This window comes from Chlamydotis macqueenii, chromosome 3 (assembly GCF_036417535.1).
Source record: "Chlamydotis macqueenii isolate bChlMac1 chromosome 3, bChlMac1.mat, whole genome shotgun sequence".
Classification (NCBI taxonomy): Eukaryota; Metazoa; Chordata; class Aves; order Otidiformes; family Otididae; genus Chlamydotis; species Chlamydotis macqueenii.
In genome coordinates this window covers 79,247,934-79,320,022 of record NC_141558.1, presented here as the reverse complement: position 1 = coordinate 79,320,022, position 72,089 = coordinate 79,247,934, and the positions used below count along the sequence as shown (strand labels likewise).

Below are 72,089 nucleotides of genomic sequence, written 5' to 3'. Positions count from 1 at the left end.
GTGAGGCTCAAACAACACCTAAGCAATGGCCCCCCTAAGTGCTTGAGCAGAGATGTCTCCAGCAGATCGCACTCCCTCCTTTTGTGCCAGGGCATTGTCTCAGGCGTTTCTGAAAAACAGCCCTACTGCTGCCCTGCCCCTCTCATCCTGCCTTCTCCTTCTAAGCCCAGGAGATCCCCAGGCTCTCATGAAAGTTATAACCGCTCTGCTAAGCTGGTCTTCCACCAGGCCTTGATAAAAAGGTGGTCTTAGTAATCCTGGTTGCTGCTAAAGTAACAGACTCTTAAATTCTGGCACAACATGTGAGATTTTAATTTTGTGCCTGCAAACAGAGAGTGAGAAATAATGACTCTGCATTCTTTCTTAGCGAATGCATGGCCTTAGGCTATCTAAAGAACATAAGGCCATATGATGTGTCACTGTTCAAAAATTCAAAAGGAATCCAAAAGAGTACTTTGTGCTTTTTCCCCCGCCTTATCTGGTTCACCACTAGCTTTGGCCATCGCTGTCACAAGTGAGAGCTGAGGGAATGCTGAGTCTGGAGTCATCACTCAGCTAACAAGTTAGTGCTTCTGCAAGATACATGGCAACTTGCTGACTGCCAGCACCTTATTTTGGACACAAGTCAGATCAGAAAGAGAGAACGGATGCAAGAGATCACACAAGCCCGTGGCTCTGGGCAGGCCTCCATTCTGCAAAAACTTCATGCGCCCAGCTTGGGTTTTGAAGGGCAAAGCTTATAAACCTGTTTGTCAGAAGGTCTTGCATGTGGGGGTCGTATTAATCACCCCTCTCTGCAGCATGCCATAAAATATATCGTTCATTTTGAGTGTTTGCTTTTTAGTAACTAATATTCTTGGTACAAATATATGTCCAATTAACATATTTATGAGAGGAGGAACATGCAGGTAAAATTTTAAATCAATATAAATATGGAATATGGGGAACATAAAGATCAGAAGAAAATCCCAGAAAAGGGACACATAGGGCCATACTTTGAATAGAAGAATGTCCCTGCTCCTTGCAGGGGAGTTGGACTAGATGACCCTTAAAGGTCACTTCCAACCCTAACCATTCTATGATTCTATGATTTTCAGACGGTTTTCTTCTTTGTCTTTAAAGAGCAATCATTTATTTTTAGTCAAATATTCAGGATTAAGTTTTCCAGCTGGCTGCCCAAATTCTTTCCACCAATGCCACGTTTCTGCAGCCAGAAGAGCAATAGTGCACAAAAAGTGCATAAGCTTGCCCTTTACCCCTTGTTATGCAGTTACTCAGCAGAGTAATTGCATCTGGTTCAGAAACCTAAATTGTGACTTTATTGGAAAGGCTGAGATTTTCAGAAGACCTTAGAGATCAATTCCTGCTAAATATAGGTGACAGTTTTTATCTGGCTGCAATAATAACTTCAAAAATTGCAGCCCATATGACAGCTATCAGTTTAAGGATCTAGCAGAAAAATGGTATTTTTGCTGGGACCTTGCAGAGGCAGTCAGAAAACCATCGTTGAGGAGCGTGCCCTTTTCCAGTATAAAGTTCCCACACCACCACACGGCAGTCCCTTGTTTGAAGCCACCTGAACCATCCCAGCCATGTTCATTAACACTATAAAACAAAACAGTTACCTGGGACCCTTCTGCATTCCCGCAAGGATGCTACCTGTTAAATCCATGGATGCTAAGCTAACCAAAAGCAAATAACCTGCCTAAAATGCACATCTATTTTCAAGTTCTTGGATCAATAGAAAGAAGAATAAGTGCATGGGGTACACTTTTACTTTTAACCTCAGATAACTGATGGTGCAGGCAGTTCTTTGCCTGCACCATCAGTTATCAAACCAACTTTGTTGACTAGTACTGTTATGTACCAGAGTTCAAAACAGAGGTATGCTGATTAGAAAAAATGTGTGCCTAAAACTCTAAACTAAACTTCAACTGTGTTGAAGATCTTTAGGGTGTAAGGTAAATACTTCTTTCACTGTGTCTTAGAAGCAATTTATGAAAGAAATATGCAAATAAATTATGAATTATGAATGAGCATGAAAAAAAATTGCTATTTCCATCAATGCATTCTGAAACACTTAAACCTGCTTCTGATTATCTTATGTGCTTTCCATTTGGCATTTACAGCTTCTGAGTATCTTCCATGCTTTCAATTTAGTCTGTAAGAAACCCCCTTAAGTCTGATTAAACAGGAGATAAAATTAAACACTTCCTATTTCCACCCAATACTATCAGAAGATTTGCTTTGTTTTGTTCTTTGGTTCGTTTGGGAAAGGGGGCTGGTGGATAGTTTTAAATCCGTTCTCACCACGAGCTGGCACACCCCGTCAGGGGCAGAAGCAGGGAAGGGAGCGCAGGAAGCAGGGAAGGGAGGCAGAGGCAGGCGTGGGACGCACACCACATCCTGGAGTGCGAAACCCCACAGGAAAAATTACCTTCAGCCTCAGGCAGGGTTGCGGCGAGCCCGTAAGAGTTTGTTTGATTGATTACATTCGCTTCTTTTCTCAATACACGCTCGTTGATCACAACTCAGTCAATCAGATACGCTTTTAATTTTTGGCTGGAGTCACCAATAAGCTGCATTTGGGTTGTGCTGCATAGAGGATATTGGCCAAAATGCCTTGGATGGAGTTGGCTCTGTTTCTGCACTGAATGTGTGAACAAATGCATCCAGAAGGAATCATTTCATGTTTACATGGAAGTGTGTTTCCTCAAGTTTTCCAGTAATCCACTTTCTGCAAATATTTGAGCCAGTAAAATCTGGTCACACAGACATTATGGAAAGCAAACACCAAACAGCAGTGAGCCAAATAAATTAATTTCAAATCCATTTGCAGAACTCAATCGGTACCACTATCTATAGCCCCTGAGAAAAAGAGATTTCAGTTCATCTTGTTGGATGCGTACTATTTTGTGTAATTAACTAAGAAGTTGATGAATCAAGGATTTGAGTCCCAAGTGTAGGATACGCTGTAAGGGGTGAGTAGTGAGGAATATTTCTGTGTACTTAAACTTGGGCTTAGCCTGGAGTGCAACTGTAGTCTCACATAGCTTTTGTTTGTAGGCACTGTGCTGAATCTGGAACTGTACAATTATAAAATATCACTATACAATCATTTAAATGTGGATAATTTAAATTAGGCTTCCTGTGTTTGGTAGCTTTTAACTTTATCAGTGTATTTGTTTTGCATTCACATTCTTGAATGTAATCAGCTGGAAGCCCAGGCACACAGAAAACAGCGTTGTGGGGCTTCCAGCCAGGTCCAGCTCTGCCCCGGGAAACACTGGGGCACCTTGACTTTGCCTGGTATCAGTAGGCACTCAGCACCTAGGATGGCTGGCCAATGTAAACGAATGCTGGCAGGCGACAGATACACTGGGATTAAAGGTGATATATAATTAGTCCGTATGTCTTTTGTTGATAATAATTGCAGGTAATGGGCTGTATTCTGCTAATCCAAATAACCGTCACTGGGCACTGAGGGCATAAGTTATCTGCAAAGGTTTCATATTGCATTTCAAACAAGGAGTTATCCATTAATAAACCAGAAAGCGATTACAGTAATGCACTCTCTGCCAAGTCCGCCTAGCAAAACACGTGCGGAGCTTTTTGCCCGTGCTTCCTCACCGAGCAGCCTCCCCTCGGCAGCGCAGCCAGGCTCAGGAGGGCTCCCAGGGCATGGCAGGAACGCCTGAGTAGTTCACTGCGGGGAAATGCAACAAGTAAATACTTGAACTGTGTTGTCTGGTGAAAAGGAAACAAGACCATCTTGCGGTGGGAGAAGGGGCATGAAAAGATGTTAATCGCATGAGCAGTAATCTCTTTGGCTGCTCAGTGTGCCACCCTTGGGCTTTGTTTGCCTTGACTTATCTGGCTTACTTATCCCCATCTGTGTGATCATGGAGGTGGTGGAGGGCCTCTTTAAGTGCGCACGAGATCAGCTACTGGAGAAAGGCAATGAAACGCTAAGGAGAAAAGGTGGTATCGTAAAAAAAAAAGCAACCTTCAAGGCCACCTATCTAGACAAAAGGGCTCAGACAGGCAATAAAAGCAGAAAATCATTGAGACGGCAATGAATTATGAAGGCTATTAAAACCCACAACTGAATTTACAGAATCAGCTTCCCCTGGATGTATTATAAAAATGCTTTTCCCCAGGAACTGGAGATACCAAAATTTGTATTGCAGATTAATTACAGCTTTATTTAGCAGAACCAGGGAGGGGGAGTTCAGCTTGGTCAAAATAGCATGGATATTAATAGTGTTAAACTTTCTGAATCTCAAATAGTGCCAGGAAATCATTAACATTACATTTAACAATTTCAGGTACTTCTGGTTTTGAACTCCAATTTTATTATTTATGGAATCTTGATTGCAGAAAAAACATACCCAGCACTTGTATTTAGATTCTATTTACAAAGGAGCTCTGTGTTCTCCCTGGAACTTGCATAAGAACAGAAGAGTAGATTATGTGGTTTCTTAATAGTTCTTCACAAAGAGTCTTCTGTTTCTGACAAATGGTTTATGCAAATATATTCTCTGTACTGCTTCAAGCGGTACTCATGGAAAAATGACATTTTGCAATACGGAACAATGAATATTCAATGTGTCATTTCTTAGGTGAGCTAATGGACAGCTTGTATTCCATGGCCACTGCCATTCTCTAATTTTGAAATTTTGACAGAGGGCAGGGAAGTATCAACTGGCAGCGGGAAATGAAAAGCACTGGCTTTCAGCCCTTCCAACAGTATTCCAAGAAGGCAATTTGGGACTTTAAATTGTAGACTGGAAGAAAAATTTCAGTTTCTGCATAGTAAACTAAAGGGCTGTTTTACAAAGGGGCAGTACAGACAAAAAATGTAGCTGCATACTTGAAGTCACAGCTACTGCTGGGCTGTGGAAGGGCAAGAGGATGAAGGCTTCACAAAAGCCTCCCACAGATATTAATCCCTGGTGTGAATGGCACAAAAAAGAGGCAATTTGGATGTATAGGCTGTATCTTACAGGCCTTATTCATACAAGCAGGCACGCTGAAGTCAATAGCTTTGTTTGTATTGGGCTAGCACTAGCCCAAAGGCTGCATGAGGAGCCCTCATTTTGCGATCCAGTTCAGAAAGGATGGGTTGGCGGTGGGAATTTGACCTTTTTGGGACAAAATAGACTTAAGCAACCAGTTCACATACAACTGCTATATATGAATTGTAATGTAACATGATAGAGAGCAAGAAATTGAAAGGAGTAAGAAAAGCAAATTAAAGTACCTATAATGTGAATGTTTTAAGCCTCCTTTGCCTCTCATGCACCTCACGTGACAGCAGTAAGATTTTGAGCTGAGCCCCATGAGTGAACATAAGGGTTTAGGGAAAATAGCCAGGCTTCACTCTCTCCTCCTCTCTGTTCTGCGCTCCTGCAGTTTTTCACAAATGTTTTTCTGGTTTGGAGATAGGGCGTGAGATGTTATCTAGGGTAAGGGAATCTTAGCTTGTCCAGTTCCTTAGCCATTTATATTTTGTTCTCACTAGTCTTCTACAGTTACCAGAAAGCTGAATAAAGATATCTTTGAAACTTAGACATTTGGAGATAAATAATCATTCATAAAATCTTCATGCAGATTGAAAAGAGGATCAGACCTCGTATGCTCATTTAGAGGAAAGGTATTCGGTGTATGAAACAGAGCAATACCTTTGATCACTGGGCTTTTCAAGTTCATCGTATTAAGTGCAATTGGAGATTGGAAAACAATTTCATGCATATAAATGTCTTCTAGTAAGTACATTTGATTAACAGGTGACCTCAAAAGAGAGATTTCGGACATGCTTTAAAACTTGCATTCCAAACAGCAAATTTAACAGCAATGTTGTAAAAAACCAGACACATTAGATATTTAATTTCCACACAGTCATCTGAAGTTAATAGCCCAAATTCAGTGTTCAATTACCTAACCATAATTCCTGAATTAGTTCAACCTATAATCCATTCATTCAACAAGGTAATTGTGGACCAGAATTAGAGATCCTGCACTAAAGGATCAGATAGCACTGAATCTGCTTCAGTTGTTTTTACAAACTATGTCCCGAAAAATCAGAAACTTATTGCTTAGTCCAGATGTCCAGATCTATATAATAGTAATATATGTCAAAAAGAATGCAGTATGGCACTTTTTTTTAGTTCCATCAGCTGCAGTACTTTAAGAAACTTTCCTAACTGTTCAACAAGTGAGTAATAAAAAATTCCAATCTACACCTAGCAATACTGTCCACTGCTGGAGGTTTAACTTAATCTTCAAGGACAGTGAAAAGCCCTGCTTTCTTTGTGGAGGCTGAGGCTTTGCTAAATATATGTTTTTAATGGCCTTATGTGGACTGTATGTGCTAATATCAAGATTCTAAACTGAACATTGTTTCCAACTTCCCCTGGACCTCATTTCTGGCTGACGAACAAACAAATATTGAAACTAATTTACAGAGGAAAAAAGTTACTGAAAACACCAAAGATGTGTTCCATTTGTAGATTTAATTAAGATATCATGTCAATAGAAAAGCACCCAGCCACAGAATAATGATTTCCTGCTGCTGTATATACACAAAGCTGAGGAGTTTATTTTCAAAGTGGGAGATATTGGTCCTGCCACAGTTGCCGCAGCAAGTGATATGATGCTCTTGTAGATAATTACTGGAGCTGGTTTAATAATTTAACCTAATGGAAATCCTGAACTGCTGCTTAAGAGAGGAAAGTGCCACAAGAAGGGTCAGGTCGGTACTTATTCTGTCCACTGTCAGACATTGCAGAAGGGGTGACTGGCTTTTTGGTCAGACCCAGCAGGGTCATTCTGGAGCAGATGAAAGTTGCCTGGGTGACAGACTCTCAGTGCAACCACAGTTTTGGATACCTAACTTCATGCAATCCTTTGAAAGCTAACAGGACCTTTCAAAAACGAAGTGCTGCTTTGTGTCGGGGAAGGTACTGAAGTTTGTGTCATCTGCCCAGTTTGCTTACCTGGCACCATTCAGGAGAAGTCCAACTTACCTCTAAAAGTGATTCGTGTGGTGAAGCTGGGGCTTTCTCACAATGTTGTCTGAGACCTATACAGAGCCCGAACAGGTAAGGAAGGCCTTCTGCAACATGTATCAAGGGCCAGAGTAAAAGAGAGATTCAAGATGCTGAATCTAGACCCGATTCGGACTGGATTCCAGGAGTCTTTCCTGCACTGGTGCCTTCAGCTCAGGCTTTGCACAGCAGAGACTTTAGACCAGCAAATCTATTTCTAGTAACTAAAAGGCCAGCTAAGTTATTTTCAGCAAATAAAAATGAGATGTTATTTTAATTTGCAATTTGCAGGGACTATGCCTTTCTGATAAATAGAGAAATAGGTATGTGTGCATCTTAGACACTAAATGAAAGGCCTCCGTTTGCCCAAATTATTGCATGTCAAGTTGCAGCTAAAAAGGCAGTATTCTCATTGCTCTATGAGGCTACTTCATTTGTTATAAATAAAATCTTGCTGCAGACAAAGCCAGAAAACACTGCATCCTGATAACCTTCCACAGACAGGCACAGATAGGTATTATTATGTTTGCAAATCACGTTTCTGACACTGAGTCTAACATGAAGAGAAAATGGCTTAAAACTTGACCAGAATCAATACAGAGACTGTAAGAGAAATTGGAGTGTAAACTCAGGCTCCTATTGTTGTAACCTCAAAGTTTCTCTCAAATTCCTTCTTGGAAGTCATGCTTGTCCTACTTATAAAGATACTAAAATACTTCTTGTATAACTGCTCAGGAAAAGCTGTACATAGGGAATAAACTACTGAGCTGGCATTAATTTCATTTTACTCTCATGTTCTGCAATATGACATATTTTACATCAGCTCCACTGCATAAGGTTCTTCTATCTATCAACTCAAAGAGAAAAGTTTGACATTAAATTTATTTCTTGGATATATACTGGATGCTTCTGAAGTCTACACTGAAGCATGAAGTGATAGTGTCTGTTGAAGCCATCAGTTCTTATTGACAAGTCTGGTTAAATTATCAGGTTGTATGTAATTTTATTTGAGTGTAGGAAAATGAAGGTTATAGCCAAGAGCTTGGTGGGGTTTTCTTTCCTGAGATGATGATTTATTCATTTTGGCTTCAATAGCTACGGTGTCAGGCGTATTTTATATTTTTCCAACTTTGACACTTCAAACATTTGATTTCCCTTTGCAACTTCCAACCTAAAACATGTTTCCCATTATAGATATTCAAGTGACTGCCTTGCACACACTGACTCATGAGGCTGGTTTTTATTTTCACAAAATATATAACCCTATTTGAATAAAATACAGATGGTGTCCAATACATTAAACACAGCAAATTTGCCATTCCCTCCTTCATCCCCTCTATGTTCCATTCCCCAGATCTTCTGTGGCTGCATGAAATCTTATCAGCCTCAACAGCTCCAAGAGGACATGGCAACAGAAATTTGATGCCATTCATATCTGGTTTGCAACAATAAATAATGTGCAGTTTTTTAATTATTAGTATTTTTCTGTAGGATTCTGCATTTGGAGCTCTGCTTTAAAGTGAGATGCGTGTCCCTTGGAAGGTACTGAATAGCCGGTTTCACATGGTCCTGTGGTAGAGTTTGAATTAAGGGCCTTCAACATGGAATATGGCACCAAATAACTTCCCTTCCCATGTGACAGCTGGAGCAGATTCAGTGGCCTCTTACATTGTTAAACAATTTGGAAGGACCAAAAATGCAATAAACTAGTAGTGTAGTAAATTAACTGATTAAATTAGTATAAACTGCAGAAAGTAGTTGAAGAAAAATTGTTCTGGGTTTGCTATGAAAGCATAATGATCATAGCATACACACACATAAGTTACTTGGAATGCACAAGATCCAAGCTTTTGAATAAGATTCTACCAGCATCACTAGATGGCATTGGAGGGTGCTTTATCTCATCATAGGAGAAAGGTAGCTTTTGTCAACAGTCCGTAGCAGTTTTTATTAGGAACACTAGTAGTTAAGGAATTTATGCTAAGCAAGGTGAAGGCATGTTCTGTGCAACTTTAGTGAGGGAATTGCAACAGGAAGCAAGAACCAAGGCTGGCTGAGCAGTCACGGCATCACTGCAATTTCCTTCTGTCGCAAACAAGGAGTCCAGCATCTCTAGAACTGGAAAACTGAAATTCAGACAGAAATAAATTGCAAAGGGTATCGAAGAAACTGAGAACTGATATTACATGTGCTGGTGACTTCAGAGAGGTAAGAGTTAATCTATTCCTGAGATTTAGGGTGGAATTTTTGGTACTGCATATTTGTTTTTCTTCCACAGCAAATTATACAAATATTTATTATATAAATGGTATCTCTGTTTTTCTTACACCTTTTTTACTACCTAGTTCTCATATCCCTTTCCTATTACTTTTAGAATGAGATATGTTTGCCATCCTGTGATATTTTTTGTTTAGCATCAACATCCACTTTGGAATTACTGCTAATTTTAGCCATCTACTCTTGCCCATTCATCGTTACTGCCAAGAAGCTATGCAAAATCGGTTGCACTACAACTACAGTGGTTTCTGAATTGCAAAATTATTATTACACTTAGAGAGTTCTATTTTATTCATACTCTTTAGTAGCTGGTAAAAAGAAGCAGAGAGGAGTTTGTTCCCCTATAAACACATGATTCTCGGACTGTATACCAGAATAATTACAGGTCATGGAACATATGTTGCAATGTAAGGCAGCAAAATGGTGATTTCTTTTCACATCTGCCACCTTGACCCACAGTCTGAGTCATTAAACTTTCCAGTTCTCCAGGTAGACTGTACAGAGTCTGTTTGCAAATTCATTGCCTATACAACAAAATGGGCATTATTTTTTGCCTCTGTAATATTCTCTCTGCTTAAGAGCTGTCTTTGATCTAACTTCTATAACGAATCAGAAATGAGAGCCATATACAGAAGAAAATCTGACATTTAAATGGAGTGTTTCCATTCTTCAAACAGGCTTCCAAGGTTGGAAGTAAAGGACAGGATAGTAAAACGTGTAGAAATAGTAGTGTCCGTGCTGATTAACAGCTTGTGTCCAAGAATGAGGTAAGACCTGCTAGTAAGTCATACAAGGTTTTTAACAGGTCATGAACTTGCACAAAGCCAAGGTCTTGTATAAAACATTAAGTACACCCACTTCTAAAAGTGCCACAGTGTCCCTGGTCATCTGTTTGTCTGACTGGCTGCTCTGCATTCCTTCTAGTGTATTTATAGATAGCTGCAGTTCGTAAATACCAATTTGTACCATTATCTTCATACATGCCAGGTACTTGTAATATTGAAAACTGAAAATTATTCTTAGGGCATACCTGACGTCAGCAGAGGATGATAAGTAAGAATGGCATTATACCTGTTAAATATAAGTGTAAATGTGTAGAACTCCTTTCCTGAGACTATTTATTAAATACCATGTCTTTAATGTGCTGTATCTTGCTAAAGCTTCCATCTTAAAGTAAGGGAGCTCTTCATGGTGTCATTGTTTAACTCTCACAGAAACCTACACGTGGCTCACACATGCACATATGTATATATAGGAAAATCGGAGTATTTTTCCTCACTTATATGGTCCAAACATTTAGGTCCAAAAGACAGGTTTTATTTAGTTCCTACTCCCTAGCTACCTTAAATCTAAGAGTCTGATTCTGTTTTGTGTGAACATCAATCAAGGCTTAACTGAATTACACCAGTAAAATCAAGCTAAGTAAGATCAGACTCTGGCTTTATCATTTCAAGTAACCACCGGATAGTTTAGTCTTCCTTCCTAGCCTCACAGTCATTTGCTGAAAAACTGTGGTTAGCAAGGATTCTCTGTTTACAAGCCACAATTTCTAATAAATGTGTTGTTTGCCCTCTGGCTTGACATCAAAGTCAGTTTCATAATGAGAGTGGCTCCTGCTGAATTATATTTCCCTTCAGGTTGCATGGGGAAGTGGAACACCTATTACACAAAGGCAATTGTTGACAGCATGCAACTACGAAGGGAAGAGATATGACATTTTATTTCCTTCATTTTTTTAAAATGCAGCTCTTAAAAGCATCCATGTCAACTTGAAAAAAGGTCACTTGTACTTACTTGCAAGCGACTTACTCGTTAGAGTTAAAATGCCAAGGTCCATGTCTGTGCTGAAGGACGGATATGCACCCTACGTGCCCTGGCAGCTCTCAGAGGCAGTCAGCCCAACTCAGCCCAATGTATCTCACTCCTGCTTAAAACTCAGAGAAAAAGAAAAAAAGATTTTCTTTAAAAAGAAAGGATCAAATGATCAAATCTCAAAAAACATTAAGCAGACTATGATTGTAAAGTCTTTATATACTGCCCGCTTTTCACAAATCTGCCTCTTCTTTGAGCCCCATTTTCTTCTTTCTGCAGTCGACTGATGAAAACTTCACCTGAGTTTTTTCAACTCAAATCTGTTTGACTTCTTTCAACAGTGTTTCACATTTTGACCAAAAGGTTAGGGATATGTTTTCCTGGAAAAACTTGTGAACAGTCTTGCCACTCCATTTTTCCTTCCACCTGCCCCCCCCGCCCCGCCCCCAGTAGTAGGTTTTAGTTAGTCTTCAAAGAATGTAGCGCCAAAGAATAGAAGATAAGGCACTCTCCACCAAAATTGGAACATCTCTCTATTCATATATTTCTTTCTGACAGGCAACATAACACGATCTCTGGATGTTCACTATCACCTTCCATATGCTTCGAATTACAAGTCCTCTAAACCATTTGCTTAATCTAAATTATTATCAACAAGAGTGTACTTTTTTCTCTAAAATAGCAACAGTGCATGAAGGTGCAGGGCCTTACAAACATTAATATGGTCAGCACCCCAGCACCAGTAGAAATGGAGTAACAGCATGCATTTTGCCCCTCTTTAACTCTCCTTGTAGCGCATGCCTCCCGCATATCCCCAGGTTACAGCAGGCTGTGGGAGAGGAGCAGTGCAGGACAGTCCAATGGGGAGCTGCAGGGGCTCGGCTCTCCGTAACTGCAGCAGAGGGAGCTCATGTGGGTAGCTACATTTTTCAGGATGCTTGTCTGGAACTGACTCATCTGTCATTGCATCTCCTCCTCTGCTCACCTGGTACAAGGTCTTCGCTGTGCACCTACCATGTCCTGCTCCAGGACAGTGGTCCCCAGCGGTTACCACCCCACATACAGTAACTGGCAATAGGAAGACCTGCCCTCACTCTGAGCTGCTTGTCCTCCCTGCACCTTGCTCTGCCATCCTTCTCAGGACTCTTACGGAAAACCTGGTGGTCCTGGATGGCAGAAATACTAAGCAACATGCCTCAGTGAAGCAGGGAGAGGCAGGGCAAAGCATGTTAGGAACAGTCATACTTACACTAAACTCCTTTCTCTCATGTTGGAAGAACATCTCGCTGAGATTCTTCACCACTGAGTGTCTCACCGCCTATCCAATCCCCTTCATTCTCTATACAAACTTACCCAAGCTCCTCAGCTGGCAACGGGGCCCACTTGTTTTCAGGCTTTCCTCTCAGATGACGACTGCTCGTGGTGATATCACTAATTTCCACACAGATTTCTCTTAGACGTGATGTGTGTTGTAACAACCTGTTTCTGGAGCTGAATACACGAGACCTTTCCACTTAAAAAGACACAGTGAAGTTGAGCAGAAAGCTTTGAAAAATGACCAGAGACAAACAGTAGGTTCAGACAAGATACAGAAAAACAGAATACATTTTTATTTTGGTCTAAGCCAACACCAAAGCTCTCAGCATGTCTCCACTACATCCCTTGGGATGTTGGGCCAGAAGTGATGCTGAACAGTGCCCACTTCATTGCCTGAAGTCTGTTCCCCATGGTGAGGCTAGTGTCACCCCTTCACCAAACCACTATAGAGGTGGAGGGCAGCTCTTGAAGGTGCTGCGAGCTGCAGCCCAGCCGGGACAGTGTGGTGCTGGAGGGGACCGAACGCTCAGCACAACCCCTCGCAGAGCCGCAGCGCCCACTGCTTCATGCAGCTCTCACTTCTCCAGATGAACTCAACATCCTGTTTAGCACTTCATTTTGCGCACAGCCAATTGTTTTTTCACTGAGGAAATAGGCTCTCCCTGTTCAGCGTGACATGTACATAAATACACATACACGTACACACACGTGCATGCACGCACACAGACGTCAGCCGTTTAAAGCCCTGTGGGTGTCTTCTGTCACATTTCTACCTTGTGGCTTGAGGAAGCCAGGAAATGTAAAAAGCAGTCAAAATGTTAAGGGGGAAAAAACAGATAGAAATGCTTTTTCCACAGAAAACGTGGAGCAGCTCCCAGGCTGACTGGCCCAGACCTGCCAGCTCACTTTGTGCCTTCCTTCCTCCTTCTCCTCCTCCTCCTCCTCCTCCTCCTCTCCTCCTCCTCCTCTGTGGCTTCTCAGGGGTTTCCATGCCACAAGTGCCAGGCAGGCACTTTGCTGAATCAGAACCACTACTGCCAAAGCCACTTTCTCCCCCGATAAATTCAGACTTTTGCCAGTTCTTATTAGAGCTATTAAATTCACTTATTGTAGTATCACGCCTCTCTTATTAAGATTTCAATCGGCCTTTCCACTGGAAAGCCTTACTCTCAAAGAGTTATAAAAGTGCCTGTATAAAGTTGATTACAGCTGAAATTCAGAATCCAGCTTCTTGGCTCACAGCTACCTTTCTTTCTTGCTTACTTGATCTCTGTTTGCAAAAGCTGATGTAAATTGGTTTGGCAAGTTTGTTTAATTCCAGGGATAAACAATTCCTAACTTAAGAGGCATTTTTTTTTCCAGTGTGCAGAAAGTGATGGAATGAAATTATCCTAAGTTACCTGCTGACAACATTAAAGAATTACTCTAGCTATCTTTTTTTTTTTTATCTCTTAAATGTTGATCTTTTTCTACCTAGGAATGCAACTAAAGAATTTAACCATCCACATTGTTTTTTAAACGCTGAGTATTTTTGGAGAGGTGTACAGAGCTTAATGGTAAGGCAATCATGGGAGGTTAAAGACTTTGAAAATACATACCAGCACCTCAGTGCCAACAACCCATATCACTTCAATGAACGGTGCAGTATGTGTTGGCATGATTTATGTAGCAATTTTAAAAGAATCTGTAGTGTTTGTTTACTACCACAGCATGACTGATGGGTTCCTAAGTGCACGGTGACACAATCAGCTGAGCTATTACAGCTGGGAGTTTGATAATTTGTGAGTTACAGCCGTTACAGCATGTCATTTCAGTCAATTGCCAGAAGTCGTTACGGTATCGGTAACCTCAGAGAGACGGTGGTGAGACGAGACCCACTCCTGACGGTGTCATCATCTCTCCTGCGTAGTCACACAGGCTACGACCACTTCTGCCCATCTTCCGTGGCTCTCCTGCTCTCCTTCTTGGACTCTCCTTGGTAATGTCCAGTAAGAAAAACCATCATTTAGCTCAATGAGTAATTCCTTCAGGTTCTGATCTCATCCTCATCCCTTCCAAATGTGAAAAGACCGCTACCGATGTGACTCAAACTACAGAGAAACAAAGTCTGCTGAAGCCTTGTTTCCTAATGGTCACTTGCTTGGTGACAGGCAACCACGCAGACAAAGCCACCATGTACTCCCAGAAACATACCCCTCACTGGGAGCCACTGGAACAACCTCAGTTCCTTCCTGGAAAAAAAATCCCAGGCTTAAGTTTACGTACAATACATTATGTCTAAGTCTTCACTGGATGTACACATTTACTTGCAACAAAAAAAAAAAAAAAATCAAGGAGTAAAGAAATTGTATTTATCTTTTATTTTTTTTTACAAAAATAAACAATTTGAGAAACAAAAGCATTTTTTTTTCCGACTGTACAAACTACAAAACAGTATGACATTGGTCACTTTAGCATTTACTTTATTGCTTTCACTGAAAGCAAATTCTCTAGACACACCATGCCTGTAAAACGCATTTTATATAGAATTAAGGCTAGCATTCATTTGCCATTATTAAGGTCATTTACTTCATTCACTCTAAGAATTAGCAAGCGGTGCCTTAGAAAACCAAGGATTTGATGACAAAAACTATGAATAACTGCAAGATAGTCATTAAACCAGTACTGTTCCACCAGCTGGATTGCTTTGCCAGTCTGTCAAAGATGGGGCTTCCTGAACAATTCAAACTCGATTCCACAAAAGTCTTAAGCACAGGCTTAATTGTAAGCATATGCTTAGGCCTATCCCTATTCAGCAAAGCACTCGGCACTTGGGTAAGTCCCTACCCTTTCAGTGGGACTATTCATATGCTTATGTGATTTGCTAGAGCTACAAAACGGCTCTTTTAAATTAAAAATGAAACTTTATGATAACATTGGAAGCAAAAATGAAAATTAGCTACACTCTTGCAATTCGAAACATAACCAATTCCTTCCTTTAGGCAAATACGCCGGCATTGCATATTTGATAGCTTTAACACAAATGCTGATTGTCTTCAGAAATGTTTGCTATTCAGCTTACAAACTGATACGCTTCAGTTACTCTGTTGTGATTGTACGTGCCCAAATAAATATCAGCGCAGAGGATACAGACTTCCCAAAGAAATTATCAACTTTCATCCCCATGCACACATGATACATAGGTCAGAAACATTATGTTAACCTTGGCTAGAAAAGCCAGAGCTGCCTGCTGATTTACAACCAAAATTATACCCTAACAGTGTATCATATCTTGTATTTTGCTTTCTTTTAAAAAAAAAAAATCACATTTTCAAAATGTTGTTTTATTGCACATTCATCCTGGTCATGCAGGTTATTTCTTTAAACTTTTGTTTAGCACTCTATAGATTAGAATGAGTAATAGTGCAATTATCTCTCTGGCCACAGCCACCTTATACCTAACAGCTGCCTATATTTATACACAAACAGCTCTTGTCACTCACGCGTCAGACTGAGCCACTTTATGTGTCAGTCTGTCACCTTCACATACGTTATCTTGTCAGGATCAGGCATGATACGATTTGAGGCCATCTTGAAGAAGACAAGTTGCCGACCTGCACCGAATGGGAAAAGGTGGGAGGGGGGAGGAAAAGAAATTATTTAGAAGTGATGAGCAAAAGGTTGCAAAACTTAAAGTATTGACATTTCATATTTTTCTTCAACCTATGCATTCTCTGGGCGACCTGTGAATGAATGCCTTCTTAACTTCACCAGGCGTAAAACTGTAATGCTTTCATCTAAAACAACACTGAATCTCCTCCGCCTTCAGTAGATTTGCTCTTATCTAATTATGGTCAAGATACAGCTGCGTACAGCTAACAGTACAGCTAACAGTAAATGAAGGAAAGGTCTGAAGATTTTAATACAAAGTTCACATGACCTTTAAAAAAACATATTTAAAGACTCTCCCACTGATAAAAACAGGCTTGAGTTCAGGGCATTCATTTGATTGAATGAGAAGAAGAAGGAGCAGATCTACAGGAGTTCTACAGGAGAATTCTACAGAATTCTGCAGGGGCAGAATCACCTTTGCATGCTTGAACCTTTGCAAAACTGATCAGTGCAATGTATGTTAAAAATTACTTTTTCTGAAATAGCTCTTGCTGATCACTTCATAACTCCGAATTTTAAACAAGCTGGAACAAGGTTCCTACTCCTCATATAAAAACCACCAGCAAACAGTAACAGTCTGGGCAGAGTAAGGCACCTGTCACATGCACATCTATGGGGGCTGAATTGGGTGAGGTTTCACTCAGCGGTATCTGTGGGAGTCACAGCACCGTTCTTGTATCTCCCCATGCCTACTGACCTGGCATCTTATCTCGACAAGAACCTGCCATCCCACGGACCCGCACTGTCATTGCCTTTCTTTGGAGCAGAGGCCACAGAGAGATTTTCCACAACTATTCAACCTCTGCCTTCCTTCTCTCTAAATTTCAGAAAACCAAATGCTATTTACTCCCAGCTGCCTCTCTAGGGGGCTCCCATAACACTATTTTCTTAAAAAGTATCACACAGCAAACACGATGCTTCAACTACTGAGCAAATTGCCATGCTGCAGATTTCAGGGACTCACGTGCTTGTGCATCAGGAACAGCATGATGGAGGGAATGACAAATAAGACTAGAAATCTTGCTAATATGTCTCATTTATTTTTAATATTATAATCTCAGGCAGGAGGTGCTCTGAATTTCCTAGGAACTTCCCTGTGTGCCTTAAAAATTACTTTTTTAGTGTATTAATTAACTGTAATAATCTGACTACAGTCTGACAAGATGACCTACTAGTCATTGGTTAGCCATAGGCAAAGTTAATATAAATTAGTTTTTTCTAGGTTCCACAGAAGTCTCTGTTCAAACCTCTCAGAAGTACAAAAAAAAAAAAAAAAAAAAAAATGCAGAAAGCCGTAGCAGTACAGTGCCTAAACCACTCTGAAATGTACAAACTGTCAAAATTTTCTACTGGTTTGTGATGCTTTCAGAGCTGGGGACCTGCCGACCTGCCAGGCATGTATATAGGCCTGGCTTTGGTGTGTATTTATGTTGCTCAGCTAAGCACAGCTAAAGCACCCAACTGCACACGGGGTAAATTTTGACTTTAAGGTTAAGACATGTTGTGATCGCAGAGGTACAGACAGAAAGCTGAGCCTTAGAGTCTAAATAACTCCCCACACTAAAGTCTGTGGTAGAGCAAGGACTTCAATCAGCTCTCCCTAGGTTTGGCTGATATAAGCCACCCTTCTCAAAGACAGGAGCAGGGGAGCTGACCCGGCCTTAGCTGAAAATGGCAATTGCAGGCAGGGAAACAGCCCTGTACGTATGGAGATGACACGCAGAAGAAAAACTCACTCTGACTTCAGTGGGGTTTTATCTCGGGGAAGATTACAAAAGAACATGGATTTGGTCCACTGCACCTTATAGGCACAAACATGTCTTTTTTCTTTACCCTTCAAGGGGTGCTGTGTGCTCAGGGGAACAAGCTGAGCTGGCTGGGGCCGGCCACGGGGGTACGCAGCTCTCCGGGGGACGCTGGGAAGGGGCACAGGGTTGGAAGCCAGCTGTGGCATTCAGCTTTTTGAACCCCTCAGCCACTCCGGAGCTGCAGCTGCTGGAGATTTTTAGCAGAGACGTGTAACATTTTTGTTTCTCAGGTTGTTCTGGAGTTGCCTGAAATAGGCACAAGTCTGGTGCAGAAGCAGCAAGCCAGGGCCAATTCTCCACCTGATGCCAATCGGCACCGACTGTCTGCCTTCAGGGGAACCACACTGGGACTACCAGGCCCACAGACCTTCTGGAAAATGTTTTTCTCTTTTCAATGAGTGCATTTAGACAAGAAAATTAGTTGTGGTAGCAAATGGGATTTTCCCCTGGACGTTCTCCTTCTACTTCTGCTTTTCCTACCTCCACCTCTGCCTCTGCCCAGTTTTAAAGCCGCCCTCCTCGCTCTCCTTTAGCCAAAGCCCTACTGCTAGAAGCCCTGTGTTCCCACCAGTGGCAGGGCATCTCTGACACCAGTTGGGAAGCCCCAGCACAGGAGAACCTGTTTGGTTTTGTGTCAAACCGCAACAACCATATGGATTGGAAAGATTTATTTAAATCCAGATGATGGACCATATCCCGCATATTTAATCAAGGAAACAGGTCACAGCCTTTTGTTGTTGTTTCCACTGTTGTGTTTTAAACTGAAATTTCGGACCCCACTATTTGGAGATCTTTGGCCCATATGCTGCAGCTCTCTGGTGCCAGCTCCTTTGAGTCCACCAGCACATTCCCACTCACCTGACAGCTGGCAAAGAGAAGCCCCACCAAAATCCAAACCACCTCAGCTAGAGCTTCAGACACTATCCCATTTCTAGCTGCCGCTGGTGGCTCCAACAGCCCAGCACAACCCTCTCCCCAGACTCTATTAAAACACCTAAAGCAGCCAGAATACATGACTCAGCTGTTGCTTCTGCTCTGCAGCATCCATGACCTACCTGTCCAAGTCGTCTGGTTAGTTACGACAAAAGCTTTGCACTGGGAGTAGCTGTCACAGATCTCAATGGCTTCGTTGACATCAAAGACAGAAAGGAGGCAGCCCTTGTGATGGTAAGATGGCCAGCATCTGTAGTTCTCATCAGGAATAAAAGCTTCAGGCACCCGTCTGTACTCTGCAAACAACCAGAGCAAAGCAATCATTTTGAAAGCTCCAGCAAGCTGCTTAACAGGCAAGGTTTATTATATCAGCTTAGGAGCGGGATATATGACGGAAAAGGTTACGGGCTAGACTGTACCAGCCCCTGTTTACTCCCAAAAGTGTTTATAGCTCTGCACCTTATTTTCCTTTTCCTTTCCTCCTTTCTTCTTCTCACCTTTTTTTCCAGAAAGCGTCTGTAAATAAACAGTCTGTGCACAAAACCCTTTCCCCTTCCCCACTGCGTAGGCGAGGCTTTGGTTTTATTAGGAGTTTTCCAGGAAGAATGTCCCACTGAATAAACAGCATCCACTTGAATGAACTGACTCACTGTCCCACTTCTTAACAGTGAGCTGGATTGTCGGGGTGAGACCCAACCAGGCGTTCCCAGCCCTCCCTCTCCTTCAGAAAAGTATGCTATTTTCCTCCAGCCCCTTTAGAGAAGGAAGAAAAGACAGGCTTTTAATTAAGCAAACTTTTTTTTGCTTGCTCAGATTAGCACAAAAGGGGAGTCGCTTGATGGGCCTCTGAAGAGAAGGGAAAAAAAAAAGTAGCGGGAGCATGTCAGCGTGGTCCTCGCCCAGCGCCTCCGCGCTGCCCGGCCGATTACTCCTCTCCCTTGGCTGCCGTTCAGTCTCACTTGCCTTTATGAGCTGCCTCTTGTTCTCTGCTCACAGCTCCTCTCACTTTCCCAGCCGCTGACGGGTGTTTCTCTAATGAATGCATCAGCAAATTCAACTAATCATTTATAAACATTTCTATTTAGCATCCAGACGCACAAATTGATGGTTCCCTCCTGTCCCTCCCCCCCCAACCTATTAAAAAAAAAATAAATACATCCTGTATTTCTTCTAATTGTATCTACTATGGAAACCAGAGCTGCCTGCCCTGCCTCACAGCCTCTTCGTAAGTCACTTCGGTTCAGGCATTTTCTGCCTGACATTGCAGATTCAGTCTGCTAATATTTCAGACAGCACATTGTACCAACACCACCGAGTCAAAGGCGAGCGTGCCTGCTACTCTAAACTGCCAGTATTTCAACTGGGAAAAGAAGTAGACATCCGTAAGTGCTCATTCATGCCACGCAGTCTGAAATAGTGGGAAACAAATGCAGTAAAAGCATTCTATTTTAAGGCTGGCTCGTTAAAAGTGTCATAAGAAACATTCCCAAACAAGAAGCAAAATCAGAGCTGATCATGTCCCACTTAAATCAAAGGCAAAAAAGTTTTCATTAATTCAGAAAATGCGGAGTCATGCACATGAAGGAAAAAACACCAAATCAAACTGTAGTTCCACATTACCAATGGCCATTTCTCCATCAAAAACAGATATGCATTCCTTCTGAAGAAAAGTCAGAGCATAAATCAAACTGCTACTGGCTGGATAGGTAACATCCCTTTTTTTCCAATTTCTGTATCAACTGTACAGTGTAACAATACTTGAGTGCAACTGAACAATATTCTCTTATCTCTGTATCGTAACTGCTGAGCACTTGTACCTCACAGCCAAGGTCAGTACAATGATGTGCACAAATTAAATACAAAAATAATCAATTCACTGTTGTCAGGACCATATGCAACTTTTTGTATCGGTGTACATGCCATGTTGGCTGGGTATAGGATGTCACTATCCACGACTTTCTTGGCATGGCTACAGAAGTGCCACCTAACACTGAGCTGCGCCAAACCCCACACCACAGAGGACGTTCACAGAAGGATGGCCCTTGCTCCAGCAGCAATGGACGAAGCATCTGCCTGATTCTCTGCGTCAGCAGGGAGTGTGCCCCAACCCTTCCTGTGGGTGCTCTTGGAGCCTGCTGGGCTCTGTGCTGGGGCTGGGACGGAGCTGCAGCACGCCTTCGCACACCATCAGAGCACTAAGCTGAGTGGCACCACGTCACATCATGTATTCTCCATGCAAGGCAGAGGCCTGTCTGAAAGACCCTTATTTTGAATTTTCATTCAATTTTTAAAGTCTTCTGTGCACAGATATGCCTCTTAAGATGCCATAACTCTTTCTTTCTTCTCAACACTGTTCTCATTACAGCTGTCAGAGGTTAGGCTTTCGGCTGACGTAAACAGATTTCAAAAGAGCAGTGATGTACATGACCTGAGGCTCTGACAGAGGTAGGAGATAAAGTTCTCCCTTGCCATTGTCTTCTTCAAGGTGACTGAGCCTGGTAAATCATTCCGGGCAGCTTGGACATATTAATCAACAGAGTTGGGCCAGCAATAACTGTGAGGGCCATGGTGAGGTCCTAGCTTGTGGGTGGCAAAAAGGATGGAAACCTTCACGCCGGTACTTGGGGTGGTCTCACCATGCAGCAGAGCCTGTCCCTACTCTCCTTGCCACTCCCTGCCAGTTCCTACACAAGGGAAGCCAGCACCATCTGCAACGACTCATGGGAACACGGTAGCATAACAGGTACCCAGCAGCACGACCCACACGCAAAAAGCATCTTCCTCAGCCAGGAGATCACCAAGCGCCAGAGAGGTGAACAGACAGCCACTGGAGTCTAAGTGAGAGCACAGAGGTGCATGGGGTCTGCTAAGGCAGCTTCTAGCAGCTCTCCCAAACTGGCACAGATTGCTGAATGCCAGCAGTCTGAGGATCTGAGCCTCCTGCCTACACTGCCTGTCGGGAGGGGAGTGGGAAGCAGCGAGGGTACAGGCGGGAAGGCAGCCTCTCTCCCCGCTTGCATGGCAGGCAGCAGGGATGGGTGTCCGGGAGACCCTTCCCCCAGGAGCATCCTGATGAGAAGACAGCCCTGAGGAGCAAAGAGCGGGACACGTGATGGCCCTGCACCCTGGCTCACTCTCCCAGACCAGCCCCAGGAAGCCAACACAGGATCTCCTCTTAAACTATTAGAGTCAGAACTGATTGGAAGCTCATTGCAACATCAACCGAGCGCTGGTCTGAGGAAACCACATTTCTCTCCAAAACTCACTTTATCTCAAGCAGTGCAAGGTAGCTGCCTTCCCCCCTTGCACGGCAAAGGCAAATATCCCTGGAATCTCTTGTTTACACAGCGACAAATTAGGGAGCTGACCCCTTAGCCCTTATTTGTACAAGTTGTGAAGACATACACTCCTCTCACACGAACTAAAAGGGTGCTCCTGAAGGATGCCCCTCCACCGAGACACGTCCCAGCAATACCAGGCACCTCTTGCCCCTCCTTGCCCTCCATTAGCCCCAGTCAGCAAGAGAGCTGGCCTTCCCCCATGCCTTTAAATGATCACCCTGGTCACTATAGTGCAGTTACTTGCTCAATTTAGCAATACTCCACTGATTTAAAGACAGCTCCAGCTCCGATTTTTGTCTTGCCAAGGCCTGAAACTTGCTTAAATGGAGTCCGTGGAATCTGAAGGCTCACGGCCGTAAATCACATCATAAAAAGGTCAAAGTTCTGGTCGATTTCCAGACTAATGGTGTTTAAAACCAATAAATACTTGCCTAATACTATAAATGCAGCCATAAATTTACACTTCTACATACATACACGTAGCTTGACACAGAGTACACAAAGTCTATCAAGGTAATGGCAAGGAACAGTCCAGAGAAATGCAAGATGCTTCTACCAGTATCACAAAGGAAAAAGAATCCTTTTCTCCATCTACTGATTCTGTGAGGATTGAAGGAAATAAATGTCACGCAGTAAGCCTGATCTTGATGTCACTTACGATAGATTTACTCCAGCTTAATATGTGGGAGCTGATTTGCTGCTCTCAGTTATACAAATAAATCCCACTAGGAAACATTTGTCCTGCCCTGTAAACATTTTGAAATTTCAAAATATCTTGCTATGCTGAATCTGGGCAATTCTCAAAAGCTTTGTTTGGTAATATTTTTAATAGTTGTAAAATATTTTTACAAGTTTGCTCTGACCAATCAAAATATGCTGTTTCAATCTGGCCAAAATCTTCTTAGAAGTTCCTTACAGTGCTAGCCAGGCCCCACAGCAGCCACAGCGATTTTCCAAACGAGCATCTTCTTGTGACACGTAGAAGCACCTTTAAAAGCAACCTGCAGCATCAATGGCCAGGGCAAGAGCTATAAAAGAAAGTCAATGCTTTAAAATCTTGTTCTAAATTTTTTCCATCAAAAGTCACCTGCACTGTCCCAAAGCCAACTACAATCTATGAACATACTCATTCTCACTGTACTAGACTGAATCATATAAATAACTCCACAAGTATATAATAAACTACGTGAAACCGCCTGTGGTTTTCCCCTTTTAGCTTGTTTGAATCACCCTAAATCTGACTTTAATCAGTCCTAATGACCGTTTATTTCAGCCACAGCAGCCAAATTGCATTTTTACTACCAACTACAGCTACTTGTTGGAAATTTGCCCAGTTCTCTTTTCTAGTTATCACCTGCCGATACACCATGGGTCAACAACAAAGGCACAGTAATGTTCATCCTTGAGAGAGAACATCATGGTGCTCCTTTTCCTCTCTCCTCTTTTCCCCCGCTCTTGAGAGGAACACCGGTAGTCGTCTCTGGATTTGCTTTTAATTGCTTTGCTTACAAGTAAGCAGAAAGAGTCCAATCTTGCCAATCTCAGCAAAAAGTGGTACTGAGCAGTGTTCTGCTCTACAAACAGTTCCCATCGATTCCCAGAGAGCTTAAGGAGAACAGAATCGGATCCTAAATAGACAACAATATACTTATGTTTTTAGTATGCTTCATTTTATGTTGCTATTTCCCTCGTGCTTCAATACCTCACGATTAAACACATTTCTGACAACGAGCCACGCGAAGCCGTATGCGCAGTTGTGCTACAGAAAGCTATTTTTCGGTACGTCTGAGAAAATGACATGCTAGGCATATCCCGCGTGCCTCTGCTTTCAATCATTTCTGATGAACCCCAACTGTCTGAAAGGGCAGACAGGCCTGGCAGGACAGGGATTTGCTGTCAGACCGGGAGATAGCCCTGCTTCTCTGGTGAGTATTTCCATCCTTTGGCTGTTTCCCGCATGCAGGCTGGAAGCGAAGTCAGGCTTTGCTTCTTTTTATATGCGTCTATTGTCCTTACAGTAGAGCCATATTTAAATCGGTATGCAGGCTGTCACCGAAACACAAATAAATAAGGAGAAGAATGACATGTTCCCTCACATTTTATTCCTGTTAACATGACACAGCTGGAGCGGTTTTCCTGCCTCGTGCCCCACGTCCCAGGGCCGCTCACCGGGCCACGGCTGCAGAGCCACTCTGTGCTCACAGCCGCTTCTGCGGTGCGTGCCCGTTTACTGAAGGCAACCAGGTCAAACTGTGCCACAGATGCTTGTAAGCCACATCTGGCCCCCTCGCTCTTAAAAACAATGATGCTGATGATGGACAAGCCAGAAGGTTGTATAGGGTCACGTTTGCAGTATTTAAGCTTAAAGATAGGTGCCTACGGGGTTTGTAAAAGACACTCAGTGACTTCTTCAGTGTTCTTCAAAGAAGCTGAGGACCTAACCCATCAGCAGAAAGCATTTTGCTGTACGCTGCCAAGTTGGACCTGGGGAAGTTCAGCGAGAGCAGAACACACTGCTCCGTGAACAGGGCACACAGTGCACACGACGGTGGAGACGTGCGTGAGCAACAACCAACCGGTCACCATACAGCTCAGCAGCGGGGAGCACACACGTGCTCCCCCCGCATACTTTCAGCACCGTCTGAGTGCCAAGCAACCCGCTCCTGTATTCCTCTCTGTGCTGGGATTGCCTCGCTGCTGATGCAAAAGCTTTGTGCAAGGCGGGGTGTAAAGGAAGATTTTCTGCCCGCGCTTGCAGCCCCATGCACCTTTCCCCCTCAGCTGGCCACAAAGCAGCCTTGACGTCCCTGGGAAAGAAACACGACGCACATAAGCTCCAGATAAAGCAGGAACCCGGGCTGCAAGGACTGGGCTGCGGTGTGTTCCTGGCTGAGGCTTCGAGCGCCTTCAGCAGAGCGCTTTCAGCCTCAGCGCTGTGGCCTGCCGCAGGACGTACAGACTGCCTCCACCAATATTCCAGCAACATTGCAAAATTTCTCCTTCGCACACACACATGTGCACAAACACCGCCCCCCACCACCGCCACCTCGATTTCAATAATTCCTGGGCGGATTTACCATTTCCTAAGCAGGTTGCTATAGTGACCCTGCAGAATATTTTTTCACAACACTGTTGTACTGTAAATGTTTACATACAGCATAATCCTGCCAAATTGTCTTAAGACAAAGGAAAACACAAAGTGTCTTTGCTTTATGTCCAGCCTTCCAGCTTTTTTAGCATCAAGAACATATTTTCAACTAACAGCAGCAGCTAATTATGCTTTTCTGTGGGCTTGTTCACCCTCAGGCCTAATAATGGGTCATCTATTAGCTTTAATGAATAACAAAGCTATCGGATTTACTAGTGTTAGCTGATTTCACGCATTTCTGAGTAAATTCTGAGTTAACCGGAGGGCTGGGACTTAGCTCAAGGGACAGACACCCAGTTGGTACAAAACAATGTCACTTGACTGAAGTAATAAAAACATTGATACTGGGGCAGGACTCTACTGATGAACATCAGGAGATTTTTTTTTATAGTCTTCTTAATCTGGATAATTAATGGAACGATTTAATCATTTTTAGATAACATATGTCAGAAAAAATACATGGTTCCTGTTTTCATTTACATTCTTCTGGATTCCAGCAAGAGAGACCAACAGTAAATGGAATATAAAAGTATTTGTTCACAGTGTTGTTTTAAACAGTGTAATGTTCCTGTATCAACATTAACAGTAGTGTGATTTATGATTACAGAACACATACATAGCTATCAAATGTCCCCCGCGCCTCTACTCTGTTTCTAAGATACTAAAGCAAAGTCCAGAGCATAATATAATTTACAGCACTATAAAATCTTTTACAACTGAAGCACAGTGAAAGCTTAATATCCAAGACCTTCTGTAATATGACTATGTCATCTTGTTAAACTTTATTTATGGGAACACTAGGGCTGACAAGAGCTTTCTCCATGTCACTTCCCTACTGATTATCAATATCACCTTTCTCACTTCATGGTGTTCATAGGAGGAGGTCTTCCTTTCAAAACCATAGGTTCATATAGATAACAGATTGTTTCCTCAAAGTTTATGTTTCAGTTACGGCCTTAGATCACTTGCCCAAGATCATGATCTCTTCTTTCCTAGCACAAATTTACAACGCTCTATCCACGACAATGGGTAATTCAAAGCATTTAGACCTAAGACAAATTCTGAAGTGCTGTTACCTGAACCTTCTGTGGTTTCTTTTCCAAAAAAAAAAAAAAAAAAAAAAAACCAAACCAAACCAAGATCTTGCAATTCTTGGATCTGAATTCTCCTCTAGTTCTGCCTTCAGGATTTCAAAATAGATCATACACAAGAAAGGCCTTATTTTGTCACAACCCTTCGGATGCCAGAGGAGACTGGCATTTTTAATTCTTGTCATTTCTACTGTTTGAGAGAGTAAAAATCCCGGAGGCCAGTCACCTTGTGAGATTTCCATGATCTGGAGCAAAATCAATGCGAGCTTGCGCCTGCCCCATCTCGGCACACCAGTGTACGAATGCAAAGCTCTGTTTAAATCCAATCTGGCCTGAGAACCTAACCATCATCTCCAGTGTTATCTTAACTCAGCACTGGATTGGAAAACATCCTCCTTAAACTTTCATTATGCTGCAGAGCAAGACAGAAAAGGGTTAAAAAAATCCCACAATCCTAAAAATATTTTTTCTTTGCTTTCAGAGAGTAACACAGAATCCCCCTAGACTTCAAACAGGGTCAAAGCCGGACCTGAGGTGACAGCCTGGGAAACTATCACAGCTGTCCCTTTTCACCCCTCTCTACCCCTCTACTACCCACCAAGAGTTACACAAAATATTCAGCCTGCTCAGCCCTGGTTTTGGTGGTCAGGATGCCAGCTCAGCAGCAAACGTCCTACCAGCACAAAGGGATTGATCACTTGGACACCAGTCCCTTCCAGCACCACTGTCATCCTCTCCTGCACCTTCACTGTACCACAGGATAATTTCTCATTTCATAATCTCTGGACAGAGAATAACAAAAAATTAATTCTAGCACAGTATTACCAGGCAAATACCAGTTGAGGAAGGAATGTGGTCGGAATAAAAGCGATATGAATGGGCAGGTAGGTGTATTTACACCCTCACAATGTGACTTTTTCACACTTTTCTGGCAAGGAAAGGGAGCCTTAAAATAGAAATAAATTACAACCCCTTTTCTGTTTGGTTAAAGTAGCCTTAGAACAAACAAGAAACAGGCCTGCACATCTTAAAGGCATGGCAGCTAAGTCTGAAAACACATCTCATCTAAGTGTAATTTCCACTAAGCTATCTGATTCTTCAGGCTTGCCACTAGTTGAGAACATTTCCCTATCAAGGAATTCAATATTACACTCATGGTCTTTAATGTAGACTGGCGAAATATGTTACACAAAGCATCTATGGATTTTTAACATCTTTCCTCATGCTGTAGACTGCCTAAATCCATGAGCAGTGTCCTACAAATAAAAAGGGCTCTTTGCACAGGAGGGCGTTACTAACCATGAGCACGGGCAGCAGACTCTGCATTATATTATCCAGGACTCTATGGAATCAAACTAACACAAAAATGTGTAATTATTACAGTAGCCAAATACACATGGAGCTCTGCTCCCTATTAGTAGAAACCTGCACTGCTACATTTACTACTGCTGTCCTAAGCTTCTCTCCCTGAGATTCTCTATAAACATGCTAGCCCTCTAAAATTCAAAACTTCATCTTATCCTGATAGGGAAGTTAAATCTGGAATCAACCAGCATCACAGAAAAACTTCAGCCCTCCTGGCACTTCTTCAACAAAGGACATGTTTGTACTATTGATTGTACTGCTGAAAATAATTTTGCTGTGTTGACAGGCGTCACTCAGCACAGATTGTGATGAAAAGCTGAAAATTAGAAAGTTAAATGAACACCTGCAACAATTTTCCTGCCAATTTTACAAAAAAAATAAATATTGAATTATTCTGATAAGTGGGTCAAATTCATCCCTGGTGTCATGGCCCTTTGAGGTTAACAGCACTACAACAGGAATGAGCTTGGCTCCTGTGTCTCTTTCACAGAGCAAATGCTCCTCTGAACTCTTCAAACCCCCTGTGCCAATATTCATCTTCATTTAGAATCCATCTTTCCCTCTTTACTGAGCTTCCGCAGCAAAGCCATAATTTTCCTATCAACTTGTAGTCAATTATGTTGACAGTTTGACATGAATATTGTACGTACACAAAAATAATTTGCAAAACAGCTTTTTCAATTGTTAGACTTAACAGTCATTTCCATCACACACAATCTTTGATGTGTATTATTCCACAAGCTACCCTTCCGGGAAGAATATGCATCCCTCCACATCATAGCTGCTTGAGTAGTATTTTACATACCTGTGGTGCTGCAGAGATTTTATGAAAAAGCTACTATTATGCAGCTTCATTTTCATCCTGTCCTTTTTTTTCCCTTTTTTATTCTATTGCTAGCAGAGAGAGGAGGCACAGCTTATTTATCTCTTGCAAAGCAAGTAAGAATTTTACTCTTTCAATCTATAAGTGCTTACATAGCAAGAAATTCCTGTAAGTCCCAAGAAATTCACAGAGGGTTACGGCATCTTGATTAGATTCCCTCCAACTCATGTTTGGGCAGGTTCTGATACTCCAACCGCAGAGAAGTGTGTGGACATAATGAAAAACATTTTCTGCAGATCTGCTACAGAGAGCAATGCTCCACTGGGTTTCCTTATCCCTATTGCAGTCTGCTCACACCTGTGGATGTGCAGCTACCTCATTCAGCAAGAAGGGCTTCAGAAGGCGCCCAGGAAGCAAAAAGCAGATGATAGATTATCATATATTTCAAGGGCCATTGAGTCTCATTTTCTGCACATTTGCCCTTTCAAATCTCAAAATATAGACAAAGTCTCAGATTTCAAGTTTTGAAAAAGACCACTTTACCAGCTTTCGGTATCCGGGTCGTGTTCTGTAGGTACTCTCCACTCTTATACAGATTCAAAACTCTCTCTAGCTGAGCAGCTGTCTCATCTATTCCCCAGTGAAGTTCTCCTTTAAAAGCACAGCAAAAGAATGAGTTAAATGAGGAGCAACCAGCACGGGACGAAAACGAGGTTGCATTCAAATAAAGCCCTAAGCATGAGAGGCCAGCGGTGCCTGCTCTACGACGGCATTGTGATGCGGACATGAAGTCCATAAGTTACCACAGATTGGGTATCATATCTGACATGAGCCAGGCATGTCAAGGGCTGGCTCATCCAACTGGCAACCCCAGGTCTGTGGGCAGAAAACACTGCGGTGAGCTCCCCACAAGGGACGAACTTTAGTCAACATGGGGAACTGAAAAGGCTTTGCTTGTTAATTAGTTATAGCCCAGCATCATTAACTTCCCCGTTGAATACACACAGTACAACGTGTAAAACCCCTAGAACAACATGCCAAAAACCCTCAAATCAGATTTACAGGCACATGCAACTACTCTTGTCCCAAAGGCACTACCTTGGTAATCAGTAAAGATCTACAGTAATGTCATTTGTCTCTGGCTTGTGAGGTACAGAAGCACCACTGGTACCACTGGCAACAGGGAGGTATCCTGGTTTTATCAGTAAACTTCCCCTTGTTATAGACAGAGGCTTCTCCAGATCCCACAAGGGATTGCATTGTCATGCAGTTCACCCCAGCGCTGAGAGGTCAGGAGGAAGTATACACCTCTGTGAAGCCTAAATAATATCCCAAAATGAGATTTCTCTGGTATACAGGGCCATTCTTGCCCTCTCTGTATAGGGGGAATTTTACTCCCATCTGGTTCTATCACAGTAGCAGCATCCCCCACATCCCAAGCGTGACAGTCAGGCTAAAAAAGGAAATACTTGGCATCACCACATTTATTGCAATTACCTGTTGCATTGACGATCTTATCCAGTAACGGTCGCAGTGAGGATGGCGCACTGTGTGGCAGAAGATATGTGAAAAAAAACCTGCAATGGAAAAGTAACCCATACTGAAATTTTTTTTTAAAGAGTTTACAAATGTCTGGTAACTACTAAACAAAATAAGAATTAAAATTCCTATTGCTTATAATCCAGTGACCTATTCAGGAAATATAATCATATTCTATAGTCAAATAAATATAAAGCTGAGACTATTCACTCAGCTGTCTGGCATGCCTAGACCACGCTGCTATACACAAGGCTGCCTTGTAACTATGTGTAAATGTGCCATTAATACAGAAATTTGCAGTGAAGCCCCATAGATTGTGACTATTTCCAAAGCTGTCTGTAACAAACTAAAAGGATGCCATCAATCCCAGAAGTCTTGGGTTGGTTTTTTTTTTTAAACCTTGAAAGTGCATAAATCAAATTTCTGCTCATTTTAAATAACTGACTACTATTTTCTTTTCTACAATTTTCTTAGATTTTCAAATGAATTGTCAGGAGAAAGATGTCTTCTATTGTTTTAATGCCACTACAATTCAGAATGACTTCTCTGTTCTCATCATTTGTCTAAATTCAAGATACGTTCATGTAGATATTCATCGATGGATGCATATTCTCCATTTTAATGTTTTTAATTACAAAAGAAAAAACAATAAGCTTTTACCATCCCTTGAAATACACTTAATTTTCGCATTGTTCCTTTACATTTCTATTACTCTGCCAATATTACCATCCACTGCAAACTCAGTGTCATAGCAACCTGAGGTGGAGATAGACAGTTCAGGATCTGACAATATAAACAAAACCATCAGACACAAATATTAGGTAATGAGCAGAATAGGAAAACAATTGGGAAATCGCTCTGCTTTACATCTAATCTGCAGAGTAAATGTTTTTTCATGTACAGAGGCCACATTGTCAAAGAGAAACCTCCAGGGATCCATGCACAGGAGGGAGACTAGCAGACGTCTTACATAAGCATAAATTAAAAAATTAAGTTACTGCTAGCAAAAATTGCTCATAAACACAGGTATTACTGAGCTGACATATTCCACTTACACAATGAATATTTCTTTGAGATTTTAACTCCCTTCTTCATCCCTCACCAAAATTAGTATTTACATTATTTATTATATATTTATATTAATTATAAATAAACCGTATTTATAATATTTATATACTTAATATATTTAAATATATTTATTAAGATGGATTATCCCCAGGTAGGTTTTCTTAGCAATGAGCACAAAACAGCCAATATAAATATACACATAACTCTAAAGAGCAGTATAGCGTTTGTAATGAATAATTTGTCTGGTAAATCTAACTTATTTCTCTGTTTAGAGATTACCCACAGGCAGAGTCTGACTGATTGTGAACAGTTCTTCGCAAAAATTCAGTAGCTGCAATTTACTTTGCTAAACGCTGGAGTCATGGAGGTTAGTGTTTTTCCGTGGCTATAGAAATATACAACTTGCAAACGCCCACATCTGATATTCTGACACGGGGAGATGCTGACGCCTACACAGCTTAATCGCAGGAACATTTATTATTCATCGACTGCAGGGCCAGTGGCATCCCTTGTGATCTACATAACACAGATTGTCAGATCCTTTCACATTTGTTCCTACAGTCTTTTTCTCCTTTTTTTTTTCTTTTTGAGAACTATCTGATCTTAATTTAAGAATTGTCAGTGACGGAGAATTCATCTCAGCCATTGGTTAATAGTTAAAAATATTAACCATCCTTACTTTTAAAACTGTCCAGTGCTTTGAAAGCTGTTCCTCCAAACATTTGGAGGAAAACACATAAAGACACATTTGTGACAGAAGGTAATCATCTGAACATTAAGGTGAGCCAGTTCTTGCATAGTTGAGGGGTTTTTTTCCAAAATGTTTTCTCTCCTTTAATTATTTACCTCATAAAGAATCCAGCTAGATTGCTTAATTACACTTTCAAGGCTAGGGCCTGCTATATTTTAAAATTACAAGGGGTTTATGCACTGTTTGACATACTCCTGCTTTTGACTTCTACCTAACAGCCCCAGCAGCCCTTTCCTGAGGGCAACTCTAACCCTACCGCAACAGAGCGCATCCATGAAAACATGAAAATTGAGTAGCCTCTACGCAATGAACTGAAGATTTAGCCTTCCAGAGAAGTGCACAGTTTGTTGCCAATGCCCTAGCACGGGTGGTCGCAGCCTACTGTAGCATGAATCTGCTGCTGAACAAAAACCCACTGTCTCTATCAAATTAAGCAAAAGCAGGGGCTGAAAACACCGGGGCCCTGTGCGTGTGCTACACACTGGTGCGCAGTTCAAAGCCAATATTAAGAACTGTAATAGAAAAAGACTGCTTCCTTCAGCAAGACCAGCAACCTGCCGCAGGCCCACCACACCGCAGACATACCCCCACTTACGACCGAGACGGATGGGTGCCTATTAAAGGTTTCTTAGCCAGCCCAGTAAAACGGTCTTAACCAAAAGCTAGCAAGCTAAGCAGGATCTTTAAGCCGAGTAAATGGAAATGGAAAATTTTGCAGGACACGCTAAAAACCGCACTGCACGACTGCAGATGGCTGTCATGTGGTGCAGCCCATTTCAATGTGGTCAGCTAATGCAACACACATGCTGGTGAGTGCCCTGGGACTAAAGCAGAAGACTCTCTCTGGAGCAGCCTCTCCTCGCTGTGGTCTGGCAGGCAGTGAATGGCACGATACTTGAAAGGGAAGTTGAAGAAATGAGCACACCATTATGGCATCGCTTTAAGATCCTCCATTCTCCTATCTGGATCAGAACAAGGTGATCGCCTGCACCAGCAGCACCCGTCAGCCGGAGTGGCAGTGGCAGGAGGAGTGCGGCACCAAGCATCGACTACCAGCTCCCCGGAAAGCAGCGACACTTACTCTTGGCTAATGGTTCTGAGACAATACGTACTCGTTGATGTGAATAACTATAGAGGATGCTGGAGACTTCTGGCCCACTCTTAATTATCTTTTACCTTCTCCGACCACATACCTGTAGGCGTTGTAGAGATTCCTTTTTTCATTCATGTTCTGACACCGTCCCTCAACCGAACAGGGCAGGGTGAAGTTTCTTGCAGGGAATTCCATAAAGCAGTCACTGTTACTGGTGCAAGAGCTCTCCTCAATGCTGGCATCATCCAGATCCGTCACCTTCAGCTCCCCATCCACAATCACAAACTGCCGAGGGCGAAAATCCAATAACGTCACGGAGCCGAGAGGAGAGTGAGCCAAATAATGCAGAAGGCGAACTAAGCTGAGACATATCTGAAATGCAAAAACGTGGGTACCTTGTATTATTTTCTCAGTGCAAAGTATATAAATGGAACCACTTTAGCTGAAGATATATTCATAAATATATGACTTAATATAAGCATTGTAACTTATCCTCAAAACTGAATGTTGCAATTAAGGTGTTTCTCAAAGGATTAACATCGTTGATCGTAAAACCCTTAGAGGCTTGAAACAAAAATAAGCTTCTTCACCAGTGCTTTACCACACTATTCTTGAAGCACAGCTCATTGTTGCTATTCTTTCTTTTAATAGAAATAAAAGCATTAACTTTTAATAACACATTACGCACAGACCTTGACCATGCAGCCTGATTCTGTCCTTTTACAAACTCCAGGTCTGGAAGTTTTGGCCAGACCGCCCTGTGCCCACGCCTGGAACTCCAACTGCAGACGGTGTCTGTATCGCCTCCGTACTGATCCTGCCTTTTGACTGCTTTTATAATTTTTTTCCACTGGTTCCTCGTATGTTTGCCTTTTTCCAGGAGAGAAGGAAGGAAATTCCCAGAAAGAGGAGCTCCACAGCTCCTCTGGAACTCTTCACTGTGCCTCAGGGTAAGCGTATATATGTCCGTCTGCCTTGGTGGGTCTACCTTGGTGGACCTACCTGTGCCACTGTGGGGCTGGAGTGGGAGCTCTGTGCTGACATTGCACTTTTCAACTGCAGGTTAGAAACTTGAATAACTACTACTAGGCAGCAAATTCCATGAACGTTGAACTCAGCCCCCTTACCAAAGTACTGTTTTCAGTTCATGCATTCCTTTAGAGTCCACTATGTAATGTATTATTGCACACGTAACATTAATATGAACACAGTTAAATACTGGAATTTTTATTCTATGTATTAAATTAATAACAGGTCTTATTCAGTCTAGCAAGTTTTTTATTGTTTATATATAATCTTTGTTTTCTGTCAAAATACACTGTTAAGGCCATGTGCATTGAAGCAGTCAAATCCCAATTCAATCTCGGGGCATAAACAGTATACCCTGAGAGCGCCTAAATGCGTCCCTCCTGAGAAAGCTGAGCATGTTGAAAGTTATCCCTCACAGACCCTTCACCTGTGGGACACTAGGACTATCTCACACTTCTAGCACCATTCTCCTGCTTGATCAGACTAGAACATTTCTACCCTGCTTACAGGATACCACAGTCCACGTGGAGATGCCTGCAGACATGGGTGAACACAGGCCTGGTTATGGGACGCCAGACGTGACCACCCTTGCCTCCCTCTGGAAGGACACAGGATTCATGTACGTGCCATTCCACAATATGCTGCACATAAAAGGCATACCCAGCCCATAATACACGTATCTTCGAGTGTCAACAAACCCAGAATTTAGCTTGAATAAAAACACAGGTTGTCATCTGAAACTACCACCTTTTCTGAAAAGCCAAAAAGCCCCTGCTCCTGCACCAGCAGCCTCTGCGAGCAGGCTGAGCCCCGACGGGCTGCTGCCCCGCGTACCTGCTGCCAGGCTGCGACTGCAATGCCCCTGTACCACAAGCTTTAAGTACACAGGTGAAGGCTTTGCTCAGCATCACACATTGCTGCTGAGAGCAGAGGTGCTGATCTGGGGAGCAAGCTTACCACCGGGTCCTTCGATACAAGGGAATTCTTTGTAGGAATAAGGTCAAATATTTATGCAGCCATTTGCAGGACTGGACCACAAACAAGTCTCACGTACCAAGAAGACATGATTTTATTTCCTCCTTCTCTGCATTGGTTGGGTCCTAGACAAGCTAATGAGCCTGACATTATCTAAGACTTCACTACAGCGGTCACAGGAATGTTTCATCTGTAATTCCACCTCTGTGAACCAGCTCAGCACCTTCATCTAATTCTCCTTCATCTCCTTTTGCAATTGCTTGCTCAGAAATACCCATGCTGGATGGAAATGTCCCTGTTTATTACCCATAACTTAACATCTCTCTCTTGGTCATTTGCTTTGTACATGGTTGCTGTCACAGTCTGTTATTTGCATTCCCTGGATGAGATGAGACAAAGACAGATCCTGTATTTCGGGAGCCAGGACAAATATCTCCATTGCTTATTAAGCCCGTACTTCTTTCAGGCAAAGGGAGCTGGAGGTTAGCGCACAGGGAACACACTTGCTCCATCTATATTAGTAAAATAAACTCTGCCAGGGAACATTCCTGGGCACAGAAGCTCAATCCCACATGCACGGTCTCTGGCTCGGGTCTGACCGGGACAAAGGCTGTTCTCCCGCACACACCCCAGACGCCATCCAGCAGGCAGTGCGGCCCGGGGACCATTTCTGATGGGCATCCCGCGTGCAGCCACTCGGCCTTCAGAGAGTGACATAATTCCACAGGACAGACGTGGGCCGCACCTCGCTGGTTCGTCTCCAAGATCAGTCAGGCGCACTTTTAGTTTTCTGGTACAGATGTAGCCATGCAATCCAAAGTGTTTTAGATGAAGATTGCTGCTGCCTTGCAAGGTCTTAGGGAGTTAACCTCAGCTGACGACATGTCCCAATATACACTGAGCAAGACAGCCCTGTTTTGATCAAAGCGTTGCTGCAGTCTGGCTTCATTTTGGACAAATTAAGTGTGACCTTCGTGCTCCTGGTAAATTGCCAACGTGGTGGACAACCCGAGTTTGAGGTTTGTGTACATTTATTTCACTCTTCCCCCACTAAAAGACGAACAGAGCAGGAAGCAGTAGAAAACAATTCTAAAACCAACCTATGATAAGGATCAGGAGAGAAATGTAACATCCTTCTATTGTTTAAATCCCAGTTGCAGAGCACAACGCTCAATGCCAAAAACCCTGGGCCTCGAGCGTTAACAAGTAAGAAATGTTTGAAGATATCATGCAAAAAGCATAACTGGATAAAATTAGATAGCATCAACAGAGGGAATCGCACGATATCTTGAACACTGCAGAAAGGCAGTGATAAATGTTCTTTCTCAACCCAAGATGTAATCATACGCAAAGCAAATGAAATAAATGTGAGTCGCACTGCACAGCACACAACCCCTGCTTCATGCTTGATGTTATTTTGTATTCATTGTTCTCTCAAAAGTCCTTTTAAAACAGTTGTTACTCACTCGAAATCTGTCCTCCCAGGAAGTCTGTAAAAGCTGAATCATCTCTAAAGGCGAGCCTAGTTCAGTGATGGTCGTCAGCGTGTCTGGGATGTCATTGCTATCTTGGTAACAGTAGCCATAGAGCTGAAAAAAATCACAACCAGGCAATATCAGCGTAACGTACCTTAGCATGCTTTTAAGTTTCTCTGTGGATGAGGCGCAAAGCAAGCATTCCTTACAAAGCTCTGAGCTCTACACACTGTGTTGCCGTGAAGTCGCCCCCCCCAAGCTTTTGTTGCCCTCTCGTTTGCAGAACGCTCTCTTGAAACTCCCAAATTAGCTAGCGGAGTCTTTTCTAGGCATCGTACAGCACAAGGCCAGTGAAGTGTCCCCTGCATACCCCTCTGTACAGGGCCAATGAACATTTAAGGGAAAAAAATAAACTAAAATATCCATGAATGCAGAAACAGAATTCTATCGGAGGAAAATTAGTTCAGCCTATGCAATACCCAGCTAAATAAAACTGATTTTCTGCTTAAAAGACATTGTAAAACAGCTTTTAATGACATTTGCCATAGGACTACTGTTTGTGCATTGAGTGGCAACATGTATTTCAATAACATGGGAGCCTGAAAAGCAACTGAAGGGCCAAAACTTATCTTCTCCCAGCCAGAAATTGCCTCTCACTATACTTGGACTTCTGTGTGCAGCATTGTTAAAGAAGGCTAAATACTCCAAAATGCTATCTGTCAGTAGCTTCTTCAGCTTAAAAGCTTTTAGATGGCAAATTCGGCCATGCTCCAGCTCCCTCTTGTATTCGCTTTCCAAGGACATCTGAATGATAAATTTTCACTTGCAAAAATAATTGCACAAGAAGAATATTTAAAGACCGTGGAGAAAGACGTCTTGCTTTATATGGAGTGGGACAACATCTGACAGGGCTGGGGGACAGGCTTGTACAAACTCCCTGCCAAGCCCTGGCAGAGAGGCAGTTAAATGAGCCTGATAAGGATCTGATTGCAACTTTCCAGCCAGAACAGCATGCACATGAAATAAAATTAAATGTAATCTCTGCCCCCAGTCAAATAAACCACACAGTAAAAGGGTCTGTGTGAAAACGCGGCGCTACAAAACACCCTGCTGCTATTCTTCTACTGCTTTGCCCTGGGTAATTTGACTTTTCAAGCCTCTCTTAGTTTTCAAAAGCTCGGGGAAGCTGAGAAGGGGGTCTCCTCGGAGCTGAGGGGGCTCAGAGACGGCCTGGCAGAAGCAGCCGGGCTCATGCAGAGCAGAAGGGGGAGCGACCCTAATCCACCAGGAAAGCGGACAGCCAGGCTGCCCGGTGCCATGGATGGAGGGAGCCGGGTGAGGCCGCACGCAACCGCCGCGAGCAGATGCCAGTACCAAGCACGTTCTTACGCCTTGTGACCCTCCCCAACAGAAAAGCAAAGACCAGGCTAAAGTCAGCAAACACAGGATTTGTTATGAACCGTTCTGCTAGCGCTGACCATAGCTGTCTACATTTAACGGAAAAAAGGGTGCCAAAAAATGTAACAGAAGTAAACAGTTTTTCTTTTTGGTGCAAAAACGGCACTGTATTTCAAAACAGCTGCTTAAACATGGACATTAACCTAAACAAAAAAAGAGCTAGAAGATTTTATTTTAAAATATGCCAAAAAGATTTTGGCATCCGTGCACGACAGAAGATTTGTGATAGATGCCAATACGAATGTTTGCAATAGGAAAAGAGACCTTTCTCTTTCCTGCCACAAGCATGACAAATATTGTAATAGCAATCATTCCTCAACCTAGAGCTGTTCAGACAGGACCTGGGTTTGTTCCTTAGCATCTGTGACACCGTTTTAGTGCAGCTTATTTACAGGAGCTAGACCTTCGACTGCTGCAAACTATCTCAGAGGATCACATCAGCACAATTCTGTCTAAGCCTTCTGAACTAATAAAAAATGAAATTAAACCAAAATATTTCATACAACATCTATCTTTTCTTAGAGATGAGCGTGGTTCTGCAATTCTTACTGCGTACTGCACGTCTCTCTCGTGTGAGGGCAGACTAAAGCGGCAGGATGAAGCCTGGAAGGTTTGAAAGCCCTCACTTCTGAGTGGCAAAATCTAACATCTGCTTCTGTATCATCTGCAGATTTCAGTGCTTGTCTTTAGCACAGTAACACTATCCATTGGGGAAAAAAAGCCATAAGGGAAATGAGCAAGCAAAACAGACTGGGAAATGACAGTATCTTAATAAACGATGGGTCACAGTAACACTGAATACAAAAAAAGATATCAGCCTCCATTAGAAACTCTCAACGTTTGTGAAAGCCATTCCAGGAACAGAAATAGGGAAGATAAACAACAATTATGCACTCCTTTGATTCTAAAAACGTAATACATACACACCTGTACACACAAAATACTGATAAATTAGTCTTATTATATGATCACATAAGTAGAAATGAATTACGGTATCTGTTTGTATCTATTTGATCTCAATCCATGAATGTCAATAGTAATAATAATGATTTAGATTTGTTCTCAGAGAGCTGAAACTTTGCTCACACATAATTCTTTCATTTTAGTATCCAATTTGTACCTTGGCAAAAGTCTTCACTGCCCAAGTATCTGAGTACTCAGTGTAAATTTTACTATATTAATGCCCATTTAATCACTCCAGTCATTGTGGAAGTTTAAATTACCTGAGTTAGTTCTAGGTTCATATTAAATTGCTCTTTATTCTCACAAGAAAATTTTCTTGCACGAGTACTGCTGAACTGAATCAAAAGCTGAAAAACACAGTATGAGCAAGTTAGTATAGATCTAACTCAAAAATGTATATAATCTAACCTGAGCTCTTTATTGCTCTTACTTAAGTGAAAGCTCTCCAGATGCAGCGTTATTACATAATTATATAGAGTTATAAAAGCACAGAAGTCTGAGATATAAAGGATTTATTGGGCCGCATTTATACTTTTCTAAATGAACTCCTGAAACTAAATGCAAAAATGCACATGTAATTACATGGCCATATTTGTATGTGCAATTACCATGATTACAAACTGGGCATGTCCCAACAGCCAGTTAAGCATCTAAAATGGTTACATTCATCCCCTCCTGATGAACCACCACCCAGCAGCACACAGATGTTACAAAATACAGAATATATACAGATGGAAAATATTCCCAGACAGCAATTCTTAGGCTTTTCATTTAAGAAGCTGACTTATTAAGACACAGAAACAACAAGTACAGAGGTACTACCCAAAACACTTTTTTTTTGTTTTTTATTCCTTGTTGGTTTTGTCCAATCCATTTTAAGGTCTGAAATGAGACAAAATGGTTTGTATTCCCAGCCGGTGAAGTAAGATAGCTGGATGCATACAATAACAAGAAAAATAACCATGCGGGGAAATTGAATATAGCTGGAAGCAAAAGATGAGCCAAAATATCTGCTCTATCTGAAATTCTATTAGGTCAGACATCATTCTCAGCGTCGCAAAGCTACACTTTAGATACAGTCAAGAGTGATGGTTTTCATACGCCTTTTCAGCATGGTTCCAATTAAATGTATGGAAAGAAATACAACCCCACATCTTTTTGCTATCTATCTCGAGTCACTGCATTTAAATGCCACCCCAATAGATTTTTGCGTAGAATCTAATAGCAAACAGTCACAATATTGGGATGCCTTTCTGTCTGTTTAGAAAAACGTATGCCAAATACGAAATGTTGACCTGTTCTCACATCGTGTGCCGTAATTCATTTTGAGTAGCCCTGTTTACCGAATCCATCCCTCACTGCTTCAGTATTCTCAGCCATAAAGGGCTCAGTCGTGCATTAGTCTTCAGGCACCCCAAGCTCCCACTAACTTCAACAGTTTTTAGGCACGCCGGGCACACAGGGTCAGCCCCTGCCAAAGTTACCTTGCTTTGTAGGAGCCCATGTCCCTACAGCCGGTCCGTTCACCTCCCTTTACCACAAATTATGGGGACAGAGGTGCCCCTTTCAGAGGAGCTGGGGCAGGGGGGCTGGGCGAAAGCAGAGGTCAGCCACGACACAAAAGCTGACAAGCTTACCGAATAAAAACACAAAATAAAGGAGCTTATTAAGCTGCCATCAGCAGGGTAAGTCTGTGCAAACAACGGGTCCTCATGCACTGGCGTAGGCACCCCAGCTGGACTTAAAAAAAAAAAAAAAAAAAAAATGTCAAGCCGGAACCTCCACTCAAGCATTACACTTCATTTACAGAGGCGGACCCGCGGGACTGGCCACCTTCCCCAGCCGGGGCTCCGCCAGCAGAATCCCTGCCCCGGCGCCTGGGGGGCAAAGATCCCTAAATTTCTCTAAAAACTACAACACACTGTGAATCTTTTTCTTGGCCTTGCTAGGTTTTACCCTTAATGCTCAAGATTTTTAGATTTTTCTCCACTCCCACAAAAGCTGGGAATTTCCCCAGGAAGTTTCTTTAATGAATGTGAGCTTTCCATGACTCCAGGAACAGGAACTTCAAGAACACTATTTCCAGCTGCAATATAAGTGACACGCTCAACTGCATTACATCAGAAGTAATTTTTAGAAATTTAATATTCTTTCAATTTGGATTTGTTCAAACTAACTACAGTAAGGCCTAACTTCCACCTACAATAGAAAAGTTAAATTTAAAAAAAACATCACTTTTACGAAGAGCAGCAGTAGTCAATACTTGCCACAGCATTTAATTTCAAAAATACATGGACATGGGGTTACCTAATGAAAACTGGCTGTGTCAAGATTGTATTTTCTAGTGACTTGGTGCCCAGGGGAAATAAAAAGCTCCCACAGACACTGCTAACCATCTGATGAGCCATTTGTATGAGCTGCTGCATGTCAAAACCAGAACAGCACATTTTAGTGTGTTTAGTTTTTAAAACATTGCCACTTTCTTGCTATCAAAGTGAATGTACTATTTTTTATGCAACCAATCCTTGGATTCACCTTTCATTCCTGGAGCAGTCCCTACGAGAGCAGGAACATACAGCACTGCCTGATACAGCTGTGATTTACCGATGTTTATGTCACTCTAAGATCTAGTCGCCCCTCAGGTTTTAAATATTTACCTTCATTGCTGACGGTATATACATATATAAATACACACACAAGCACATACATGTATATATTTGTGTATATATGACATATGTATGTGTGTTTCCGTATATAATATATACACATATTTGTGTCTATATTTTAATATGTTCTTATATATATAAATATATACCAATTTTTTTTTATATTGCTACAGCTTCTCAGCTGCAAAGCGTCTGCAACCTGTAACGTGCATCTCCCTGGAAAAAGGATGGGTTCCCTGAAAGTCCTAAACTTAATAAAGATCAATCCAATGTCAGCCCTCCTGCTACAGGACATAGAGAGATGATGTACGAGAAATGAATTTATTTTCTCCACTGAAATCTAACAACTGAGCCCTGCCAAGTGCCGACGCCCAAGTACTTTCATACGGGGCGGCCCCAGCACTACGCAGAACCTTTTAAGAGCAGGGCCAAAACTGTGTGCTGACAGCTGTGAGGCAGGGTTTCTTCTGCTGCCGGATACTGGAACCGAGAGCAAGTAGTGGGTAATTCAAATATCAAACTCTAAATTCGCAGCTCTGCCTAGGCTTTTATTTATAAATGCATTATTACGATTAGCACTAAACTCCAGAAGAGCTAGAAGGTACAAGAGTGGCATACTTGTCACTGTTACTAAACATGGAGGCTCATTGATAGAAAAATGGGAACGTATTATTTAGAAACACAAACGTATGTATACCTAACCATATCTGTCGGTTTATCCACAGAGGTCCACAGATATCTCCATATATTTTATATCTATGTGTGTGTATACATATCCATATATACCTGCTGTTCTGACACATATTACAGTGGCTATAATCTTATGGTTTAGTAATGTTATCTGCCTTTTACTCTCCCTGCTTTCCTTACACTCTGAAGTGGAAAATTCTTCTACTAAAAACATTTACAGTGCTTTGAATTTGTACTGCACTGCACAAGCTCAAGGCCCAGCCCTGCAAATACTTAGTTACACAAGTAGCCTACTCTCATAAAGCCTTCCAGTGAGGACAAATAGATCACTCATACAACCATGATTTCAATGGAAATGGGCTGATATCACTGGAGGCCAGCTCATTATCTTGTAAATAGCCAAACCAGAAGCCCCCCTGACCTCTATCCACAGGACTGCATTCAGCTCCACTGCACTGCCAGATTAACCCTTCGTTATGATGTGATTTTGCATTACCAAACTATCAAAATAACCTCCGTGCACTGCATGTTTGGAAGAGCTTGACTTGGATTCATTAGACCCATCTGTGTAGTTTCTCTTTCTTAGGTATCTGAGCCATATCACTGTGTATTTTTTCATGGTGAGCTTTAAAATAAGCTTGGAATCTAGCTGCAGCCACATAGACCAAGAAAAAAGCAGCTCTTTCCAAACTATGTTGTTCCAAATTTGGCCTAAAACAATATAAAACATCCATGTTTGGTGTCTACTACCTAAACCGAGTGTTTCAGCTGAGTGTGACAAAAAATAACAACTCCTTTAAAATTAGTCTAGAGTCAATATTAGTATTAGCATAGTGCCTGTGAGAACTTGTTCTTGTCAAGTTTTTCATGGCCACCACAAAAATGAAAAATTGCAACGGGAGTCAGATGCCAAGAAGGCACCGATCTGAACCATCAGGTGACTGTGTTGGCACAAAAATCCATGAAAAAGATCTTTTAAAAAAACCCAGCTTGTATATCTGACGTGGACAACTTCATAACCCAGGGCTGCAACACCTCACAGGGCAGGCCAGCTCACGTCTGCGTTCACTCTGCAGCCTACTGCTCCCTGCGTCTGTGCAGCGTGCAGAGGGCCAGAGGAGCAGAGCTCTGCCAGCCCTGGTGTGCTCTTCCAGGGGCCATCTCCTGCCTCCTTGGCCAGCCACCACAGCCCTGTCAGCCTTTCCCTAAATACAGCTGCAATGAGAAGACAGAGCATGTACAAAAGGCCACAAGGATCCCTTGCAAGGATAGGATAGGATAGGATAGGATAGGATAGGATAGGATAGGATAGGATAGGATAGGATGATAGGATATTTCAGTTGGAAGGGGCCTACAACAATAATCTAGTCCAACTTCCTGACCACTTCAGGGTTGACCAAAAAGTTCAAAACATGTTATTAGGGGCATTGTCCAAATGTCTCCTAAACACCAACAGCCCTGGGGCACTGACCACCTCTCTAGGAAGCCTGTTCCAGTGTTTGACCACCCTCTTGGTAAAGAAATGCCTCCTAATATCAAGGTTGAACCCCCCCTGGTACAGCTTTGAACCATTCCCACAAGCCCTATCACTGGATACCAGGGAGAAGAGGTTTAACTAGCTACCCTACACTTGGGGGGCATGGGGAGTGAAAGAAGAAGCTCTAAAAACCATGCGCTTTCCCTTGCAATTCTGCCCTGGTCATAACCAATTTCCAGGCCAAGACACTGATGGGGTGGAGTGGCCTTACTCGTTCATTGTCACTTCTACGAAAAAAAAAAAGGGAGAACTTGGCAAGGGAGAACTTGATTGTACCCGCAGCATCCCATGGTGACCACTGATCTCCCCAAGCCGCTGCACAGAAGAAGCAGTGCTGGGCTCCCCTGAAGGAAAACTGGATGAGATTGCAAGTCATCAGCTCCATAACGAAGGCAGAAATTCAAACCAGAGTCTTCTGGAACGATTTACATGGCACATAAAACTGAGAAGCAATCATAGAAATCATTCAACAAATTATTTGGATTAGTTTTATGAATGCTGCTTTCAAAAGGCCGGACGATGTAGCCCTTTTAACTCATGCGATGGCACGTGCCTCGTGGAAAGCTGTTCCAGCCAAGCGTGCTGCAAGTTGAAGACCCTCTGTCATCCCATGCAATTCAGTGGGAAAAAACGTTATTTGGCGACTTCAGCATCAAGGTGTACACCCTGCCTTCCAGTGACACGAACGGTTAGAGTTGGTTCGTAATTGTATCAGCTCTGCACTTCCAGCAGCTCTGGAGTTCTTGTTAACAGATCCTTTCTTCACTCTTAAAAGTGCAGGATAACATCTGGGCCTTTTGGGAAGCAGACTCACTATAAAGCAGCACTTTGTGTAATCCTTCTTTCCTCGCCAAACCGCATCTGTCTGCTCTCTCTGCCCTTCTCCACTCCACCCTGAGCTCCTCCGGGCTGTGGGGACATCTGTGAGCAGCAGCAGTCAGCTGCCTCCACCGAGCCATCAGCAGGTGGCACTGCCTGCTTTTTTCTCTCCACCCACACAAATGTCCAGTACTGACACCCCGTATCCACCACCAACAACAATTTCGAAGGATGCCCAAGTGACTTAGACACCTCATTTCCTGCAAGGCGCGTCTACGGCAATGTCAAGCAGTGGAGTGACCGGGACAAAGACGCAGCTCCATCTCTGCTCCCCGGGCAGTGGCAGCTGCCAGAAAAAGGAGGTGGCAAGTGAGTGGTGGGAACCTCTCCTGCCACCTCACCAGGATTTGGCAGGCTCATCTGCCCGGGACCTGAAGTTCCTCTGATCGTAAGGCCAGTTAAACAGACGGTGTCAGCCTGGTCTTGCACTGTGTGCAGCTACCTCATTCATCTTTAGCCAACCCGTCTCAAGAGCAGCTCAACTGAGCTACTTCAGAAAGGCATGGGGAAAATATTCCCAGTCTAAAAGGACCCTCCAACTTGCAGCAATCCCCTACAGATGACTGCATGTGGAGCGCGTAGTCAGACCCCCACCAGCCCGAGCCCCAGCCTGGAAGGTTCATTCCCATGAGGCACTTGGTTTTGAAAGGTTTCCTCCCAAGAGCTGTGAACCTCTGCTGCCCCATCCAAACTTCAGAATGACAAATTCTCCATGTAGTCACCCACCAGCTGGCACCAGCAATCGCAGCTCTCTTCTCAGGCCAGCAGTTCCCAGAGCTGTCACGGTCGAACTCCAGCCAACTGCAGATCAAGGCTTGCTGCTGGGAATCCTGCACCATTGCTACTACAAAGGGGATGCAATGCCCACCGGCTGGCAACAGGGAAGAGGTCCCTGAGCAGCTGTTTCCACCATGGCTTGATCTCCCCTTCCCTCCTCCTTTCTGCGAGGACAACAGTGTATTCATACAAGAAGGACCGGGAAGGGCCAGACCTTCAAGAGTCCATACTCCCTATGCAAATGTATTTGCACTGGAAATTAATTGTATATTGACCTTCTTCAGACTTGAAAAGCTTGTCTACTTCCACTTGGAATAAGCAGACAGTATACAAAGCTTTGCTATTTTAATTCTCACATTAAAATTAAAACTGCCCTATCCTGCTGGCTATGCATATGTACAGGGAAACAATCAGGGTAAAATGCCTGTTAATTATCACATGTAAGGAAGGGAAAATCTCATTTAGAAACAGGGATTTAAAAATATCATGACTGGCTAGCATATTTCAAGTCTACTGAGCTTGCCAACGGTGAGTGATGTATTATTTTCAGTATTATTTTATGCAATGAATTTTCTGAGTCATAAATATTCTCACTGCAATCATGACCATTCAAAACAAATCAATAAAATATATATAGCGCTACTATACTAGTGCTAACGGAACCAATTCATACAGAAACTGCTCTGACCTCGTAACTTAGGTGGTGACTTTCTTTTAGTATCGATGCCATCCCAGTATTACATCCGCGTGTTTTAACTCTGCACTGAAGCTAGATAAGCCAAATGAACCGGCCTTGTCTGGGCAGCCAGCACACCGCCGGTCCTGCTAGCAGCTGGTGTCTTCCACTGGCTTCAGACAAAGCCAACCCTTTTCCGTCAGCTTTTGTGTTTGTTTTTACGAAAGCGGTAGCTCCTTCTCAAATGAGTCACTGTGAACTCACACTAGAAGTGCTGATACATAGCCGTCACAGAAATAAGCCTGCTCTTTTCCAAACGTCTGCAGTTTCAAACCTTCCCTCCCTTCTCTTCAGCTTCAGCAAGGCAAAAGAAGAAAGAATTCCTCCAAAGAACAGTTTATGCCCGTGAATGGCAACACCCGTAATTCTGATACTCCAGGGCTATAATTACATTGTTACAGTAAATCAAACATTGCCTTTGTGTCTTTACAATCACGCTCATTGTTTGAAATTAACTGCAAATGGTTTGATTTTCTTTTCTTCCTCAAACAGGGGCAGGGAGGAATTAGAGCAGACTAACTCATCCTCCCCACTGAAACGCACGGAAAGCCAGGATTCAGACAGCAGCATTTGAACTTTGCAAGAAAAGCAAAACTGTAGCGCGGAGGGAAAGGGAAAAACCAGGCACCGCATCTGACACACAGCGACTGCAAAGCAATTAGCAGGCCACCAAATCCTCTGTGACAATAAACCAGTGACCCGGTTTCCCTGGTGCCCTTCATTATAAAACCAACTTTAATGAACTACCCTTCTCTTCCCCACTCCAAAGCAAATACATTCCCGCTGCAGCCTGCACCTGCCCGTCCCAGCAACAGCCGCTCTTGGCGATGGGCAGAGCACGTCAATAAAAACAGGAAGGTAAGCTGCCTTCGCCCCAGCTGCCTTCGCCTCAGCACCGGCTAATGCGAAACCACCCTCCCTCTTGCCGGTTTTCCACGTTCCTTTCCATGGGCTTGATTCGCCACATCTGCCGGAGGCGACACATCTGGCTCCGTCCCCAGGCGGAGGGCACGGTGGGTATGTCAGCATGTTGTCTAATGGCAGGGGTGCTTTCTGGAAAAAAAGCTCTTTTCCCCCTCTATCATACATTGTACAATAATCAAGTCTTTTAAAAGGATGGCTAAAAAAAAAAAAGGAAAAAAAAAAGCTGATTTTGACAAGAGACAGGCCAGAATGGGAACTGCTGAGACAGTAAAGAACAAGCCTGTTATCTTACAAACTACACTTCAGGCTGTCAGCTGCCAGAGATTTACAGGAAAACCCCCTTTCCTAGGGCTGAACCTCCACGGAACTTTATTTCCAGCAGAAGAACCTCCTGGACATGTTCACCCCGAATAGCCCCTGCTTGAGGCAGGGTGTGGGGGTTGGTAGCACGGCAGGCTGGCAGGAGGGTGGCAGGCCCTTGGAGCTATCTATAGCAGCCAGCTCGCATTTGGGTATGCCGGGAGGGAGGGAGGGAAGGAGCCAAAAAGAGGTAAGGACGAGAGGCAGAAAAGCTCCCGGCCTTTGCTGGCCTGGCAGATGTTGCATGGTGCCCGTGGCAGCTGTAGGCAGGATGGGTCCTGCCGCTGCAGTGGAAGCTGAGGCGCCTGTTAGAAGCCAGGAGATGCTGGATTTTGAACCAATTTCCTCTTCCTCGGCCGCAAACCCTGGACAGTGATTTCTTAAGCTCTGGGCCAGCTTCCACTGAAAACAAGCTTAAAAAGTCAGTCTTGAAGTAGGAAGATCCCCTCCCCTTTGAGATATTAGCACAGACATAATCAATAAATCTCATGTTGCTCACTGATGCCCATTTTCTGCACCGGTTTTACGACTCCAGGGTGACACCAGAGACCTATTCCTGGCCCATCCGGCTGCCCCGACCGTGCCCAGATAAAGCCTGTCAGACCAATTTTTATAGTCTCCTTTCAAGGTAATGTCTTATCAAACGTTTAGCCCTCACTCCCGCCATAGTAACGTCTCCCTGTGCGTCCCTAGAATGAGATACATGAAAGAAAAAGGTGGTGGGTGACGTCCCGGGGCTCAGGGTTCTTCCTCTCGCCTCAGCCAGGCAGCTCTGCCAGGGGCTGATGGAGACAGAGGGCAGACAAAAGAAAACACGATGACAAAATTGGAACAAAGCTGAAAACATGTTTCTGATTTAAGCATAATCTATTTTTAAATGGGGTGGCATGTAAATATGAAGCCCTAATTAACAGGCGGGATTTTTGCCCGTGAGAGCATTTTCCCAGCACGGTGGCTGGCTGTGTTTCTCCTCCTGGCGCTGGTGGAAGCGCCCGCTCATCCTCTTGGCCCCCCTCTTGCCAAGGGACACCCCACATCTCGCCTTTGTTTCCCCCTCCAGAGTCCACCTGGCATCAGGACGCGCAGGAGCGGATTTACTGCGTCTCCTCTGAGGTGCGCTGCCGAGGGAGCGGTGCTGCAGGCTGCTCCAGCAGTGTGGCCCACGCTGGCAGGCCGCTGCCGGGTGTCCCGCTGCCCACACACGCAGAAACACTGCGGCGGCGGCTGGGGACCCCTCACAGGCAGCGCAACCCCCTTCCATTTGGGGAGGAGGACGAGTGAGTTACAAATTAAATCTTTCCAGAGTGGAAAACTGCACACGAGTAATGCAGGGAAGAAACACCAGTGCCCACCAAAATGACCCGCAACATTAAAAACACACGCTTCGAGCTCAACCTGCCTAGCTCGCTTCCACCAAGCAAGAAAAACAATCTCAGGGAAAAAAAAAAAATACCCTCCGCGTTTACAACTGTAGGGTGTATTTCCTGCTGTCAACTCAATCAGTAACGACGGCTGCACCCAAGCACAGGTTTCCCAACAAGAATTAATCACAGCGATGGAGGAGCACGTAACACCCGTACTGGGAGCACAGCTCTTCACAGCTTGCTGCGTGCTGTCCTCCTCCTCCTCCTGTATTATAGGTAGACTGAGAACCACTGAGGGATGAATATGGAAATAGGAAACAAGGAAGGAAGGTTGGTTAATATCTATTTTCTTGCCGTGGATAAACCACGACTACCCTTTCTTTGAACAGTGTATGAAACTCGAGCGCTTTGATGGTTGGGATCTGAAGTTCTCGTGGGGGAGCTGGTACTCCTGCTGCTGCTTGCTGCTGCAGAAACACAAAACTCCTCTACTCGATTCAGTTCAAAAAGCACCTACTGTGAGACCGTCTGGTCCAACGCTCATTTTTTATTCTACCGCAACGCTCACGCTATGCGAAACGCAACAGGAATTTCCACACCAGCATTTACATCCGAATGGACCCGCTGAGATTCCCGCCGACGTGTAACCGTCCGGCTACGCAGCCCGCCTGGCAAGCCACCGGCACGAAGCGCGGCACCCCGCCGGTGGCTCCGCGGGATGATCCGTGCCCCCGGCACCCAGCGCGGAGCCGCGCCCCGGGGGCTGCGCCGTGGCGGGAGGACGCCGGCGAGGTTGGGGGGGGGGGGGAACGCCCCGCACCCCGCATCCCGCACACTTCCTCGGCCTTGCTCCCGGGGCGAAGCACTTGTCGGCGGGGAGGGGTGGGGGGGGGGAGCAAGCTCCGCTGATGGGGGGCGGCTGAGGGCGGAAAGCGCCTATCGAGACGCCTCCCGCCTGCCCCGCCGAGGGGAGGTAAAGGAGCCACCGCGCCCGCAGGGACCTCCTGGTCCGCACCGCCGGCCCCCGCCGCGCCTCTCGACGAGACAGCGGCTCCCCACAGCGGAGCGGGGTGCGGGAAGGAGGGGTGAACTCTCAAGGGCCCCGCTCCCCGCTCCCGCTCGGGCCGGCGGCGGTCGCACCGACAGGTTGCCCGCGGCGAGCATGAAGAAACCGGCGTAAAACCCGCGACCGCCGCGTTACCTGCAGGACGTTGGCGTGTCGCAGCCGCTGGAGCAGGATCATCTCCTTGACGATCTTGTAGGCGGCCAGGCGGTAGCAGCCCCCCAGGGCGGAGAACTGTCGCACGCAGTGGGCGATGTCGTGCCCGCCGAAATCCACCGCCTTCAGGGCAACGGCCAGCGTGCGGTTGAGCACTGCCTTGTAGACCGCCTTGGTGTAGCCCGAGCCCAAGTACTGCACGCCGCTGACATTGCGGATGTCGCGGCAGCCCAGCAGCGGCGGCTCCAGCGAGAGCTCGGCCCAGGCGCCGGCCCGCGGCCCCGCCGCCGCCGCTCGGCCCCGCGGCCCCGGCTGCTCCGCCGAGGTGCGCGGCGGCGCCAGGTCCATCAGGCGCCGCTCCCGCGGCCGCAGCGGCCGCTGCGCCCCCCCTGTCGCCGCCGCCGCTGTCGCTGCCCGGTGCTGCCGGTAGCGCAGCACCTCCTCGTAGCGTTCGCGGATCTGCCGCGCCAGGGCGGCCCGGCCACCGCCGCCGCCCCCCTCCTCCTCCGGCGGGTCGAGGGGGGCATCGGGCGGGGAGGGGGGAGCCTCGTCGCGGGGCGGCGGGTGCTCGGAGCCGGGGATGAAGAGGACGTTGAGCAGGGTGCCCAGGAGGAAGGCGAGGCAGCAGCCGGCCGCCACCGCCGTCTTCCTGCGCCTCATCGCCAGTCCGCTGCCGGCTGCTCCAGCCTTTCGGGCTGCTCTCCTCTCGCCCCTTCCCCGGGAATCAGCGCCGAGGCTTTTCTCTTTTTTTTTTTTTTTTTCTTTTTTTTTTTTCCTCTTTTTTTTTTTTTTTCTCTTTTTTTCCTCCGGGCTGTGCCGGCGGCAGAGCGGACCCGGGCGCTCAGCCGGAGCTCAGCCTCTTACGCCGCGCCCGCATGACACTTGCCTCCTTGCTTTTAAGGCTCTGAACCACTTATTATTAACGGGACGGGGAGGAGGGCGGGGGGCCGAGAGGTGGGGGGGGATCCCCGGCTCGCTGCCCCCGCCGACGCGCGCTGATTGACAGCCCAGCCCTTCCCGCGGCCCGGCCGAGCAGCAGGGGGGCCTGGGAAACGTAGTCCCCCCGCGGAAGCCCCGCCGGCCTCCGGCGAGCCCGGGAGCCGGGACTACATCTCCCAGGCTAGGCCGAGCCCCCCCGCACCCCCCCTCCCACCGGCGTGGGGCGGAGCGAAGCGGGGCGGAGCGGGCGGACCCCCCCGACGGGCACCGCGGACCCGGCCCCGGGGCTGGAGTCGCTGCCGCTGCCGGTGGCTGCCGGGCGGGGCGGACCCCGGGCGGTGCCACCAGGCGAGGTGGGAGCAGCGCGGCTGTGGCCCGTCCCACGCGTGTCCGGCAGCAGTTTCTGCGGAATGCCTTCTCCCCGTCCCCGGCAGCCGCCGGGCGGGGGGGGGAGGGGCGCGGCACAAACACCCACGTACCCGAAGGAGGGGGTTTCCGATGCCTTTTTGGGGCACAACGCGGGCGCGGAGGAGGGCTGGGCAGGGAGAGCGGAGAGGTGGGCTCGCGGTGCGTGTCACCCACGCGGGACCTCAGCCACAAATCACGGTCTCGGCAGGGGGTAGCCCCTGCCCTGTTGGAAATGTGAATTGCAGGGGTGAGCGCTAATGACACGGTTATCCATCAAGCCTGCATTACGATGCTGTTAGCAACTAATTAACAAACACAATCAGCCCGCGAAACGGCCACAAAGGCGAGCCCATCAGCAAGAGAAAAGCCGTAAAGAGTCAGGCGAGGCAAAGTTCACCACAATGGAAGTGGGAAATAATTTCCGACAGGGGAAAGAGACGAGCCATTTAGGTAATACACATCGGACACGCCAAAAAAAAAAAAAAAAAAAAAAAAAGAAACGGAAAAAGAAAGGCAGAAGAAATCGGCGACGGCTCTCGTCAGCGTGCTGTGATCGCCAGCGCTCCCTTCAGAGCCGAGAGAAAGCGGAGCTCGGGGGGGCTCAGCCCCCGGACCCGCGGGGACGCGCTCGGCGGCCGGGGGCAGGCGGCGGGGCAGCGGGCGCTGGAAGGGATGGGGGATTGGGGGGATACACCATCTGTCCCTTCCGACAGCCTCGCTTTTGAGTCGCTGCCGCCCGAGAGCCCTCCGCGGTCACCGGCGGCTCTGCACATCACGGCACGGCACGGCCGCGGCCCCGCACACGGGGCGGGCAGAGCCGCAGGCGGCTGCCCCCCCTGCCCCGCGGAACTCTTGCATCCGGCGCTGACCACCACATAAAAATAAGGGGGGAGAGGAGGGACGCAGAGTCACCAATTAAAATAAAAGTAACACGCGCCGTGGGGGAGAGGAGGGGGGACGACTGTGCGCGGTGGGGCCGCAGGCTCCGAGCCGCCGCGTGCTGCCCCGCTCCGCGCTGCTCCGCGACTGTTCCGCGCTCCGGCACTGGCACTGGCGCGGAACCATGGACGGAGTGGGAGGAAGCTCATTCTGGGTATTGGCTTTTCTGCTTGCTGTATCCCGGGGAACTGGTAGTTGGGGGGGATTTTTTGGTTTTTTTTTTTTTTTTTTTTGGGGGGGGCGGAGCGTGATTTTTTTGTTGTTTGAATTTTGTGGGGATTTGGGGTCTCAGCCCCTGTTCCTGCTGCCCTCGGTGGGATTTCACGGGTGTGGCGGAGGACAGGGTGGCAGGCGGGGAGAATTTTTTTTTTTTTTTTTGGCCAAGTAAGTGGGTTCATAACGATATGAAATATGTTTCCAAAGCGTTTGGGACACCTGCAGCCTTCCTCGTTTTCAGTGGGATCGCCTCCCTCCCCTCCCACCCGCGGCCCCCGCAGGCGGCGGGAGGCTCGGATTGCTTGTGAGAGCTGACCGGACCGGACCCGACCCCCTACCCCCGACAAGGCAGAGGGCTCCCCAGGAGAAACGCCCTGCCTTGCAGCTCCTGGCGCCGCGCAGGGGTTCGCCCCTGCGCGCTCCCCGAGCTCCGCGCAGCAGCGCGCATCCAGTTCCGCTCCTCCGAGGGGTTGGCGCCCCCCAGGAAAGCGGAGGTTGCCCGGGGGGTGCAGGGCCAGCGCGGAGAGACGGGGGAAGCCTGCATTGCCCAGTACTTTCGCACGGCGCCTCCACTCCTGGATGCTTTTTTGGGGAGGGGGGCTGTACATCTCCGCGAGGTGGAGGCAGTGCCCGCTTTTCTTGCAGGAGAGGGTCTGCAGCAAGGTGGGGGGCGAGGGGGAGTCGAGCTTTGCTTGTCACCAGTGATTGAAAAGAGAGCAGCCCAAAGGGCCGAAGGGGCAGAGCCCCCTCTTCTGCCTCTCTCCCCAGGAACGCGCCGCTGGGGCCGCCCGGCGCCGCGAAGGCTGCGCGCCCGCGCAGGGTTTGCGCGGTTTCTGGGGGCACAAACGGGCTGCTCCGCAACCCGTTGAAGCGGCCCACCAGTTTTTCACATCCCGCCCCATCTCCGAGCCGGTTTTCTTCATTTCGTCCCTCCCGACGAACGCCACGAAAGACATTACGGCATAATGCCCCGGATAACGGGGCAAAAACCTTTTCTGCATCCCCCCATCCCCAGCCGCTGAAGGAGATTTAGGAGTAGACGGTATCAGCTCCCGCAGCCAAGGCCTTTTTTTCTTTCTTTCTTTCTTTTCTTTTCTTTTTTTTTTTTCTGCGAGGCCGTGTGCTGAAAGTGTTACAGACCTTGCTAACACTTCTGCTCACATGCAAGCCTTTTTATCTCGGCAGCGCAGTTGGAAAAGCTGAATCACCGCAGAGAGGGTGAGGACTGAAGGGTATTTTTTTCATATGCAACAGGCTGCGCTTTATTTGATCTTCACAGCCCCTATTTCTATCAATTTTCCTAAAGCTGAGGGATCAAACTCGGAAAAATTAAAACCACGCTGCCACGCTAAAGAAGATTAAGATCGTGGCAATGTATTGACTGCTCCTCGGGGAAATCATGTTGTTTTGCTGCAGGAGCCATGGCCATCCTGGAGGCAAAGCTTGTGTTTCAGGAATGGGTGATGGGAAAGAGAGGTTTGGGAGTCTACACTCAAACCCAGCCAAGGGCGATCTCAAGTGCCCATGCTCCTATCTTCCTCAATGCTCCCAGCCCTGCTCCACGGGCATCAGTGGGCTCTGGAGGCAATGAGCTTTGCCAAGCTAAGCTCAACTATCCTTGTTTTTACACCCACAAGCAGACACCTTCAAGCAAGTCCCGCTGCTGGTCTCTATGGACTTTCACTCCAGGCCCAAAGGAGTCCCACATTTTCAAGAGTGGGTGTCTTCAAGATCTCACTTTAAAAGCCCAACTGGAAACACGTTTGTGGGAGCTGGGATCCTTCGGAGCTTCTGCTGGGGAAGTTTGTTCTTCCAGAAGCACTCTGTGATCACATTGTTCCCCTTAGACACTTAGGAGTTAATTTTTTTTTTTTTTAAAGGACTTCATAACCTTTTGAATTCCTGGCCACCTGCTTTGGCTGCTTATGTGGAAGGAGAGATTTTTTTGGAAAGCTCAGCCTCAGCCACGAGGCCAGAAGGCGCTTGAAAACACCAGTCCATGTCCTGCAGGCCTCTTTGGTGAGGGCTCCTTCGTGTCTAACCTCTCCGTCATTCCCTGCTTTGCCAAGGTCTTGTCAGCTTTCAGGGCAGTGTGGAAAGCCTCTGTTTCCTCAGGGATATGGGGCCAGAGGTGGGCCCTTGCATGTGTGTATTTTGTAGCATTTTGTAAGTTTTCTTATGCGGCAAAATCTTTGTAGTGCTTTTTCCTTTAAACAAGATCTCTTTTTTTTTTCGTGTTGTTTCTTCCTTTTCTCTCAGGAAACCCACTCGCTCATATATTTGAAGCAAGCTGAGATACAGCCAATTGTATTAGTTCTGGCTGGAGCAAAAATGCATAATGAAACACTGGATGTGTGGTGTGAGTCCAAAGTAAATGGTCACTAGCAGAGCCAGCAAAAACCTGCAAGCACAGTCTGCAAAAAAAAAGGAAAAGCTTGGACTCTACCTGCGGTGTTCTGCATTTTCCCAAAGGCAAAAATGAACTTGGGGTTTAGAGAGCTTGGGAAGAGATGCTGGGGCACTGTGCCTTTTTGATTATATTTGTGAATTGTGATGATTCTTGCATTTTTTGTGAATACAGTATCTGTAAGTGGGAGAAGGCGTTTTATCTCCTAACCTGTATTCTCAAAGTACAGCAGTTTGGTTTTTATGTGCCAGATGTCAGTGTGCCCTGATTCTTCAGGCAGCTGGGATTAAAGCTTCCCTGTATGAGAGAGGTGTTATAAGGATAACTCCATTAATGCCTGTGGAAATCTGGTACTGAAGCGATAAAGACCCTGTAAATATTTACACAGACAGAGCGAGCTCATGGAAATTTTACATTATTCGCTTAACTTCATTACAAGGAAGCAGTTGAGAAAGTCAGCAGTATGTTACATTTGCTTTTGTTTTTAATTAAACATTGACAACATAACTGGTGCTGCTTCAAGCCACAAGATTCAGAGAGTTGCTGCTTTAAATATTTTACAATCTGCAGGGAAATACCAAGGCTCCAGCAAAGGAAAAAAAGTAACATAGCCACTCTAAGAATAAATCTTGCCAGTCAGACCTTTTACACTTTTAAGAGTCAATAAAATAGCAGGTAAAGAACAACCAGAGGATACAATTTCTTTGGACATTCAAAAGCCTTTTGATAAACACTCATACAAGAAACTATTAAGGAAATTTGGTAACCACAAAGTGAGAGATAACAGTCCTGTTGTGCATTAAAATCTGCTTATAAATGGGTATGGAATAAATGGGCAGTTCTAGTAGGGAAAGACATTAATAGCGAGGTGCCTTAGAGAGCAAGCCTCAAATCAATATTGTTTAATGCTTTATCAATAGCCTGGGGGTTAACAGTGAAGTGGCAAAAGTTGATGTCAACAGAAAAGCTGAGGTCAGGAGCAACTTCAGTAGAATTTAATAAAATGGCAGAACCATGTGCAGAAGTATGACAGCAGCTTGGAAAGTGCCTTCAAAACCTACAGCAGCCCTCACACTCCTCCTGGCACACTGGGACCAGCAAAGGGACAGAGCCTGTCCCGCCTCTCTATAGAGGTGAGGGTAGGTAAGCTGAGTACAGGCAGATGTTTCCAAGCATCTTAAGTATTTTTTCACTCCTTCCGACTGCTGCCCAGCTCCCCTTGTTGATTGTGCCAGGAGGAAAGACTGAGCTCCCATATGGCAGGTCCCTCTACTAGCCTATGAATAATGTCCCTGCGAGCTCCTCCAGTAATTGTTTAAAAAAGCTGATGTGAGTTCCCATGGCTGATCCTTCCCTGAGGACATGCCAAAGGCTCTAGGTCACCTCTCGCAGGCACTTCGAAAATTACGTGCTTGGTCTGATGCGAGTGACACTGCAGCAAGCCTCAAGTCCGCTTAGTGTAAGAGCATAAGCTCCTGGGTGCTGCCTGGCACCTAGAAAAACAAAACCTGCCAGCACAGCTGGGGTGCAAATGTCTACGTGCAAATAGCAGTCACATAATGTAGTGCACAACGGGGTAAAGGCACAGGCAGCTGCCTGAATGGACTGCCACAGAGCATTTGGATGAGTTGTTTAGGTGAATTGTTTACTCTGTGGTTTTGTCTTCCCACCAATTTCACTCTTGTGGCATGGCTGTGTCTTGCTGGACCATGTTGGTGTGAGCTGTAGCATCATGACCTGGCACAGGCTTGAATTCACATTGTCAGCTCTTCATTTGAGCCTAGTACGCAGACAAACGTGCTCAGCAGCAGCCTGGATGACATTTGATGGTATCTTTGCATAATCTGGTTGCTGCCAGTTCTCTGTTCCAACTTCTCCAACTCCGTTCTGTCTTCTCCATAGTGCCACCCAAACACAGCACAGGCTGCGGTGGCTTTTGAAGGTAATTATATTAATGGAAATTCAAACTGCTGTTTTTCACAGGGATTTATTATTGTTTTGTTTTTAACCAGTGGGTCATTTCCAAGGATACTATTCTGGAAAAGAAAGCAACTCATAAAGAGAGATTTTAAAAAATCCTCTTGATACAACTTGTAAAGTATTTTGAAGTACCAGCCACAAAAGAAATTGGTTTTAAATCCTTTCTTTCATCTAATTATTTATATTACATTAGAAATGCCCCACGTCCCCAGCATCAGGACCCCAGAGTAGTAGGTGGGGTGTCACTACTGCTCACAGAGGGCTTTGTTCCCAAAGGGAATTGGAAGGAGTCACACCCTAGGTGGGAAGTGGAAAGTCCACCCGCACGTGGGAAGTGACTTCTCTGGGGCGCTGCAGCACCCACGAGACAAACCAGGGGTCCCCGTCTCAGTGAATCACCCCGCCTTGCCTTCTCTCTGTGTTTGTAGTTCCAAGCTCTTCATGGCTTGTGGGCACTCTTGGGATTTTTACTATTACTTCTTTTTCTAATTTTGCATAATTTGAAATGAAAAACCCATGTAGACATGCATATAGTATCCGTTGGGCCTAATAAACAATTACTTAATAGTTTAATGGAGGGAGGTGGGCTTCGGGTGCAAGTAGGCTTAGTTTGTGAAGGTTTATGAATTGACCTCAGATGAGAACCTGCTCAGAAGTGAAGGAAGAGCTTCAGCAGCGCTGGTCTAACCACCCAGCACATGTAACCAGGGCTGGTTACAAGGATCAGGTCAGAAAGGGGCGGTTTTGCAGGCCAGGGGTGCATGCGGTGCTTGCTGCAGAGCCTAGGGCACGATTCTCTCTGGCCGTGGTTCACTGGGTTGTTACGGGAAGCAAAACGTTCAGGCAATGTCACAGTAACATTTACAGTAAGTGTGAGACTACGTGAGCATAGCAGCAGTTGTGCAAACACAAAGGTCACTGAATGACTGGGGATCGATGGTTTAAAATTGGTATATTTTACCGTTAGCACCATCACTTTTCTCCCTAAGTACTACACAAAGAAAAGCTTTGGGAGCTTGCTCCGAGGAATCAGGATAGGTCAGAGTCTGGGACAACCTGTGGCTCTAGGCAGCTGCAGCATTAAAGCAAGAAAGACTAAAACTCAAGTGTTTGACCTCAGACTGTGGAGGCAGAGCCCTGGCCTTTCCGTGGAAGTGGCCACCCTCCGCCTGCCTCGCTGCAGCGGGAGGTACGGCTGCCTCCGCTGTGTCGTCAGGGCTCATCTCTTCGGGCTCCACTTGTGGTCTTCTTGTCTTTCCCATCTTCACCACTGAGCCTGCTCTTCCCAGCACATCCCCTTTTCCCTCCATGCAGCAAGCCTGGAACAATTAGCAAAGCCTGGCATTTTGTTAATCCAGGCATAATTAATCACCACAATGTTTTAATTTTAATTCCTCTGTTTCCATAGTCTTGAAGAGCTTTAGGAGCTGTGAGCTTTTGTACATGATTGTAGAAGATACTGATGGGGATATTTTGCCAGGCCATAAAATCCTGTGCAGCAGTAGTAGTCTTTTTAGAGGGCTTAAACAATTTTGGAGTAAAATCAGGACAGAAATACAGGGGCCAGACTGGAGAGGTACAGAAGGAGGTTGTCTGAATCTTAGTTGTTCCAGCAGCACAAAGCAATGGAAAGGATCAGGAGCCGAGTATTTTGTACTCGAAATACAATTTCTTGCTGTCTACCAATTCAGAAAGGCATGGCAAAGAGGAAGACCTAGGTCTGTAATTTATTCTTGTGCCTTTGGTATCTACCTCCAAGGATGCTGGCAGGATAAGTGTAGTAGTGGTTCTTAGAGATGGGAATGTGGTACTTTTATGAGAGAACCCAAGACTACGTCCAGGAAAGATGTCAGGTCACTTTATAGCCTCTTGTTTGAATAGACAAGATGTTTGAATTGTTTCTCCGAGTCACTTTAGAAAAAAGGCCTGTGAAAATGTCAGAGAATTTCCTCTTTCCCTTTCCCACCCAAATACAAAATCAAATAAAAGTAAACACATGGGACACAAATATAAGAGCAGCCCCCTCTGCACATATTCTCTGTGGTACACAGGCTGTTTCCAGGTGTACGGATTAGACCTCATCCAACTACTGCTTAAAGCTCAGCCTTAGCAACTCACCGAGTTGGAAACTTCTGGAAAACTAATGGACTCGATGGTCAGGGTCCCACCTTCGGCTGTGATAGTGGTCGCTGCATCTATTCTGTGTCCCTGTTGCCAGCTCTTCATTCCAGTTAGACCATTTTCAAGCCTGCTAAAGTATAGATTTAAAGTCCTTGGAGTGTAATTAAAAATTAAAAATAAATTATCTAGGGTTTTTTTGTCTTTTTGCCTGAATATTTTTAAATCAACTGTTGCTATAGTATAGGAAATATGTAGCCCTGAGAGCATGAGCAGTGAAATACACTCATGATGAAAAAGCACAGCATGAGCACTGCATCATGTATGAAAAAACAACTGCATCATGTAAAAAAAAAAAAACAAAAAAACCACCAAACAACTCACAAGTGTTTGAAAACACTTCAGGATCTGCACTCAGAAACAGTTCAGGATTTTTGTACATCATGTGGATGAACATCTCACATCACTGCTTTTGCTAGTTAAATATTTGTGTATGTGTGGTTGGACCCCGGATGAAAATTTTTCAGACGTAACACGCCCACAGTAATAGTAAATACATGGGCAATAGGGCATCACTGTGCTTCTGCAGGGCTCAAGCTCTAGGCTGTATTTACCTCTGCCTAACATGGTGCTTAGTATTTTTGGTCCTGATTCCAATCCTAACCTGCTTCAGCACTAACCTCTTATTTTTTAGTGATATTGGTATGAAAAAATACAAGACCAAGGTTCTTGGAGCTATAGATGTACAACAGACACGTCGGCTTTGCAACAGCCAACTTTATGGTGCTGTGTCACTCATAGGATTTTTTCTTCACGTTATGCACCAGAAGAGCCTGGACATCCCAAGAGGAAGAACTAACTGCAAAAGGGAGTCAGGACAACCGTCAGGCTGAGAAGAGAGCCACTTGAGCTCATCAGCAAGTATGGGGTGCAGTATGGAGTTAGGTGCCTGGCTTAAGGCTGAAAGGTGATGCCTCTGCACTTGGGATTCAGACCCTGAAACACCCCTGGGTAGGTGGCTCCCACAAAAAAAAAAAAGGAGAGACTGAGGCTCTGTGCCGCTACTTCATTGTGTGACCTAGTGGTTAGGATTGTCCTGCTATCCGGAAGACCTAGTACCTGAGTCCCTGTACTGCCTGACCAGAGTTCATCCCTGGTCCTTCATCTCTGACTGCAGTACTCTGGCAGGGGAGTACATGATGGGATTCCCTCAATTGTTACTACTCATGATAGGCTGTGTATTAAAAACTATTACAGAAAGTATTCTGTACTCTGATGGTTTTTTATTAGCTGCTGCATAAAAGAATTGAGAGACAGTTAAACAATGACCGCAGCAGAGACACAGCACACACATTTCCAGCAGTTGGGGCATGTTGAACTCTAACACAGAAGGTGAATGTAAAGGCCAGTCTGCTGACGTCAGCCTTAGGAAAGTAAAGTCCCCTGACTCACAGTCCCGGGGGAGATGCCCAGCGGAGCTCAGCGAGGCCAGCCGAGTCCTGAGGAACCAGAGCACCCCGCAGCCTTGGCTGGCAGAGACTGACCTGCTAGCGGGGCTTGGGCACCTCCAGGTTAAGAGCCAGAAGGATTTCTGAGGATTTTCCAGGTTCTGAAGCTTTCAGGTGCTTAGAGAGGCAGTTAATGACTAAATATCTCTGTAGAAGTGTTCTTCCTCACAACATTTGGCAGATGGGTAGATCTTCAGTCAAATACAGTTATACTTTGCAGGGAGCTTTTTATTCCCACCTTTCTCTAAAGCATAATAGATACCAGCCAATAAGGTCAGTTTTTGCAGCAACTTGTGTTGTTTTGCAAGTAGAAAACCTGTATATTTGTGCAAAAAAAAAAGTCCTTTATTATTCATAAAATATTCCTCAATTATATTTATCCTGAGAATCTTAAAAAATCCACAATATGCTGTTATTAAGGGAAGAAAAAAAAAAAACCTTAGAAATTGTTTTAGTCTTCAAATCTAGGTCAAAGACTGGAGCCACCTTTGAATCTAGCAAAATCACATTGATCTCAACTGCTTTTCCAGAAATGCTGAGAGTTTTATATTCTTTGAGCACCCTGATGGGCTGAAAATACTCCTGAGAGATTAGTAGGCTCTCAGCTACCGCTCCAATTCATAGAAATTAAACCTTCCATCATCTGGTTTTTATATTTGGGAAATGTCAGCTATACTTCCTATCACGTATATTGTTGCTTCAATGCACTGAGCCTTCTGTGAATTTCAAAACACATAACTCAGCTCTCAAGCATTTCTTTTGTAAATATTGATAATGGTTTCAAGTTCTTTATTAAATAACTTTTTAATGAGTTTGAGGACAAAGTACTATTTTTTCACAGTCTCATGAAGATAAGAATCATAACATATCTTTCTGTACCACGGAACACATGGTTCTCAATACCTCATTGTGCCACATAGGTTTTCCTCGCTTTTGAAAAGTTTACTTTAAGAAAAAAAAGCCCCACAATTATACGAAATAAAATCTAAGCAGGCCATATTAAAATGTCCAAAATCGCATGCAAATGCTATATGACAGCTTTGCAGGTCAGCATGTGCTGGCGTTTGGAGCAGTATTAGAAAGCTCCCTTTACCCCTTTAATCCAACAGCAAGAAGAACTACAAAATGCCACCGTCACTCCTTGATAAGGTTCAATGTATAGATCTCTCCTCGCTCAGCATTATTTATTGCCTGCGTTTTACCGGAAAGCATCCCAGTGCATACGCTTAGGATCGAAGACAGTAAAATATTATGGCGAGGTTCTGCGGGGGAAGTTTCCAGGGAGAGGTTTTTTATCAGTTTACAGGCACGGTCAAAGTCCTGCAGAGAGGTTCCTCTTTGGAGCAGGCTGTAAACAATTTCCATGAGGAGGCAGGAGGAAGTCTTTAGGGTGCCTTGAAAAATATTAAGTTATAGAAATTCTGACCTCTGTCTTCTAGACCTGGCCCAGAGGACTGATGTTTACTAGCAAGCATGCGGCTCTCTAGGAAACTGCATACTGTCAGTGGAAGTAGGGTTATTTTTTTAATACATTTCAATTAAAAGTTGGACTGGGTAGCAGTATACTAAATCAAATATGCTGTACAACTAATTTTCTCTATAAAACCCCAAATGTTTACTTTTGAACTTAAAAATATTGCCTTCAGGCATATAGTGTTCCAGCCAGCTGTAGTTTAAATGCACGGTGCAGGTTCTGTAGCTTGCTTCTTCATTCAACACTCAAAAGCATTCATGTTTGCTAAGCAGAATTAAAAGCCGTCTAGGAACAGATTACTGGTCCCCTGATATTAGCCTTTCTTCTCACACGTTTCCTCAAAGACTTACAGGTCTAATAATAACATTTTCCCGTGCTGGTCCTATTGACAGCTTGAAACCTTAATGACGATCTATTTGAAATGTAAATACTTGGTCTTATTTGCATGTTTATTCAAGGGAATTTGTATTGAATCATTTAGCTGTGACTACAAACACAGAGACAAGAGACAAAAAAGGAAGCTCAGGTAATTTTAGATGGTGTTTTAGGCTTGGTTCATGGCTGGACATGTTGCCAAAGTTGTGCTTTCCCAGAAGGCTAAGAGAGACATCTCGGCCTCTCTAGTCTCCACCTGCATAATTTTTCTTGTTAAAATTAAATACAAAGGCATGCGTCAGCACTGCTGCGGTTTGGGATCTTGTTTGTTTGGTTTTTGTTTGTGTTTTTTTTCCTGCAGTCAGGATGGCAACAAAGCCACAGAACATCACTATTAAACACGTAATCAAAAGATAAAGGTTGGAAAGAAGCTGTTGTTGATTACTAACTAGCAGGTTCTTATTTGCATCGATTATTTTAATGATGCTGAGACTTGGCTGCAGTGTTTAGGACGTGTTATGGCACCAAGAGCATTCCAAAGGTATCTTTTCAGCCATTTCCAGGTAAGGAGTATTCATTACTCAGTTGTGAATTAGAACCACCGTTCAATCTTCCATCTTTGTCATTGTGCCAGCACACGGGAAATTACCTCCTCCTAAAAGCTGGGCACCTGCAACTCTCATTAAGGGCCGTCTAATGTCACCCATTGCTTTTCAGACTCCTAAAAGGGCCTCTTACAATCTACCTGCTTCAAATTCTCTGAGGATTTATTGGCTCAAAACACAGATTATTTGTCTTGGTATCAGGGATTTCCTTTCTTTTGAACAGGAACATAAAAACACAAAGAAAGTCTAAACTCAAGTAATGTGAAAATATTGTGTTTGATTCCAACCCATACATTCAAAGTTACAGCTGAATGTCTGACTTTACTTGAAATGTGATGCCTTGACTCTGCATATGATCTTACAGCATATAAAATGGTTGGAAGCCTTTGAAAAGACGGAAATACTCCTGGCTTTAGTTGCACTCTTATTATTGTGCTTTCTTTTAATGCATTTATAGTTGGCTCAATAGATCTTTACATTTATCAGGCTCGGGTAGCAAGTTTCAGGACTCATGAAATCTGTGTCGTTACTCATTGTAATGGTAGTACACTGTCAAGTCCATTGCGCACTTTACAGATGATATGTCTTTGAGTAAGAGGATCCTCACACATAAATGGTGCTGTCCAGAAGCTTGATCCAAATCTGCCTGAAACCTTTCCATTTTATTTCACTGAAATTTGTTTCAGTGACACGCAGGACTGAAAGTTTGAAACCCTGAGCTCTTCTTTCTTAAGAGGTGAGCAGTGAAGTCCAGCACCTGCAATTTTACACTGGCCTGAAATTGCCTTACTTTTGCCCTTTTAAATTCAGACAAAGCAATAAAATTTAATGTATACATGCACTTACTGCATTAAAATTAATGGCTTCATTTCCAAACTGATTACTGAGCATGAGCTTAAATGAAATTAATTCTCCTAGAAGATGGCTAAGTAGCCTTAGAAGTGAATACTGGTTTTTAGACATTGTAAAAATGCAACATAGAAAGCAATGAAGATTCCATGCTCAACGTGCTCAAATGCCTTAGTGATCTCAGGTTTTTTTGATAGGTCCTGACAAGAAATAATCTCTGAGCTCCATTCAACAGCTGACTCAAGTTTGAGTTAAAAGGAAAAAAATATCAGTTGTCTTGAAAGTTTTAAATGTAATCCCTTCTAATGAAGAATGTTTTTTTTCCATTGCTGTATGTTCGATTTTAATCCTATCAGAAGTCTTCTGTCAGAACACTAAAGCAACTTTATATGTGGCTTATTTTAAAGAAGAAGAGATCATACCTTCATCGAGCATGTTCAGTAATGTCCTCCCAGAGGTGACTTGTATTATGAGAGTAAAACTGTAAAGCACACAATTAATTAGCAATCAGAGCTAGTTGCCTGTGAGTGGAAGTGAAGAGCTTGCAATCAGACCTAATTAATACAGCCACATATTTTGCAGAGCTGGCAAGCCTGTGGTTCCATTCAGCCAGATGCTGTGTGACTCCTGGAAGGAGACAGTCCCTATCCCACAAGTTCAGTATTTAAAAGAAACTGTTCTGTGAAGCTATCTTCAAGGATTTTAAACAATCCAAAAAGCTGATATTGTTACCCATACAAGTACCGATGAGAAGTTCCCTCTTCAATCTGTTGACTTGAAATGTGTGGAGCTATCTTCAAGGATTTTAAACAATCCAAAAAGCTGATATTGTTACCCATACAAGTACCGATGAGAAGTTCCCTCTTCAATCCGTTGACTTGAAATGTGTGGAATTCCTTCAAGGTAAGAGTATGAATCAAGGGGAATGAATGTGTTCTCAGATAAGACTCTAATTCATGAGAAAAGGTATCTGAACTAGGAAATTACTGGCAAACATAGGGTCAGATAACCTTGTACTGTAATTTCACATAATTTCACATACTGTAATTTCATAATCTCTGAAATCAAAGCTAGTTCCACTGAATGCTGTCTATGCTCACAGCCCTATGCAAAAGTTGGCAAAATATTATTTTCGCAGCTAGTCATGGTGAAAGGTTAAAGTGTGATCGCATTGTGTTTATATGTGAACTGTTTATTCCACTTGCAGCAATTTTTAATTTCCTGCGTTTTGCATTCATTATACGCACTCATAATAGATAAGCAAAGTTGCAAAACATGAGTTGTGTAGCAAACTTCGCAGAAACATCAAGAACATAGGGGCTCTCCCTATGCATCTTCAGTCTAATGTGGTGCTAGACATACATGCAGGCTACGTGCAGAGTAATCAATATCTAGCAGCCTTCGCAAATCTAACAATCAACATCTGGAAAGTTGGCAGGACCAAGCTCGGGATTTGGATTACAGCTTTTTTCACAAGGTGTGCAATTGTCCTCGGCAAATAAAGCCCTTAAGCCCCATAAGGAGCTTTGGGGTATGCAATTACTTAAAAGACAACCATTTAAAGGGCACTGAAAGCCTCCCAAAGTTTTACAGCCTATGTGACAAGACCTTCTGGCTCTTTACTGCCAAACTCAGACAATAACAGTTTTTCTCATGAGGGAAAAAAATACCCTCATGGATGTTCCTAATCTTACACATAGCACAGCAGTTGGGGATCTCTGGATGGAAGAGTACAGGTATTTTTCTTTACTTCCTTCAGTTAGTTACCTGTCAGGGAAAAAAAGAGAGTTGTGCAGGTAACCCAACGTTCCCCTTCTTTTCTCCTTGAACACAAGCTCCACAGTGGTGCCAGAGAACAGACATGTCTTTATATTATATTGCAAGAACGGACAAAAGAACATACTCCTGAACCTAATCATGCGCAAGAAAGGCAGTATTGTAGCTGGAACCCAGGGGGAAGAAGCCCATGAAGTTACTTTGCAGGCTGTTTTCTTCTGGAAACAATTCAAAACCAATACTGTTGAGCAGCTAATGCCATATTTACTTTCCTGTTTTTGTTTTAACCCAGACTATCTTACATAAAAGGAGACTCCAACACATCCACCCATGCTTCTTGCCTGAGGCAATGAACCTAGCAATTTTATCAATCAGTTCCACCAAACCACAGCACACTTCTCTGAGCTTAGCTTGTTATTGTCTTTCAGGCTGCAGGCTTCCAGGGCAATGGAACAGTTACTGGCAGTATAAATGTTTTCAGACACTGAAGCTAGTAATATGCAACCTTATGCGAATTAAATTACCTCTTTAAGAGAGTCTGAAACCGGATGACTTCATATAATTCATTATGTTTAAGAAGGCGGTTTAGTGTGTCAAGTTAAAACCATTAAATTGCTCTTTAGTTTTCTTGGCTGTGGTTGTTTTTCGTAAGTGAAAGTAATTAAACATAAATATTTACTAATATCCCAGGCTGTGAAACTCTATAGCCAGTAAGAGGAACAAGGAGAACCAACCCAGCATTGGCTTCCTACATTAATACCCCACGCTGGCTCAAACGTGCTTGCTGACTTTTCCACAAGCAGGGTCAGCTGATGCGGAGCTCTGGTGGGGAATTCAGAAGCCGAGCAGTTGGATTTATTTAAACGAGGAAGCCACTACTCAGATGTGTTTTTTTGTTGTTTTTTTTTTTTTTTATACACAGGATTAATGCGATGGGCCATAAGACACCACAAGTAAATTGGCTTTTTCCCTACTGATCCTGTCTGAAGACCTGCTCCAAGAATCTGTTGATGCCAATGGAAAAAGCCCCACTGAGTTGCATGGGTCCTGCATCACAACCCTACTTTCTCAAGCACTGTAAACAAGCCCAGCCAGAGAGGCAGCACTGCCTTCTCCTGCCCTGGCCACCCCGTCTCACTAAACCATCTCCCTTCGGCCAGCACGAGTGTTGCTGCGGCCATGTGAGGAACCAATATCGGCAAATACTGAGCAGGGTTGGTGCTGCCAGGTTAGGTCAAGGTTTCTGTTGCTGTAAAGCAAAAGTTCCCCTTTGCTGGGATACTGTAAAGCTGGTGAGACAGCAGACACTGGTAGAGGTAGCAAACTGTTAAATAATTCAAGGTCCCAGTATATATGTTCTTGAAGGGCCTGTCAGGATGCTGACAAATGAGTCCAGACTGGCCCAACATGTCTAGTGAATATCTCAGGGTTAATACTCCGGCTGAAACCTCTTCAGATCTGATTTCCAGGGCAGGTATATGCAACTTAGCCTTGAAATAGTACTCTGTACTCTCTTTATACTCCTTTTGAAACTAAAGGGCCTCTTGTAACTCTTTAGGACTCCAAGGCAACAGAATTAAGCAGAGTTAAATTATTTATACGCTGTGGTACTTCAATAAGTTGATCTATGGACAGATCTTGCCCTTTCTACACAGACCAGGTCCACTTCATGCTTATAGCAAGACCTCTTTTTCTCAGCACCTGACAAAAGGAGTCTCATAAAAGACCCACGTCCTCCTGTGTTGTCAGAAAATACAAATCTGCTTAGCTGGAAGAAGATATCAATTGCTGGCCCAGGGGCACTGCTCCCATAGTGAGGTACCATGCACAGTCAAAAAGAGCAACAAAACCTTAAAACAGATGGTGGTTAGGGATGGACATATGCCTGATCTTCTGTCTTCTCCGTACCTGCTGCTTTCTGTTACAGGCACACGGGATAGGAGGGCATCAGGCTGCCTTGCAGCATCAGGCGGGTACAGCACAGCCTTTGCAGAGCAGAGGATGGGGGAGGGTTTCCCAGCCCTGAGGGCAGGTGCTGAACCCTCTGCCCCCAATGCAGAAATTCCATCACCTGAGCTGTAGTGAGGCACTCCAGGGCCAGAGCAGGGACCCCACGACTGAGGACTCGAAGCAACATTATTAAAAATATCATGAAGCTCTAAACCCAAGCAGCTTGGCTGGAACAGGTGTAAAGCAGGGAGAAAGCTTGAATTACACGGACATGGGAGGTTTATTAGCAAACTCTTTGGTTGATCTTTTACGCAGAGACCTTTTTGCTGTATGTTTAATACCGCCAATGTCCCGGTGCTTTTTTTTTTACCATGATTGAGGAACGCTAACTTGTCACATTCATATTTGCCATCCACATCCACCCAGAACAGACCGCAGAAGAATTACCTGTCAGGGTGCTGAAGAAGATTAGAACAAGAGTAATACATTTTTTGAATTTTGGGTTTTTTTTGTCCTGTAAAGTAACAGTCCCATAAACCACCCCTCCTGTCCAGCAAGGGGATGCTGCATGAAGAGTAATGCTGCACGCTTCTCCTTTCGCCACTGACCCCTCATAAGACATGCTGTGAGGGTTCAGCTCACCCCTAGACCAACATTTTCTTTGTATTTGCTGCGAAGCAAGGTGGCAGTTCACGCAAAGCATGCTGTTAAGACACATGACGTATTTCAGACATGGTTAACTCCAAAACCTTTTGCCAAGAACAAGCTTGTTAAAAGCTGCTTTAGCCAGAAAGATGAAATAGTAAGCTGCCTGCCTTTACAAAACGATAGCTCATAAGAGCTGAAACTCAGACTTTTTCCTTTGGAATAAGCTGGCTGGCTCATTTCAGTCTTTTGGGGGTATAAAGTGTAAAGAAACTGCCAAAAAGATTACAAAATTGAGATATATATGTGGCTGGGAAGCAATCTGTGTGTTCTGCTGGAACAGATGAGCCCATGTGTGCTCCCCACTCTGCCCTGCCAGCCGGGCGCCTGCAGCTTCATGCCTTCCTCCTGCTCAGGCTTCTCATGGCCCTTTCACTGATGCGCTGCCTCGGCTCATGGTGGGTAAAGCCCAGTTTAACACAGGACCCTCGCTCTCTTTGGCAGCGCTGCAGTGAGGGGCTAGTTTTTCTGTCTATATGGATTGATGATAAAAGAGGATTTTTGACATTTGCTGAGGCTGCTGGGTATATAGGAAGAAAACCTGTTAAAACTGCGTTTATTGAATGAACAAGCCCTACCTCATTTATAAATCAGTCAGCCGGACAGGCCTTCAGCCATTTTACCCCAGGCTATATTTTTGTCAGATTTTTTTTTTTTTTCACGGACTTGGTAGGATTTGATCAGATTGATACCTTGAAGGCAAATTGCCAACAAAAATTCAGATCTGAAAGTGACAGTTCAGTAGATGGCACATTTCTGTCTGAGGTATTACTAAGCAAATACCAAGAGCCATGCTTAGTATTTTTATGTGAAATCTGGAAGGCAGCTTTCCATAGCCTGCAAGCATAGTAATTTCCTTTCAGCCATCTGCACCCAGAGGACTCCTGGAGTTCAAGATGCTTCATTTAGGAGCATGCTCAGATTTTAACCCACCCTATTCGTACAGGAGAAAGATACAAGTGGAGCAACCTCTGGCCAGTTCTCCGACCTGGCGAGCGAGCCTGCAGTTGTCCCAAAGCTGTCAGCGAGCTTGGGGACAGGGCGAGCCCGACATGGAGCTGGGCTCCGCAAGTAGGGTACTGCGGAGTGAGCCCCGGCCTGCTGCACGCCTGCATGGAGAGCAAGGGCCCAGCCACCACACCGCCCACATGAGCTGCCATGGCATTGCAGGACAGAACAGAGATTAAAGTCTCTGCTAAATCTGAGAAAACTTCCATGCATTTATATCCCAGCTGAATTTGGTTCCTAGTGCTGCCTAACAGAGTGAAGCCACTTTTTTTTCTTGCTTGCTTTCTTGTCCAAAGGGTCTAAAAGCACTCGCTAAACGTGGTAGCGAATCTGATGCCAGCAAATTTGATAATTTCTGTACCTTCAGGGATTTTTCTACAAATGTCTCCTTTTATTCTAATTGCTCTGGGTATTTCAGTTCACAATGCAATTCAACTGAGCAAATCAAGAAGAAAGATGAAAAGGATAAAAGTTTCTTTCCATTGCATTTAATTGGAAGTTTTGCCACGACCTGTGTAGCAGTAATAGGCTTAGAGTCCTATTTGTACAGTAATGCTCAATTTACTTGTTTCTCCCCTTCTTCCTTTCTCTTCCCATGGTGGCACATTATTGTTTCAAACCGCTGGTCTTTGCTGTGGTCTCTTGTTTCCCACAACTTGCATTGCTGGGATGTTTACTTCCTGGATTTAATTCTAATTTAGCTGCTACACTAATCCTTAAATAAATCTTTTTCAGTTCTACTCTTTTCCTTAACCCTACACACCAATGTTTACAGTAATTTAAATAGGCAGGATATTAGATTAAAGTTAATTGAGGGAGTCAACATACTGATCCAGTTTCTACAGGTTTACACCCCTGAAGAAAATATTAAGAGCAGCCATATAAATTCCCCTTTCTCATAGGCAAAGTGAAGGAGAATAGGTTTGGAGAGTGGCCCACTATTAGGTTTTGGAAACCCAAGTCTTTTGTATCATATGTTTCTCAAATCATCAAACATAATGTGAGACAACACATGTTGCTAAGCTGAACTCTCTCGCTTTCCCATTTCAAGGCTGACAGCTCAAGAAAGCTGTCTGAACATCGCTGGAGAAACTACAGGTTTCATGAGAGCAAGTGACAACGTATCATCGAAATGTAACAATCCATATAGTATTTCCAAACAGTACAACTAAAATTAAAAAAAAAAAAAAAATCAAACCAAACAACTTGAATTACATGTTTTGGATGTTCTAGGTTTTTTTAAAGAGGTAACACTGAATTTTTGAAACAGCTAATCTAGTAGTCCAGCTTCCAAATTTTTTACACCATTATCTGTTAGTGCAAATTTTGCCTGCAATTATGTGCAAGTATAATCTAAAGCGTATAAGCATTTAAAAGCCAATGCAATGAAATCTAAATAATAAAAACATAATTGAATTTAATACAGACCAAAAAACTCAAAACATCATCTCAACGTTTAAAAAATTCTGTTCCACGGCCTTTTTTTGTCTGAAGGTAAGTTTATCCATCTTTTGGGTGTGCTGCACATTCTAGTTATTTTCTTGCATTGTGAGGGAATTAAAGGCTATGTTGGGAAGATTTTTGCTGGTTGGTTTTTTTTTTTTTGCAATTTAACACTGGCAGAGAGATAGCAACTTCAAATCATAATTTCGTTATGTGCTGTATTGCACAAGCATATAAGAAAATGGCTTACGAGTGTTACTGCAGCCGTGTATTCCGTTGCTGTCTTCAAAAGAGTTAGAAAAATGCCTAGCAGTGGAGAGGATGCAGAGCTACATATGAAATAAATATAGTTAATTCTATTCTACAAATCAATACCTGTGAAACGTCTCCTTTTGAAAAACAAAAATCCACTTTTGACAGAGACAGCCTGGAGTTCCCAGAGCTGAAAGCCACTCAGAGTCACATCCCTCTCCTTTTAAACCGCAAATGCCTACTTTTCTTTCATGTCCTGTTGTAACGAGTTGGGTGCTGATTTACACCAATTAATAACATGACCCAGGGTGAAAATCAGCAGCGAATGGCAGCAAATCAATTTTGAACTCCTCCTATCAATCACTTGTCCGTAGCCCGTGCACATATTTATGTAGTAAATTCACTCACTGTACTACGCCAAATCCTGTTAAACCCTGAACGCTCTGGGGCAGAAGTTGTAGCTTTTCCCTGCCAGCTAGGTGTTTACGAGCCTGGTAGCACCAGAAGCGTTTCTGGAGCCCACAAACATAATTTAGCTGCAGTAATGTGAAATTACTGAGCCTGTCTCGTGCCGACATGTGTTACACGCAATTGTAAAAAGGAAAAAAAAGTTTAACAGCTTAGCCACAAAGGAATGTTTATATCTGATTACAGTAACTGCTAATTTAATGGTAGTTAATCAGCAGCATGTAATACAAGCCCAGCAGCCCAACGGATTTATTGATGAATGGCATTTAAAGTTGTTGTTAGAAAAACGGCACAGTTGTTACATTAAACAAGCAGGCGTGGAGCTCTATCAAACAGTAGTGCATTTGCTAAGGACAGATTTCAGCTTCAGCCTACACCGCTTCAAATCCCGAGTTTCTCCAAATTTACACTGAACCAACAGGCCAGGATGGGAGCTGCTGACGCAATCCTGCACGGCGCAGAAGAGACCTACTGAGATTGGTATCAGCAAGCGCCACATTTCTGGGAGACGCTCCGACCTTCAGTGAAGAGCAGGCACCCTCCTGGAGCTC

General features: G+C 44.3%; 1 protein-coding gene across 1 annotated transcript; it reads right to left on the bottom strand.

Moving 5' to 3' along the window:
• Window positions 1–14,792: 14,792 nt before the first annotated feature.
• Window positions 14,793–51,040, bottom strand: PKDCC (protein kinase domain containing, cytoplasmic). The gene is made up of 7 exons (XM_086744440.1): window positions 50,101–51,040; window positions 36,537–36,659; window positions 33,167–33,438; window positions 30,113–30,192; window positions 29,159–29,266; window positions 18,970–19,143; window positions 14,793–16,048 (listed from the first exon to the last, which is right to left on the bottom strand). Exons 1-7 carry the CDS (start codon window positions 50,776–50,778, stop codon window positions 15,963–15,965), a joined length of 1,521 nt encoding a protein of 506 aa, XP_086600566.1. The 5' UTR covers window positions 50,779–51,040; the 3' UTR covers window positions 14,793–15,962.
• Between the last annotated feature and the right edge of the window lie 21,049 nt (window positions 51,041–72,089).

Coding starts and splice junctions, on each gene's coding strand:
- PKDCC (XM_086744440.1), bottom strand. CDS start 50,778: ATGAGGCGCAGGAAGACGGCGGTGGCGGCCGGCTGCTGCCTCGCCTTC. Junction 36,660..50,100: donor GACACGCCAACGTCCTGCAG/GTAACGCGGCGG, acceptor GATTTTTTTCAG/CTCTATGGCTACTGTTACCA. Junction 16,049..18,969: donor TAACCAGACGACTTGGACAG/GTAGGTCATGGA, acceptor CATTCGGTGCAG/GTCGGCAACTTGTCTTCTTC.